The sequence below is a fragment of the Rana temporaria genome, chromosome 3, assembly GCF_905171775.1.
Source record: "Rana temporaria chromosome 3, aRanTem1.1, whole genome shotgun sequence".
Lineage (NCBI taxonomy): Eukaryota > Metazoa > Chordata > Amphibia > Anura > Ranidae > Rana > Rana temporaria.
The window spans coordinates 328,831,400-328,892,347 of NC_053491.1; the positions used below are offsets into that span (position 1 = coordinate 328,831,400).

The 60,948-nt window shown below is 45.4% G+C and overlaps 1 protein-coding gene across 2 annotated transcripts; it reads left to right on the plus strand.

Moving 5' to 3' along the window:
- Positions 1 to 35,047: 35,047 nt before the first annotated feature.
- LOC120932533 (MRN complex interacting protein) lies at positions 35,048 to 59,847 on the plus strand. 2 transcript variants are annotated; one of them, XM_040344986.1, is made up of 7 exons: positions 35,048 to 35,255; positions 35,333 to 35,392; positions 38,801 to 38,898; positions 44,213 to 44,279; positions 52,728 to 52,882; positions 53,319 to 53,415; positions 58,286 to 58,396. In XM_040344986.1, the coding sequence occupies exons 1-7, from the start codon at positions 35,196 to 35,198 to the stop codon at positions 58,310 to 58,312; spliced, it is 564 nt and encodes a 187-aa protein (XP_040200920.1). In that variant the 5' UTR covers positions 35,048 to 35,195; the 3' UTR covers positions 58,313 to 58,396. The 2 variants fall into 2 exon arrangements, with proteins under 2 accessions (XP_040200920.1, XP_040200919.1); XM_040344985.1 differs by having other exon boundaries at positions 35,052 to 35,255; positions 58,281 to 59,847.
- Positions 59,848 to 60,948: the final 1,101 nt, after the last annotated feature.

Consider the following 60,948-nt stretch of genomic DNA (forward strand, 5'->3'; position numbering starts at 1 on the left):
GTTTTGATTCATTTATAATCAACAATGTCGTTGATTTGTTGCATATGAAAGTATATATATCTTTTATGTTCATTTGTTACTATAAGAAACTGTCAAGACTACATTTGAAAAATGACTGACATATCCGTGTTTTGGTTTACGCTGTATTGTTGAAAATATTCAATAAAATGTTTATTTAAAAAAAAAAGATTACAGTATACTGTATGTAATGTGTTTGTTTACTTTTTTGAATTTGCTGCTGGTCTCCGCCCCCGTGCGTCGTAACGTCGCAGGGAATGGAGATCGGCAGCACGCGGGCACTGTGTGAATTGAATGGAGGACGCCGCTCGCTCACACAGCGGGGATGCATCGCTGGATCCAGGGACAAGGTAAGTACAGTAACCCTGCCTGGAAAAGGTAAGCCAGCACGCGCTGCAGGCTCTGCACATCTACCCCGAGCGTGACTCGGGGTTACCGATAATTGCATTGAAAAACAACCCAGAGTCACGCTCGGGAATACCACTAAGGGGGTTAAGTAGACTGCAGATGCGACTACAAAAAATAACCAGAGACTGCGGATGCGACTACAGAAGATGACCAGACTGCAGATGCGACTACAGAAGATGACCAGACTGCGGATGCGACTACAAAAAATAACCAGAAACTGCGGATGCGACTACAGAAGATGGCCAGACTGCGGATGCGACTACAGAAGATGACCAGACTGCAAATGTGACTACAGAAGATGACCAGACTGTGGATGCGACTACAGAAAATAACCAGAGACTGCGGATGCGACTACAGAAGATGACCAGACTGCAAATGTGACTACAGAAGATGACCAGACTGTGGATGCGACTACAAAAAATAACCAGAGACTGCGGATGTAACTACAAAAAATAACCAAAGACTGCGGATGCGACTACAGAGGATGACCAGACTGTGGATGCGACTACAGAAGATGACCAGACTGCGGATGTGACTACAGAAGATGACCAGACTGCGGATGCGACTACAAAAAATAACCAGAGACTGCGGATGTGACTACAGAAGATGACCAGACTGCGGATGCGACTACAGAATATGACCAGACTGCAAATGCGACTACAGAAGATGACCAGACTGCGACTACAAAAAATAACCAGAGACTGCAAATGCGACTACAGAAGATGACCAGACTGCGGATGCGACTACAAAAATAACCAGAGACTGCGAATGCGACTACAAAAATAACCAGAGACTGCAAATGCGGCTACAGAAGATGACCAGACTGCGGATGCAAATACAAAAAATAACCAGACACTGCGAATGTGACTACAGAAGATGACCAGACTGCGGATGCGACTACAAAAAATAACCAGACACTGCGAATGCGACTACAGAAAATGACCAGACTGCAAATGCGACTACAGAAGATGACCAGACTGCGAATGCGACTACAGAAGATGACCGGGCTCCAGCAGGCGGACAGGTGGTGTTTTTTTTTTGTGCGTGGGGCGGCTTTTTTCCCGCCCCCCCCCCCCTCTTGGCACCCATGGCACTTGCCATGCCGCCATACCATAGATACGCCACTGCTTGGAAATCATCTTGGCTGGGCGCCCACTTCTGGGAAAAGTTGCCACAGTTTGTCTAATTGTCAACTGATGATCGACTGAGATTGCTTTGTATGCCTTTTTGAGCCTTATGCAGATGAACCACGCCAGATCATATGTCTTTAGTGAGCTCCTTTTTGCAAGGCATGGTTTACATCAGCTGATGCTTCTTATTAACAGCAATCCTAAAATGCTTGAATGTCTTTTTATTAATCAAAGTAGCTTTAAACCAGACCTCCAAACCCATTTCATTAATTGGTGTGTACACTACTGACTCCAATTAGCTTTCCTTAGAGTAAATAGTCTATGGCAGGGGGCCAGATTTGATGAAGTGAAAATGCGTGAGGGCTGACTATTTTGCCTGACATTCTTTGAACCATTAAAAGTCGGTCTTATGCCCCGTACACACCATCACTTTATGTGATGAAAAAAAATGACGTTTTTAAAAACGTCACTTTAATTGACTGTGTGTGGGGGAAAACGTTGTTTTATGTCTTGTAAAAAACGACCAAAAAAAATTGAAGCGTGCTTCAATTTTATGTGTCGTTTTTCAAAAGTGCACTTTTTACTTCACAGAAATTGACCGTGTGTAGCAAAAAACGTCGTTTTCTAAGACGTTTTTTCATCCACGCATGCCCAGAAGCAAGCTTCAATGGTAAAACGTGGTGGAACGTAACCTCACTTTGCAAGATCATTGTGAGAAAACGATGGTGTGTAGGCAACTTCGTCTTTGAAAATTGAAGTTTCAAAAACGTTGTTTTTTACTTCACAGAAAGTGACGTTTTTTTTCATCACATAAAGTGATGGTGTGTACGCGGCATAAGTGTGTTCGTCTGAGCACTACTACACTGCCAAACAAGAATTTTCTTGCCTTTGTGGCTGTGTGTGGTGAAGAGATGAGGCCGGGCGTGTTATTTGGATATATATATATATATCTTTTGTGGCCCCAACGAATTGCTGAAAGCCGCTCAGGACTAAGGATGAGCTTTGGGCATGTTATTTGGATATACCATATTTATCTGCAATTTCACTTTAGGAGGGAAGTTTCAGGGAAAAAAATAAAGAACTGTGAAGCAAAATAAGGGTCAGTGCCCATTAATGCAGACTGATCAATGCCCATCTGCAGCCTCACCATTGCCATGAATGCAGCCTCACCATTGCCATCAGTGCAGCCTGATCGATGCCCATATGCAGCCTCGGAGGGGAGGGGGGGCAGGGGGGGCGGGACGAGCGCCAACAGATTACATACAGGAGAATCTCCTGTTTACACAGCAGCCTCTTTAATACAAAGTCCCGCCTCCTATGATAGACAGAGGAGTCGTCCAATGACAGCCCAGGAGACAGGACGTCCTATTACAGTTGCCGAAGAGTAAACAGAAGATTCTCCTGTATGTAATTTGACGGCACTCATTCCCCCCTCTCTGTCCCCTCTGAGGCAGCGCTGTTAAATACAGTATATATCTTTGTGGCCCTGGGGGACACAAAAGATATATATATGCAAATTTCCAGGGGGGGCCACATTGGACCGGAACGGGGGCAGCAATTGGCCCGCGGGCCGGACTTTGGACATGCCTGGTCTATGGGTTCACTTAATTTTTCTTCTAGTGCTGTGAATGTTTAATAGGTGTGTTCATTGAAGACACAACACATTTTAATTGCTTGTGTGTTATCAGCTTAAGCACATTGTTTTTGTCTATTGTTGTGACTTGAAGGGTAACTCCACTTCTGTGGTAAAAAAAAAAATAGCAAATAAAAAATAATATAGCATATACAATTGTGACTCACGTCATATTGTAATTGAATGTTATTAAACATTACCTATTCTTTTCAATCTGCATCTCTGTAGTTTTCTGTAAAATGCAATGCAATATGGCTACCTGGAGGTGTTCTATACACAGAATGGCCCGGATTCACAAAGCACTTACGCCGACGTATCTCGAGATACGTTGCGTAAGTGTAAATATGCGCCGTCGTATCTATGCGCCGTGCCCACAAACTGAAATACGCCTAAAAATAGGCTTCATCCGACCGACGTAACTTGCCTACGCCGGCGTATCGTAGGCGCATATTTACGCTGGGCGCATTTGCCGCTCCCATGGATTTTCTATGCACATATGCAAATGAGGGAGATACGCCGATTCACGAACGTACTTGCGCCCGGCGCATAATATACGCGGTTTGCGTAAGTCGTACGTCCGGCGTAAGTTATTCCCCATATATGAGGCACAACTCATGCTAAGGTATGGACTAGGGAACACAGCCGTCGTATTTTACGCCGTTTACATAGTACGTGAATAGGGCTGGGCTTAGGTTACGTTCACGTCGTAGGCAGTGATTCGACGTATCTTAGGCAGTTGTTTCGACGTGATTCTGAGCATGCGCACTGGGATGCGGCCATGGGACGGCGCATGTGCTGTTCATTTTAAGTACTTCTATGGCGCTTGGCCCATCATTTGCATGGGATCACGCCTCATTAGCATGGCTCACGCCCACTTCCACCTACGCCGGAATACGCCGAGGAAACCCAGCGTAGATTTGAGAGCGAGTGGGAGCAAGTGCTTGGTGAATACTGTGCTTGCCTCTCTGCGCTGCGTCGGCGTAGCGTATATTCGATACACTACGCCGGCATAAATATGCGCCAATGTATGTGAATCCGGGCCAATGTGTACAGAATGCCCCCCAGAGACATCATTTCCTGCTTGTCTGATTGGCTCCCTGGTTTTCCCAGAAGTCTACACTAAGATACAACTCAGATATCAGGCATACCCTGCAACAAAATGTTTATTTTTTGTCAGATACTCCCAATAGGAAATCACATCTAATGGGATGCAGACCCTGTAATTTTCCTCCTTAGAGGCCTGCAGGTGCAGCAGCTGGTTGATAATTATGAAACCACTCCCATTAGATTACTTTACCACATGGACACAGACAGGGCTGGTGCAAGGATTTCTGACACCCTAGGCGAAACCTCATTTTGCCGCCCCCCCCCTTGGCTCCACCCCTGACTCCACCTCCTTTGCCCTGCCCATGTACATCCCACCTTTTTAATGACCGCTACTATTTTCTATTTTGCATGCAACGCTTTGCTAGACCAGCAAATGCCATCTCGCCCGCGCACATCAAATTCCATCTCACCTGTGGCCATCAAATTCCATCTCACCCGTTCCCATCAAATACAGCCTCACCCACGCCCATCAAATACAGCCATACCTGCACCCAAATTCCATCTCACCTGTGCCCATCAAATGCCATCTCACCCGCGCCCATCAAATACAGCCTCACCCGCACCCATCAAATTCCATCTCACCCGCGCCCATCAAATACAGCCTCACCCGCACCCATCAAATTCCATCTCACCCGCACCCATCAAATACAGCCTCGCCCGCGCACATCAAATTCCATCTCACCTGTGCCCATCAAATTCCATCTCACCCACACCCATCAAATACAGCCTCGCCCGCGCACATCAAATTCCATCTCACCCGCGCCCATCAAATACAGCCATACCTGCACCCAAATTCCATCTCACCTGTGCCCATCAAATGCCTTCTCACCCGCGCCCATCAAATACAGCCATTTCTGCACCCAAATACCATCTTACCTGTGCCCATCAAATGCCATCTCACCCGCGCCCATCAAATACAGCCTCACCCGCCCCCATCAAATACAGCCTCACCTGCATCTATCAAATACAGCCTTCCAATACCCATCAATGACATTTCACCAGTGCCAATCAATCCCTGGGGGCGGGGGGGGCGGGGGGCTTTTGGAAGATATTTAAATATACACATATACACATTTTAAAAAATGTCATTGTCATCAACAGTTTTACTCACAACACCAATGTGAACGTTGACCCTGTGATTTCTGCCTGTTCCCACTCGCATCAACTCTGATACTGTGTACCTGCCTGCTGCCTCTGTGTCGGTGGCACGGTACCTCTTCCTGGCTCCACCTGCCCCCAAGCCCGGGGAGCTGCCGCCAAATCCCATGATGCATTGCATCCAGACTGACATGGCCAGGAGAAAGGGGGGGGGGGGGCTGCGCGCTGCTGGACACTGGAGAGAGGCCTCGGTCCTGGACTGTGGACACATGTTGCACACAGTGTCAGACAGAGCGGACTCAGTGGAGAGGGAGGGACCGCTGCCTGCCTGATTTTAAAAACATCTCAGAGGCAGGAGCGGAGAGCATACAATGGGGGATGCTGGACACCACCAGGACATGACAGTGAATCACTGTCAGTGATGCACATCAGAGCGGAGAGCACCCTGGGGGGGTTGCAGCCGGGACCCATGCCATGTGACTGATGTCAGAGCAGTGGAGAACGCGAGCCGCGCTGGCGGCGGGGGGGGGGGGGGCTGCTTGACAATGTAAGGGCGCTGCTGGTGGATGTGTGCAACTTGCAAGCTCTGTGGGAGGGGAAATAAGCAGCGGCCGGGCGCCCTAGGTGGCAGTGCGCCCTAGGCGGTCGCTTAATCCGCCTAGTGGTAGCGCCGGCCCTGGACACAGACAAACACACATTGATTTCTTCAGAATAACAAAAGGTAGGAATCTGCAACAAAGTTTGTTAAAATCCCTGCAATATACATAGATGACCTAGAGGTGAATGTTTTTTTTTTTTTTTTTTTCAACAAAAGTGGAGTTACACTTTAAGCAGGCCATAGATTATGTGAATTTCTTTTCTACCATCATGGGTAGAAGGAAAGAAAATCGCTCAATTCCCTCATCAACACAGCCAGAATTGATGGGGGAATCCCTCCTGCAGTGCTATTGTATTCTGCTGGCATTGTATTCTTCCTGGCCGGCAAAAAATCTGGTTGTAACTGCTTGGATACCACCATCCTGCCCACCACTGCCCACCAGCTTTAGATGAGTATCGGATCACATTTTATAGCAAATTACTGCAAGATAAAACAGTTAGTTCCAATGGGTTTACATATTTTTTTCTAGCTTTTGTGGCTTGTAACTGTAATTAAAGGTGACTTTAGTATTTTCTGTGAAATAATAGAGATGCATTTTAAGTAACAATACACATCAAATTATAACATACTGAAAGAAATTCAATTCTTAGCTAAATGCATAAATCAAAGAGTTGTGCTTTTCCTTTTTAACCTCAGATAATATCCAGGCATGTAAGATTTTTTGTTATAATTGCAGCTCTGGCAATATCACAACCCCATTCGTTTTATACCATCATAGAGCACATTGAGATTACACATCTTATTGTATACTCCTTTCTTACTTTTGACAGCTGTGCCAGGTGCAGATCACCTCTTTCCTCCCACTCCTTCTCCCAGTGAGACAGTTGTCATCACTCCCACTCATTTCACATTTGTAGGGACACTAAAATGAGAGGTTAAATTATTAATAGTGAAAGAAAATTGTTGTCTCTTATTCATGTAAATTGATGCAATTCATGCAAAACGGAGGCCTTTTGACCTAATGCTGAAGAGTGTTTACTTTTGTTTTTCTCAAATTCTTCAAGCATGTAATTTCCAAATTGTACTACACTGGGGTTATAATGATTGCTTAGAAACAGATTTCATTTTTTATTTGCATTTTATAATATAATCTGCATCAATTAACTGTGCATATTAATTTCTGTTTACGTGGGTTTTTAAATCAAATTTTTTACTTGAAGGACTTTACAAGGGCTTTTTTAGGTTTCATATAAATGGGATCAGATCAGAAAACTGGTATAAAGAGAGAGAGAGAGAGAGAGAGAGAGAAAGAGAGAGAGAGAGAGAGAGAGAGAGAGAGAGAGGGGGAGAGAGAGAGAGAGAGAGAGAGAGAGAGAGAGAGAGAGAGAATAGATAACATATATAGGTAAGCTGTCAGTGTTGCACAACCTGATAAATTATATTAAATAGAAAATCCCTCAATTGTTTTTTTAGCAGCAAAATTGTATTGAAAAAAGTAGCAATCAAATTCTATAAAAGTTATTTGTTTATTTATATCAAAAATAATTTAATAAATATATGAGAGTTGTAAAAGGCAATTCTGGCTTTTGACATAAAATGCATGACCCATCCAAAATAGAAAAAATACAGCTCATGTTATATAAACCCATTATGTTGTGTAGAGTTTCACAAGATATCCCCGCAATGGGCAATGTGCAAACTATCTAAAAGGTGAAGACGTTCGCAGACTACAGTGTTTTTGGGGAGATGTTTGCAGGTATGTCAGTGTCTAAGCAGCCATTCAAGGATCTTTCTGAGAGAGAGAGAGGGAGAGAGAAAGAGAGATGAAGAGAAAGAGAGAGAGAGAGAGAGAGAGAGAGAGAGAAATAAGAGAGTGAGAATAAAGAGAGAATGAGAGAGAGAGAAAAAAGAGAGAAAGAAAAAAAGAGCAAAAAGATAGAAAGATTAATGCTGGCCATAAATTATGCAATTCACGGGTTGAAGGAAAGAAAATTGCTCGATCTGACTGTGTTGAGGGGGGAGGTTTCCCAGCTGTCAGAATAAAATGATCACAGCTTGTTATGTGGAGCGCTGGGTAGGAAGGAGGGGCCAGGAGAGACAATGGAGGGACCAGAGAAGAGGAGGATTGCAAAAGCATTAAACAGAGCAGGTAACTATGACATGTTTGTCATTTTTATTTTAAATATGCCTTTAATATCACTTCAACTGCTTGTTTAATCTAAATGAGTGTCTTTGCATCTTAACTTACCTGATCCTCTGATCCCCCAGCAGACAGCACTCCTCCGCTCTTTGGCGGTGGAGTATCCCTTGGTGTCATTACATCCAATTCAGGGCTATGGATTCTGCAATGGTCTTGATGATGGCAGAACTTTAGACTGCTGGAGCATGGAGGTTAAAACATACTGGGGCAAGTCTAGTAGCATGGAGGAGCAGGTAAGTAGATCTTCTTTTTAATGTCCTCTATACCCATACCTTCCAACTTTCTGAGATGGGAATGAGAGACACCTATTAAAAGTATATAGGCATAGGACATACCCCCTGCAAGGAAAATTGTACAAAAAAGATTGTTACCCTTAAAAAAAAACTATTGAGACTGTCCCTTTTAAACATGAATAACAGCACAGTGCGTATGCTGTGTCATTTGGCCCCCTGTATCACCTGAAATACCTGTTTGATCCTGCCTAGTTCTGTCCTCTCCCTGTAAACTAACCATGGTTAATCATGGCTGCTGAGTCCTGACTCCGTGGTCAGTTTACGTGCCGCCATCAGCCACAGCTCTCCTCTGTCCTCTCTCCCCACCGCCTGTAAGATCATGACAGTGCCGCCCCTCCCCACATGCTGCTATAATAACTGTCTGATCGGGAGAGGGAACGGCGGAGACATGGCATGGCATGGCACTGGAGACATGGCATTATCTAACACAGGGGATTGACAGAAAATTACAAAGTGGGTTTACAGCCATTTTAAACCCACACGTTCTTTTTTTACCACTACTATTGATTTATATTGGCTTTTGGAATTTACAAATTAAGTAATTTAGAATTTGGATGAAAAGTTTAGAACTGGGAAACACTTTTTGATAGATACATTGTGCATTTTATATACAACTATATAAATCAGAGCAAAATGAGGGGAAAATAAGGGGGAAAGAGGGATAGGGGGTTTTGATCCGAATGAAGAGCAGTCCCTCAAAAGTAGGGACAGTTGGGAGCTACTGTATGTCTAAACCTAAATGAGAAATGAATTTGGACTTGAATTTTTTCTTTAATTATAATTTTTATAGCTATATAGCATATTGAGTACATTGAGCTGTTCAAAATAAAAAAAAGCAAAAAACAAAGTTTTAATGAAGAATTTTTCTGAAATGATTGGGACTTTTCAAACGCAGTTTCTCTTTTTTCTTTGTGTTTCTTTCTTGTTGAGCCTGGTGGCTCTAATAGACAATGTAATGTGAACCCAGGAGGGACTCTAAGGCCCCTTTCACATTGAGTCGTGGAGCCGCGGTGACGGTATAGCCGCGCTATTTGTAGCGCGGCTATACCGTCGTATTTACCGCGATATTCGGGCGCTAGCGGTGAGGTTTTAACCCCCGCTAGCTGCCGAAAAAGGGTTAATACCGGTATTAACCGGAAGGCGCGGTATAGAAGCGGTGAACACACCGCTCCTATACCACGGTAAAGATGTGGCTAGCAGGACTTTTGGAGCGCTCCTGCTAGCGCACCGCTTCAATGTGAAAGCCTTTGGGCTTTCACATTGAACACTACAGGGCAGGTTTTTTCATGCGGTATAGCAGCGCCATTTTTAGCGCTGTACCGCATGAAAAACGCCTCAATGTGAAAGGGGCCTAATTGTGTCTGGAAGTGGTGAAATCCACTAGAAGGTTTGTAGAATATACTACTGCCAGTCTGGTCAGATATGTTAACTTTACATCAGGGCCACTAATAAGGCAATACAACTGGTTCTTCTGTGCCGAGCCCCATGTCCTATCAGCTCAACACGGGCTCAACTTTTATGTTGTAGCAGTTTTAAATAGATTATCAGCTTGAGCCAGTCTTCTACTCTTGCCCGGACTTGAATTACATTTCCTTGGGCCCCATCAGTCCAGTAGAGGGGTCCAGGAAGCAATGTCAGGAAGGGGACTATTCTTTTCTTTTCAGCGTGCAGGCGGATAAAGCCGGTGATCTGACGATATGGTTCCAGCTATCGAGATGGTTCCTGTAAGGACTGCGCAGGCGCAATCCTTGCCGATGGAAATCACCAAACCTGCAGGGTGACATGGAATTTGATGTAAGTGGCCAGTCGGCCTCACGTCATCGCTTCGCTCGGACGGCTTGCTATGCTCTCTCGGCCTCCTGGCTCTTTTTTTAACATCCTCCAATCCACGGGGATGTTAAGGAATGAGCCTGGATGCCGGCCGAGGTTCGGAGATTTCCGTCGGCAAGGATTACGCCTGTGCAGTCCTTACAGAAACCATCTCGATAGGGGAACCATACCGACAAGTCACCGGCACCGCAGTTCCTGATGTTGCTATTAAAGTCCCAGCACAGGGATCTCGGTGCACTGTTAGGTGGCATAACTGAACTGAACAGCCCATTATTAAAGGTACGGGTGAAGATATAGCGATACAGCCATATGCATCACCTTCTGCAAGTGGCAAGTCAGTACAAACAGCCATGCAACAGACAGCCATACAGCAGCTGCTTTACTGTGATCATCATCATCATGATAATGATGATGATAATAAGCACAGAGAGATGCTTCCTTTTAGGTTTCATCTACACTTATTCTTGGAGAGGCAAAAAAAAATGCATGACTGAGACCCCCACAATTGCCTTATGCTGCAGAGGCACTGCTACCATCATATGATTGGCAACAAGGGGGTTTTCAACACACAGTGGCGGCACAGTGTGCAAAACCCCGCCACCACCATAGTACGATGGCAGTGTTTTTGCAGCATAAGAGGGGGTGGTTGAAGGCTCAGTCATGCATTTTTAGTGCCCCTTTAAACACAGGTGTAGCTGAGCATTATTTACCTTTAACTTTAAACAAATTATCTGTATAGGCTTTTAAAGTGTCACCTATAGGAAATATAGGGTATCGAAGTAGATTAATGGAGACTGAAAATAAAATACCTTCACTGCACCAATTCCCACTTTTAATAACTACAATCAGAATCACAGGTACCTTGATGTCTATTCCCAAAAATTTGTAAAATTTTCATTCGTAATTGTCTTGAGATCATCTGATCTGACCACTTGTAAACCTGTTCCATATCATAAGACATGTTGTCCCTAATGAACGTTTTCTCCTTATTATTATGTCTGCTGTGTATTTTTCAATATGATCCTTTATCTATTTCTCTTTTTGAGGTAAGATATGAATAGTAGAGAAGCATGTACCATATAGCATTTTTGGATTTCTTTGTCCAATTCTACCAACTCCCAATTATATTGTTCTATGAGTATATTCATCATGGAACACGTTCTGCTCCCAGGTATTCTTTAGTGTATCATCAATCTTCTTTAAATTGGGGAAAATGTGTACCCTAAGGCCTCAAAGAACAAGTTTGCTTTCAATGTATCTCTCACAATATTTCCTGTGCTAGAAGACACAAGATTTATTTTCAAGTACCGGTTATCTCTGTAGTCTCAAGAAAAATCTGTCCACATCTCCTTCCTTAACTCTCATCTCCACCTGGGTTTGATGGATTCTGGTCATGAACCCCTCCCAGGCTGTACCACAATAATCAGCCATTCTCTATAGGTAATATACAAACAAGAAATAAAATCAAATACGAAAATGCATAGAAAAGAAAGAAAAAAAAAAAAAGCACCAACAACTATGGAGTCAATTTTCACCCAGTCCCCAACCGTTATAAAAGGGGTATTGTCCATTTCACATCTATATCCAAAGTAAATTCATGGGAACTGGAAAGAAAATCAGACAGATTCAGAAAGACCTACATTGGCCTATCTACAGATACGTAGCGTAAGTGTACAGATGCACCGTCGTATCTATGCGCCTTATTCTCAATACTAGATACGCCTGAATTCGGGCTTCCTACGACCGGCGTAAGTCTCCTACGCCGTCGTATCTTGGGTGCATATTTACGCTGGCCGCTAGGGGCGCTTCCATTGATTTACGCGTCGAATATGTAAATGAGCGAGATATGGCGATCACTAACTTACTTGCGCCCATCGCAGTAAGCTACGCCGTTTACGTAAGGCGTACGTCCGGCGTAAAGATAAACCACCAAATAGCTGGTCTAAGTCGTGTAGGGTATGGACGTCGGAACTGCCGTCGGATTTTACAACGTTTGCGTAAGTTGTATGTGAATGGGGCTGGGCGTAGGTTACGTTCACGTCGTTGCCATTGAGCCGTCGTATCTTAGGGCGTAAATTTGACGTGATTCTGAGCATGCGCGCGCATGCGCCGTACGTTCGGGAATTCATTTACATGGGGTCACGGTTAATTTTAATACAACACGCCCACTACCTTCCAAATTTGAATTAGGCGGGCTTACGCCGGCCCATTAACGCTACGCCGCCGTAACTTCGGGAGCAAGTGCTTTGTGAATACTGCTCTTGCCTCTCAGAGTTACGTCGGTGTAGCGCATATGAGATGCGCTACACCCACTCAACAATACGCCGAGCTACCTGAATCTGGCCCAATATGTCTAGGGCACCATATCCCACTTATAATAACCAAGAGCCACGAGACTTTCAAGGTGCCAAATAAACACAAGGAGTTAAAACATCATGTTATCTAGGGTTGTCCAGATACCGATACTAGTATCGGTATCGGGACCGATACCGAGTATTTGCGGGAGTACTCGTACTCGCACAAATGCTCCCGATACCTAAATAGAATACTTTTTTTGTATTTATCAACATGTTCTATGAAAATTCTTTGAGTTTTTTACTACTGCGTGACAAGCAAATAAAACATTTTTATTCATTTTTACTCATTTTTATTCTTTTATAATGTCTTGAGTTAGAGTTCTTCATAATTCTAAAGAAAATATCCTTAGTCTGTATTGTGGTTTGAAAACTGTCACATGACATTTAAAAAAAGTATCGGTATTCGGTATCGGCGACTACATGAAAAAAAGTATCGGTACTTGTACTCGGTCCTAAAAAAGTGGTATCGGGACAACCCTAATGTTATCAATACATCTCTAAAATCACACTAAAGAAAATTTGGGTACATGATGACAATTGCAGAGCATATTTCAGGTGACTCTTAAAGTGGAGGTTCACCCTAAAAAAAATGTCTAACAATACATTGAGAAGACTGATTACACTGCGGGTATGCTGTTTTTTTTTTTCATTTTTCGTACATACCTCGTTATCGCTGTTTCATCCCTCGGCTTCTGGTAATGATTCTTGCTGGACTGGGCGTTCCTAGTTGATTGACGTTCCTCCGACCGGCGCATACTGCGCGTCACGACTTTCCGACAGAAGCCGAACGTCATTGCGCAGGCGCCGTATAGAGTCGGCTCTATACGGCGCCTGCGCAGCGACGTTCGGCTTCTTTTGGAAAGTCGTGACGCGCAGTATGCGTCGGTCGGAGGAACGTCAATCAACTAGGAACGCCCAGACCCGGAAGCCAAGGGATGAAACGGCGATAACGAGGTATGTACGAAATAAAAAAAAAAAACCAGCATACCCGCAGTGTAATCAGTCTTCTCAATGTATTGTTAGAATTTTTTTTAGGGTGAACCTCCACTTTAAGTGACAAAATATTATGAAAGCTACTCTCGGCATGTTTTGTCATCCTATGCTTCTTCAGGAGAGATACAGAGCTGGTAATCACACTATATTAATAAAATTGCATAATCAATATACACACATCACACTGGTACACATACACTACTCTTACCAATCACCAAGCAGGATCATCCTACCGTAGATATTGCCACAAACTATGTACAATCACAAGCAGTGTCTAGTGTAGCGCAGGAAGGGCAGAAATTACCCAACTGTTGTAAAAAACAAAAATATCAAGAAAATCAAAAAGCACTGCATCAACTGTGACCCAACCACCTTATAGAATATTTACAAAAACTGTATGTTGCATAATGGTCAAAAGGGGGCACTACAGTGCTGCAACACCACCAGGCAGAGATTAAAGCGGAGTTCCACCCAAAAGTGGAACTTCCGCGTAAACCACTCCTCGCCCCCTTAGATGCCACATTTGGCATGTAATTTTTTTTGGGGGGGAGTGGGGGCTTCAGTCCCACTTCCTCCTTCCGCCCAGGGACCGCTAAGGCGACTCGTAGCTGCTACAATTTTGTAGCTACTGACTTTTAATAAACATAAAAAAAGGCTGGAACTCCCCTTTAAGTTGGATTGTAAAAATGTAATAATAATAAATCAGAGTGCATGTGTCCATTTATTGTTTCTATGGGTTTAGTGTCCCGTTGGCGCTCACCTTTTTATAGGGTACCAAAGGTGCAACGCAATTTTAAAGCTTAATATGTTCGGTATCTATTTACTCAGCACAACCTCATATTTTATATTTTACCAAAAACTGTTCACTATATTGCATTTGCATGCTCTATAATTAATTATGTGCATATGTGTGTGTATTTCTTCAGAAATTTGGGGTTTAAAAAAAAAAAAAGTTGCACTAATATTGTGCGACATAACAAATTGGAGTACATATGTCCGTGGAGCGGGGAATTCCATGGACGTTTATGACTGATGGGTCTCTGAGAAGGTGGGGGGGGGGGGGGGGGTTCTGTCAGGCAGCTTGTACGGGGCCCCCTGATTGAAGTAGGAAGTACTAGTAGCTGCAGAAAGCAAAAACAGACACAACGAGTGGATACAAACTCCATGCAGATAAAATCCCTGATGGGATTCAAATACAAACGCAGACTTACAGGGGTACTGTGCCTTGCTTGCCAAGAACAAAATTACAGTTTTCACCCCTTTCAAGAATAATCTCTTTATATTTAATGACATTACACTGCATATTAGGACTTATTTGTTTCATGATAAAAGGGAAGATTTACAATTCTTAGTACAAGTCCTTTATCATTTTGTAGAAACAGCAAGCATTTTCTATCTCTTTCTTTGACCCACAAAGAAAGATTTAGCAATGACATTTATTTTTCATTATAAAGCCATGGATCCTGCTATGGGCAATTAAGTAGAAGAAAAAGAAACATTTAAGAGCTTGTTTCAGTGAAAAAAGCCATGAATTATTGTAATGTTCTTCACAGCACTTAATGCATGGACAGCAGGAAAGGAGTTAAAAAGAGGCAAAGGGACACTAGTCAAGAGATTTTAAGCATAATTTAGCAGTTTAAAGTCTAGAAGGGAACATATCTATACTTATATAACTTCATTAAACTGAGAGTTAACCAGTTCAAATAGAATGTCATTGCCATCTAGTGGCGAAGCTTAGATAAGCACAGTAAATTGTGGCTTTTTAAAAACTGCAGGTGCTTCATTTTATAAAGGGTGGTGCAGCTGGGGTCTTAATAGTAGCAGCTCCTACTCCAGGCCAGTTGACACAGTGACCCTTTCACTTCCCCACAATAAATTTACAGTAAACTGTTTGTAGGGTGATAGTGGGGGCAGGAATGCTGTGCTCAGCAAGGGAGAAAGCATTAAATGGCCCCACAAATGTAGCTCCCCTGTGAGTGAAACAGATTAATGTGTTCAAGATTTGTAACTGTTTTTTTTCTTTTTCACATTCAAGTATTCAAGCTTTTTCATGCATGCACATATGGGAAACATTAGCAATACCACATGCTAATTTCACATTTACAATTTACATTACATTGTAAGTGTATTTGTTTTGAGCTGTCCAAAGTTCTGATCTTGTGTTTTTTAGAACTGTAAAAAAAAATGGGTACCCATCTCTCCAAATGTGACTGTGGCTATTATTCCTACAGTAAAGGGGCTGAGTTTATGTGCAGATTCCTGGTACTGATATCAATCCATGTGACCTTTAGCTTTGGGAGGGTGCTTTGAGAGGGTGCTTTGAGAGGCATTCACACAGGGGCGGACTGACAACTCATGGGGCCCTCGGGCAATAGAAGAGTATGGGGCCCCTCTGGCTTACAGATGGCCACCACGCCAGGAGGTAGTGCAGAGGCGGGCAGCTAAAATCTTGGGATATTCACATTAAAAGCATGTCATTTTCGGACATATCAGGGACAGATCTAAAAAAAACACAGATTTTTACATACTGTCCCTGGTTTTACTGAGCCTGGCAACCCGGATGGGGCCCCCTAGTGGCATGGGGCCCTCGGGCAGTGCCCGAGTGACTCAATGGTCAGTCCGCCCCTGCATTCACATAATGGAGAAGATACCACCTCCAAAGCACTGGTACTTGATGCTGATGGACACACGGCTTAGTTCTTACAGTGCTCTGATGGAATTATTAGCGTGTTAGCTTTTGAGCAACCTCAATGTCCCCTCAATGAAGGGGGCAAGTAGGTGATAGCCACCTTCTGTTGTGAACTGGTAAAAGGGTGCTTCAAAGGTGACATCTCAGGGTTCTTTCATCACTGCTCTCATACCATGGTAGGTATCGTAGGTACAATATTAGTCATAACCTTTAATAAATTGTAAGAATTCGTTTTCAAAATGTTTTTATTGAGATCAAAAGATTGACGAGTAATTACAATCAGCATATCTGGTAACATATGACATCGAGAGGATAACATACAATAAAAAAAGGCGGAAGTCCATTGCCATGACAGAAAGGCACATATCATTGTGTAAGTATCCGTGATATGGTTCATGAATTATGACCAAACCTTGTGAGGTAAATCAACCACATAACAAAAGGAAAATAAAAATAAAACCAGAACAAAAACTTAAAGCGGGGGTTCGGCGGGATATCGTTTTTTTTTTTGTGCAGTAATCCTCAGGGCTTACTTGTACTCCCGCACTACCAGGGTGTCCCACTCCTAGAGCCGGCGTAAGCACTGTAATTCTAAAAAGAAGATTTTATATTCTCAGGCGATGGACGTTTCCATCTTACCTGTGGGCACTTTCAAGCCGACAGGGTCTTCTTCCGGGATATCCCGCGCATGTGCAGTGTTGACGGCGAGCGTCGCCGTCAACACTACACTGATGCCATAACAACGGCCGGCGTCACAAGCTCTCGCCCCGTAGTCCAGCGCGTCTCCGGAGTAGTGTAAGAAATAAATTGACAGGACGGGGAGAATGAACTTACACGCCCATTCCCCGTGGGGAAATTTGAGTGACAGGACACAGACGGCTGCTGAAAAGAGGTAAGGAGGACTTAAAAAAAAAAAAAATGGTGTGGTTACTGTCAGTGCCTACTAATTGCATAGACCTAATGTGTAAATCAGGGTGAACCACCGCTTTAAGTCAGTCCTGGAGTCTAAATAAGAACCAGGGGCTCCACTTAGCATCATATACTGAATATATAGGGATGGAGTCATGCAAGGTGTGATATATTTTTTCTGATAACATTATTTGAGCCAACCGAGAGATAACCTGCAAGAATGGGACTGAGGATGACTTCCAGTGAAGAGCAATTGCCCACTGTACTGCAATGCTTATAGTGTGCACCAGTTTCATCAAGGGTTTTGGGGTATCAGGTATATTTCTCAAATAACAGACAGTGGGGGTTATTTATGAAAGGCAAATCCACTTTGCACTACAAGTGCAAAGTGCACTTGAAATTGCACTTGGAAGTGCAATCACTGTAGATCCGAGGGGGACATGCAAGGAAAATAAAAATCAGCAGTTTAGCTTGCACATGATTGGATGATAAAATCAGCAGAGCCTCCCCTCATTTCAGATCTACAGCAACTGCACTTCCAAGTGCACTTTCAGTGCAATTTCAAGTGCACTTGTAGTGCAAAGTTAATTTGCCTTTCGTAAATAACCCACAGCGAGTATGTGTCAGAGCCATGTGCCTTCCTACCAGTTTGTCAATTAGCCCCAGGGCCTCTTTCAGGGTAGGTTGTAGTTTTTCACAGTCCCAGAACAAGTACATTAAGGAGCCTTGGTGGGCGCAACCTCTGAAGCAGGTGGGGGAGGCCTGCGGATATATCTTACTTAGGCACAGAGGGGTGTAATACCAGCATGTCAGCAATTTGATTGTCGTTTCCCTCACCGTCAGGGATTTAGTACATTTCTGCATGTTCTGCCAGCTAGCTTTCCAGTCCAAGTCCTTCACCCCCTGGTTCAGCTCCCACTCCCATTGGGACCTATATTTCAATAGGGGGTTCTCACCAACTGATTTATATAGTCCGGAGATTAGACCTTTCTGTCGAGGGGCCGTCTGGCATATGTTCTCAAAGAAAGTCTGAGAATCTGAGGGGGTTCCTGCATAATGTGTTTGAAAAAATGTCTAATTTGGAGGTAATGGTAAAATTCCCTAGCTGGAATATTACGTTGGGCCTGTAATCTGGAAAATGCAATAAATTTTGAGTCCTGCATAAAGTCCCCCAATGTGGTCAGTCCCTGGTCAACCTAGACCTGGAATGCCTCTGGGTGCTCAAAGGCCGAGGCGAGTCTGGATTCCACGTGGAACAAGGCACACAGTGGGACCTGTGAAATGAGTTTGTACTTTTCCTTGTAGAGGCACCAAAGCTTCAGACTAAGGCCGGGTACTCACGACCAAACATGTTCGCTGGAAATGTCCGACGGGCTGTTTCCGGCGTACAAGGCTGTTTTCTCATTTGGCCCGCTGGCTTGTACACACCAGCGGACCATATTTCCCTGCGGACCTGAACGCGTGCACGTAATCCACGTTTGACGTCACTATAAAGGGAAAGGCCAAAGTCAATGGCGACGCCCTCTGTTCCGCTTTTGCTAGTTACGGCTTTGCTCGTGTTAGTGAAGGTTTGGTTAGAGCTGATTCGCGCTTCTCGGTCTCCAGGCTTTAGCAGGTAGTATTTTCTCGTTCAGTGCGTGTGCTTGTGGGTACGTAGTTGGCATTCGGGTACAGGCGTGCAGTTCGTTCTGCTTTGCAGATTCGTACTGTGCGTTCGTATCTGTGTGTCGTGCGTTCTTTGCAGGTACCGCTGGATTTGATTGTGCTTTCTGTTGGAGTGTGTTCTTGACTGACCAGCCGGCCGGTTTGAAGCCATGATGGAGCAGCAGCGTCAATTTTCGCGAGTTGGTGCTGTTTATGGGATGGCTGCTGGATATGTTCATTATTCCAGTACTTTGGCCAGAAACAGGGGGCGGAGGCGTTTCTGGACCAAGAATTGGTTGCGCCAGCGTGACCAGTTCTCACATATGCCTCTGCTTAGGGAAATCCAGGAGAATAATCCTAATGACTATAGGAATTTTCTCCGCATGACGGACCCCGTATTCAACAGTCTGCTGGATCTTCTGTCCCCCTATATCACGAGGCAGGACACTGTGATGCGCCAAGCCATCACGGCCGAGCAGAGGCTTATTGCCACGTTGCGGTACCTGGCGACTGGGAGGAGCCTGCAGGACCTCAAGTTCTCGACAGGCATCTCTCCGCAGGCGCTTGGGGTCATCATACCGGACACGTGTGCTGCCATCATCAAAGTTCTGCACGAGGAGTATATTAAGGTAAGTTCCCTCATTTGAACCTCACAATGTGTCTTTAATAATCTTGGCAACTAACATTTTTTTTAAGTTCCCATATATGCTGTGTGTTTAACTTTTACGTTCCCTTTTCTCACTATGCATGTTGATATCAGCTTTTACATGTTCTTGTTATTTTGGCCTACCTGCATATTTGGATCTTACCCAATATTAACCTGTCCAGCATGCTATCTTCGGGCCAACCCCCACCTTGCCTCTTTTTTTTTTTTTGTTTTGTTTTCTTAAAACAGTTTAAACACCCCCCACCCCCCCTTCAAAGTGTTTTTGTCCCCATCAGAGGGCTGTGGAGTCTCTTATTAATTAAGTGGGCCTATATATTTGTGCCCCGAAATTCTCCCTTCATAATTTGAAAATGCTATTTTAAAAATGTAAAGTTGCACAAGGATGCTTGTAGGATTATGTTTGCAATGTTTATGTGCCAAAGTACTAAATCTCTTTTTTTGTTTGTCCCCACAGCTACCCTCCACACCACAGGAATGGCAGTCTGTGGCTTCCCAATTTGCCGAGCGGTGGGATTTTCCTAACTGCGGTGGAGCAATAGATGGGAAACACGTCCGCATTGTGCCCCCACCCCACTCGGGATCCTACTATTATAACTACAAGGGTTATCATAGTATTGTGTTGATGGCGGTGGTATCGGCACAGTATGAGTTTCTATATGTGGACGTGGGGAAGAACGGCCGGATGTCAGATGGGGGAGTGTTCTCACGGACTGATTTCTATGATCGTCTCCAAACTGGTGGTCTGGCATTGCCACCAGATGAAGATAATGTGGAAGGACTTCCGTTTGTGTTCCTAGCGGACGAGGCTTTCGGGCTTGGACCTCACCTAATGCGGCCTTTTCCCCAGAGGACCCTCACCTTAGAGAGGAAGGTGTTCAATTTTCGGTTGTCCAGGGCTCGGAGGGCAGTCGAGAATGCCTTTGGGATCCTCTCCAACCGGTTCTGCCTTTTCCTGACATCGATACATTTGGCGGAATATAAATTGAACACCATTATATTTGCCTGCTGCATTTTGCACAATTTTCTACGCAGGCACTCCCAGACGTACCTAGCCCCCATGGGCTCTGAGGCAGGACTACCCTCAGAGAACATTCCTGGCCTGGACACTGGTCGCGCTGGCTTGGCCCCCCAATCTGCTCGTGAGGTACGCGACAAATATGTTGAGTACTTCATGGGTCGGGGGGCCATTGCTATGCCAGATCATATTTCTTTCTAATTCGGCCCCCAAAAGAAAGGAATATTCTCAGAACTAATAAATAATTAGACCATTGGACTTTATACAGTTGTTTGTCATTACTGCTTTTTCTCTATTTTTCTGTCTTCCATGTTCTCTCCAAAAATTGTGCACTTCTAGTGCCAAATTTACTTACTCAGATGTATTAACTAACCACATTTGCACATTATTCACTCATCTACAAACTGGGTATTCAGTCTAGAAATAAGAAGCCACTCATTTTTAAGCTTTTGATGTCACAACTAGATATTTTTATTTTAGTAATTTTTCCACAAAAAATGTGTCTTTTTTGGTTGAAAACATTTTTTGGTAATTTTGTTCTTTAAATATTTGCTTTTAATTATTTATTTTTTTGTCTTTATTGACAGTGATTATCAATAATACTGATCGAAACACAATGTAATAATAATTTCACTGAAAATATACGCCCGAATTTTTTGGCTTGTCTCATATATATATATATATATATATATATATATATATATATATATATATATACACTTCTAAACATATATTTTTTATACTTTTGATCAAAATTAAAGGTATTATTTAGTTTGGTTTTCAGTAACCCAGAATAATTTATATGTTTCTTTATTTTTTGGGTGTTTTTTAAAATATTTTTAATTTTTTTTGGTAAATTTTTTTTTTTTTAGAAGACATTTATTTACATTTAGAAATGTTTGGGTATTGTTTTTCTACAAAACATTTTTGTGCTTTGTATTTGTTTGTGTATATTTTTTTTTATAAAATTTTAACACAACAAAAATTTTTTTTTTTTTAAGATAATTAGTTAACTTATTTCTTTATGGGATATTTCTTGTTCGTTTTGTGATCTGAAACTGTAAACATTTACAAACAAAAAAAGATCAACACCAAACCGAAATATAAAAAAAGAACAGCAGTCAGTCATGGATGGTGTGCTTTCACACTGGAACACGCCAAAATTTCTAAATGCACACATTCAGTGTGAATTCGCCAAATGTCATAGGTTAAACAGACAAATGGCCACATGTGCTATCTGACATCATGGGTGATCAATGTCTGTGTTTTGTGGGAGCAAACCCTTCTTCCTCTCAACTACTTGAGGATCGAGGAGGGGTTTGTACCCACAAAGCACAGACAATAGATAGTCTGTGATGGCAGATAGCACATATTGGCACACTGTGTGTGCATTTAGAAATTTTGGCGTATTATAAAGTACAAAAATTAAAAATGGTTTTGTGGGCGGGGGATGGGCGGGGGATGGGCTTTTGTGTTTCAGTCTTTGACACGGCCCATCATGTCAATGATATTTTTGAAATTCTGTTCGATGACTAGCATCCTTTGGCGCATGTTGTCCATTTCCGTGCTGCACTCTGAAATGACATTTCGAACATTCTGCTCCATGTAGACCATCCTTTCCCGCATATTGTCCATTTCCGTGCTGCACTCCATTACTTGCTGTACTATTATTGAAGCACTTGCACGTGAAAAATGTGCTACACCATCTTCATCCCCTAAAAACAAACAAATTGGCATTCAAAATATGTAAAGAGTTTCCGGCCTATCTGCATATGTTTGGCCCTATTAATGTTGGGGTGACACTGACCTGATGGCCTGATAATTTCCACATCCACAATTTCTTAATCTTCTATCACTCCTCCTTCTTCCACCACCTCAGCCTCATCCTCCACGACTCCTCCTTCTTCCACAACCTCCCCCTCATCATCCACGACTCCTCCATCTTCTTCCAGAACTCCTTCTTTATCCATCACTACCCCTTCAAAATCACGCAATTCTGCTTCGTCCAGTTCCGCCTCATCTTCACCGAATTCTAAATCCAGAGTTAAGTCTTCCTCCTCTCTTCCTTCCACATCTTCCTCTCTTCCTTCCACAGCCTCCTCTCTTCCTTCCACATCCTCCTCTCTTCCTTCCACAGCCTCCTCCTCCTCCACATGTGGAGGTGTTAGATTTTGTGGGTGTCTGGCCCTCTCTGCCTCCTCCAATTGCTGGCGTCTTCTTTCCCCTATAAGAAATATGAAAAAACAAAAGGTATACTCATCAGCACACAGATATTGTATATCATAAATCGCACACATTGCATAGACGATACATTTATGATGATTTTTGTTTGTTTATTCTTTCAGCAATCCTCCATTTTTGGCGTAGTTCTAGGCCAAGCTCTGATCCTGCCCCTTTTTTGCAAAGAAGTGACACACATGGATGTCCCCCCAAAACATTAATTCTCGTCGACCCTCCAAATAAATATCCTTTGATTGTTGAGACACAGGTGCTTTGCATTTCCAGATGTTAAAACATCATCTTTATTTGCATTTTGGAGAATGAATCTTGTTTGCCTGTCACATGCACTCAAGTAAATTTCTGTGATTTTGCTATTCAAAAATGTTTGCAAACAAAGTTTGTGGCCAGTCAGCCATGTCCAGGTGTGTTGTTCCTGGACTAACCTCGCATTTTTGCTAAAGAATGTCATATTACGCGTGTTTACTATTTCACGAAATTTGGTAAAGGTTGTTATTTTACATAAACACAATACAGTATCTACACGGGTTCAAAAGTACAAGCAGGCCAAGGAGGCAGATGTCAAAAACTACATGTCAACACTTTATTGCAGACATTTCACCCCCCCCCTTAAATAATATGGACTTACTTTTACGCAGAATTTTGAGGATCTTCTTCGTGTGATGTGGCTCCCTCAATTTTAAATCGGACCAACGCTTCCGGAGTTGCTCCTTGGACCTGGTGACACCAAACATTCTCCTCATTCTCCTTGCCACCTTGTCCATTATGTGTGACTTTCTACGGTTCGGTGTTTTGTAGGGCCCACATTCACCATCATAATCCTTCCTCCTCATGATGTAAACCAACTCCACCTTTTTTTTCAAACGCCATATTAGTGGCTTTATATCTTTTAGGCCTGGATCGGGACGGTCCTGCCTCTGTCCCTTCACTTGCGCCATGAGAGCTCCGTGCCCGCTCGTGTGACATCGCCATCTTTCCTTCCCACAGAGATTAGGGGCGTGGAAACGAGGAAATGTCCCGTCAGGGGCGGAGATGAGGGCGGGGATTCTTGCATATGCGGAGTGTCGCGAATGCCAACAACGTATTGACGTAGGTTACGCGGAGAATATTCGCGCGATTCCAGAACCTACACAGTTAACGCCATATTTACATTTTCAATTGATTAGGGGCATGGCAAAGGTGACGAGGGCGGCGTTTCATACATACGCGGAGTGGATAAAAGGCGCATGACGTGATGACGTTGGTTACGTGTTAATTCATCGAGCGTAACAAACGAGGATTTTGAGAGAGGCAGGTAAGAAATTTAAACATGGGATCAGCAGCGGGCTATCAAATGTAGAGCCATGGGATGGGGGTTTGGTCTGTTGGTTGCACAGTTTTCTTAAGCTATTATGTCTCTTGGATACCAGAATGTGATTTTCGTACCCAAATGCTTTTGTAGACATCACAAAATATAGATGTCAAAAATGCTGTACCTCATTACAATTTATGTAGGGTGTATTCAGATCAGGCCAAGTATTGTTCTGTGTTGGTTGGACAGAGGTCATTAGGAAGTGTCTTTCATGTAATCAATGCTGAGGGGCAGGATATCTACACATGCAATAGTGCCTTGATGAATGCTGTCATTTGTAATAATTGGGTGTGGTTGTATCTTTCTATTATTTCCTGCAATGGAACCAAAGGGGCGGCATGTATTTAAAAAATGTTAGCTACAACCAACCAATGGGGCAGAGCTGGCCAGTATTTTGTAAACAAGAGACACTGTGTTTGTATTTCTATATAGGTCCTACTTTTTTAACAACACATTCTATCAATGTAAATGCTGAGCCTTTTTTAAATCTAGTTTTTGGTTTCTTTTTCTTTTTGTAATCTAGACTAAAATTACTACCAAATAATTGGGAAATGGATCTAATGCAGACCCAAGACATAATCCAGCACTTGCTGGATAAATTTAGGGAAATGCCCATCCTGTGGGATTCAAAGCAGCCCACCTACCACAACAAGGACGTACGAGCGGCAGCACTTGAACAGCTAGCAGCATACATGAGGACATGGGTGCCAGAATGCAGTGCCAACATGGTGAAGGATAAACTTGCCAACCTCAGGGGCACATATAGGAGAGCATACAAAGCTCACCAAAAGCAGCTAAGATCTGGAGCAGCAGCAAGACCACCAAAGGAACCCAAGCTGTGGTATTACAGCCAGATGTCATTTTTGCGGGATCAACTGGAAGGCAGGCCATCTATGTCAAGTCTGAATCCCAACCTTCCCTCCACGCTACCTTCCAGCGGGACTTCCCCAGATCACCACAGCCCTGCAGAGTCGGATGAAGAGGGCCTGGCTGACAGAGAGGCAGATCTGCGCCTCTACGATGATGAGGTATAGTAGTTTCATAACTATTTATGGAATAATATTAATTATTGTTTGATTCTTGACTTGATATTGGTTAATAAAATACAAGCTGGGAAGCAAAAATCAAAAGTCGTGGGCAAACAAATAGGTGTCAGGGATGACAACTGCAGGGGTCAGAGGGTGAGTCTGTTTTCAAGTTTAAATTAGCTGCAAAAAAGAAAATTCAAGCATGAAAATGTGAGTGATTATATTTAGAAATATATTACAACATGTCCCTTTTTTTTACACAGGAAGAAGAGACCAGCCAGGAGGTGGCAGATCCTCTCCTCACTGACAGCCAGGCCGAAGGGGTCAGTGGCAGCCAGGAGGAGGCCGGGCCCAGTGGCGTTCAGCAGCTCCCCAGGACAACCACCACCAGCCAGGCTCCTCCCCTCCATATTAGGCCACCAGGCCGAACGAAGAAATTGGGGGCAGTGGAGGAAGCCAGCCTCCAAATGATTAAGGAGGCGAGTGCCATCATGAGGGCCCCCCTCAACCCCACTGAGGCCTACAGTGCCTCCCTGGCACATGATCTAAATAAAGGCACGGAGGAGCAGAGGCAACTGGCAAAGGGTGTGATCAACGAGGCCCTTTGGTGGATGCAGAGGGAGCTGCTGACCCCAGACACTGGGCTATGTGACCCGGCCCGGCTTGCTCAACACCATACTCCTGCTGCCACATCATCCCCACCTGCAAGGGCCCAGGGAAGACCCGCTGTAAGGCAGCCTGGAAGGAAGGTTGCAAGGAAGAGGAGACGTTGATGCCCTGCCTTCCATTTGATCCCCCACAAATGGCATCTTGTTTGGACTACCACAGCTTGGGTTCCTTTGGTGTTATGTGCTGCTGCTTCAGATTTTAGTTTGTGTGCCTCCTGAGGTTGGCTAGTTTAGCCTTCACCATGTTTGACAATGCAAGTTTGCATGTATTTTGCTAGCTGTTCAAGTGCTGCCATTCTGTTTTTGTTCCTTTTTATCATTTGCGAAAATAAAAGCCTTTTTGTTGAATTTAAAAACGTGCCTATTGTTTGTAATACTGTGGGGATTATTTTAGGCATCAAACATTACAAACAAATAAAATGTTTCATCTAAAATATTCACTAACTCATGTGGGGGGGGGGGGGGCATTTGGTGTGCCAACATGGTAGACAATTTAAACAACCTTCAAAATAATCCAGTTAAATATACAAACAAAAGCAAAATCCTAACAATTTGCTATTCAAAAATTCTAAATGGTGACATACCTCTAAACACATAAATAAAGTGGGAAAGATAAACATTAAACATTAAAATAAAAAAATTATACATGTGGAGGACCACTAAAAATATGATACGTCGGGCCAATAAAAGATTGCTAAAATCTTACTACATCCCAGCTAACAAATGACACTTTTCAGTATGGAACAACTCAGTTGAAATAACATGAGCTAAATAACTGATTATTTCTAGCAAGAGAAGAATGAATAAAACGACGGCATCAAGTGTTGTTTATTGTGTGGTTTGCTTCAGTGTTCTATTGCTAGAATTAATCTTTCTATTGACGAATGTGCCATATCCCAAACAAACGTGAGTTTTACCTGAACGAGCGCTCCCGTGGCCTCATTTAGTCTGAGCATGCGCGGGGTTTTTGCACGTTGGTTTTGTGTACTCACCACCAAACATGTCCGTTCGGACAGGATTTGAGCGGACGGTTTTAAAACAAGTTTGGAAATAAATGTCTGCTGAAAAACGGCCCGGCGGGCAAATGTACGGTGAAATTCTGTACGCTCGTAACTACACACGACCAAACATGTCTGCTGAAACTGGTCCGCGGGCCAGTTTCAGCAGACATGTTTGGTCGTGAGTATGGGGCCTAAGAGGACCATAATAGCCTTGGTAGGTAGAGTGGTGTGATTGAGTCCTGTTCGAATCTAACCCACAGGACTTTGGAGTTCTTAATATTCCATTGGGCTTGTTGAGAAAATCTGTTTGCTAAATAGTATAGCCATATCTGAGGGACGCCCAGACCCCAACCCCCGCCCCCCATTTTTAGCAGCTGCTTTAATTTGGAAACTATTGGGGGATAGTTGGTATTGTTAAGACCTGCAGTGGTACTGCGGCCTTCTTTCCGTCCCTCAATCGCCGAGCATAAGTGATTAGCACTACTATAGGAGGTAGAGGGATAGTGGAGATGAATGCAGTTTCCAGGATGATTTTTCCCAATGGTTAGAATATTCCCCCAAACATGAGGGTGTACCAGGCATAGAACATCTTTATTGAGAAGGCAGGCTCTTAGATACACCAAAAAGAATACTTGCAGTAATTAGATGGACAATGACACACTCCACCCACAACAGCATACATTGGGTACTAACGAGCCTCCAATAAACATTTATCATCAATAGAAATTCACACAATACAGTGTCTTGAGAGCCAGATGAAGGTTCATTTACATGACAGTAGCAGATGACTTTACCACAGCAAGCTTTTATAGTACACCCGCCCTCTCTCTGCCTGGGAGATATTGAGATCAGTTAAGGAATAAACCAATTATCTCCAGGCAGAGTGTTACGTACCTGGTATGTTTAGAGTCTGGTTGTAGGAGGCCTCTCTTACGGCTCTGGTTCACGAGCTGCTGAAGTGGGAACAGCGGACTCGGAGCACAGCGGGGTAGGAGTGCCGATGCAGTGATGAATAGATGTAGGTGGCTGAGTCTCTCTGGCGGGGAGGTGCAGACGGCACTGAGGCAGAAGAGGGGGTCAGCGACCCTGACAGGTGATACGACTGCAATGGCAACAAGCTGATGAAGCAAGCAGATAAATAGGAAGCAAGAAACAGCAGGGTCAGGCAAGCCGGGTCACATCGGATAATCAGATGGTTCAGATGCAGGTAACTGAAGCGTAGTCATGGTGCAAGCAGGTAGGTCTGGCAACGGTGGGTCCAATCAGAAGGGTAGTCAAACAAGCCGGAGTCAGGGATTAGAGAGATACGGATAGTCAACAAGCTGGGTCAAGGTTCAGTCAGTAATTCAGGATCAGGTTTCAGGATCAGGTTTCAAGTGTAAGTTCACTCCAAAACTGCAGATCAGGCAGCAATGTGTATGAGTCCAGCAATGACTTTTAAATTGTGCTTTGGCGCCAAAAACGTGCACACGCGCGCTCCCGCTATCGCGCGCCCGCCCATTGCGCACGCATGCGGGAAGCGCGGCAGCGCGTCAACACAGAGGAACACTGTTGTTTCCTCAGAAACGAAGATGGATGAGGCTGGGAGGTAAGTCCCTGACACAGAGAGCACACAATTTTCCCAAAAGTTTGAACACCCCTTTCCACACAAGGTATCCCTACGATTACATATCCCCTGATAGCCCAGATCTGGGGGACCAACATATCCAAATTTCACCCAGATTGGTCCAGGGGTTCTTAAAAGAAAACCTAACCTATGGTAAAATACTGAATTAAGTCTATTTTCTTCACAGGTATCAAAAAGCTTGTTGTAATCCCGTTAGGTTAATACCCAAATAGGGGAGGGAGAGACCGGCCCATGTGAAAGAAAAGGAGTGTTTAAGCAGATCCAGCTCAGCTGGAGGGAACCCCACAGGGAGGGCCGCTGATTTAGATAAGTTCACCGAAAGGCCAGAAATGTTAGCAAATACTGATAAGGTTTGCAGAAGATTCGGTAAAGTGATGAGGGGGTTGGTGAGAAACAATAACACGTCATCTGCGTACATGCAAAACTTGTAGGTCGAAGAGGCCTTGCTATACCCAAAAATATCTGGATGCCTCAGTATGGCTATGGCAGTGGTTCCAGCGCTAATGCGAATATAAGTGGGAATAATGGGCACCTCTGCCTGGTGCCCCTGCCCAGCCTGAAGAACTCTGAACTACAACCCAGGATCTTGACACGTGTTTTGGGGTTCCGATATAGAGCTTAAAAAGCTTGTGGGAATTCTCCCCGGAAGCCCAAGCGTTGTAACAGAATAGACACATAGCTCCAAGACACACTGTCAAAAGCCTTGTGAATGTCTAGGCTTAGCATGAATAAATTCCTGGAAAACAGGTTAGCATCTTGTATAATATCCGTGGCTAGGCGTATGTTGTCTGTGATGTGTCTATGGGGAATGAAACCTGCCTGGTAAGGAGATATCAGTGAGGAGATAACCCCTGTGAATCTGTCTGCCAATATCCTACTGAAGATTTTTAAGTCGTTATTAATGACCAAAATGGGCCTATAATTCTGAGGGAGTGTGTGGTCCTTATATGGTTTGGGGATGAGAGCCATATTTGCTAATAGCATCTCGTCTGGAAAGCCATTGCCTTGCAGGACGGAGTTGAAAAGCTGAACGAGTCTGGTGAATAATGGAGCGGAGAATTTCTTGTAATATATAAACGAAAAAACGTTGGGACCCGGAGCCGAGCCTGACTTTAGTGTTTGATGACGTTCAGCACTTCTGCTTGAGTGATTGGTGAGTTAAGTTTCTCCAATTGTGAAGAGGTGAGAGTGGGGACTTTTATGGCATTAAAAATCCTCATTTGAGGGTTCGGATTGTGGGGGCGCAAGCAGAGAGTAGATTTTAAGTGAGACTTAGTCAAGCCTGAGTTAGTTGCCAATTTGTAGACGTGTGGAGGGCGGGTAGCAGTGGCGGCTGGTGCTCAAAGTTTTTTGGGGGGGGCACAAAACGAAAAAAAAAAAAAAATTGCAGCCTCACTGTGCCCATCAAATGCAGCCACTGTGCCATCAATTGTCACCACTGTGCCATGCCATCAAATGCAGTCACGGTGCCATGCCATCAAACGCAGCCACTGTGCCATCAATTCGCACCACTGTGCCATGCCATCAAACGCAGCCACTGTGCCATCAATTGTCACCACTGTGCCATGCCATCAAATGCAGTCACGGTGCCATGCCATCAAACGCAGCCACTGTGCCATCAATTCGCACCACTGTGCCATGCCATCAAACGCAGCCACTGTGCCATCAATTCGTACCACTGTGCCTTGTCATCAAACGCAGCCACTGTGCCATCAATTGTCACCACTATGCCATGCCATCAAACGCAGTCACTGTGCCCATCAATTGTCGCCACTGTGCCAATTGTCACCACTGTGCCCTTTAATTTTCAACACTGTGCCCATTGTCGCCACTGTGCCCATTGATGTCACTGTTCCCTTTAGTTGCTGCCACTGTGCCCATTGTCCCCACTGTGCCAATTGTCCCCACTGTGAAACTAGGCCTCCTGGATGTGGAGGCTGTTCGACGCCCTCCTTTGACCCCCCGGCTGTCTCAAATCTGGCAGACGCCACCATCTCGTCAGGATAGAAGACGGATTCGATACGGCAATATGGACAGAGACAACGAATAACAACACCACTCTTCACGTCTACCCTCTACTCTTACAATATGTGAATGCGGGATTCGGCGAGGCTGCAACTATACGCCAAAGGCACCTACAGGTTCCAGTTTTTGTCCCTAGGTGCCACTGCATGACTTCCCCACCCAGCTAGGTTACTAACACATTATTTTTTTATTATTTCTTCTCACAGCACGTTTTAATAAATCAGTTCCCAGGTCTGTGATGGAACCCGAGTTATGCTGTGCAGCTGGGTACGAGACCATGTTGTCTCGCTTGGACGGTTTAATTGTCAGGTTTTCTATTGTTACCTGATCCAGTGTACTGTTTAACTTTTATGATTTTAATTTTTTTGCTGAACTTTTCTTTTTTTCTTTTTTTATGGTCAGATTGCTCTCAGAGTATGGGTCATTCTCCTCCACAATTACCCTCATGGAAAACTTAAAGGGTCACTAAAGGGATTTTTTTTTTTAGCTAAATAGCTTCCTTTACCCTACTGCAGTCCTGGTTTCATGTCCTCATTGTTCGTTTTTGCTTTGATGTTGCTGTAATTCCTCTCTGTTCTGGACACTTCCTGGTTGTCTGTTTCCTGATCACCACAGTACTGGGAGCTTTCTCACTGTGGTGACTAATCAAGGAGGTGTGATTACTGTGTGTCTAAAACCCCTCAGCACCAATCCAGTTTCGTTTTACAAACCATCACTGCCCTCTATTGGCTCTCTGGCCCTGTACATCAGAGAGACAGGAAACAACAGCAAAAACGAAACTAGAACTGCAGGTACATTATATGATTGATTTGTATCTATTTTTAATCATTTTTAAAAGGAATCAGTTAACTATTATGTCTCTATACCCTGTAAACAGTCATTTCAGCAAAAAAATGTTTTTCCTTTAGTGACCCTTTAAGATTCTGGTACAATGTCTAGATAGCATGTTAAGCTCATTATGGTGATTAACCTCTCCCTATCGAAGTATGGCAGAGCCCCCTGTGGCAGCACGGGAAGGGAGGCTTGACCTTCACATGGTCAATATCCACATCACCTTTACCATATTAAGTCAGCAGAACGCAGCCCAAAACTCTTATCCATGGTGATTTAACTGCATTTAGCACAATGTTAAAGTATTCAACTCCCCCATCAAAAGAAACAAAGTCTTTGCCCATTATAAGCAACTCAAGGCACACTTCTCTCAAGCCTCACACCCTAAATTCTTTAATAGGAAATTTCCTCAAGCCTTTTATTCACTTCAGTCCTCCAAAAGCAGGGGTTCTACACTCCTCCTTCCCAATGGAGGTGCGTCAGATATATAAAGATAAAGAACGTAGATATGTCACTATCAAGGGGATTATTCATAACAGGGAGCTCACTATTGCTAGCATCTACACCCCAAATGAATACTCTGCCTCCTTTTTTTAACCACTTAAGCCCTGGACCATTTTGCTGGCCAAAGACCAGAGCACATTTTGAGATTCGGCACTGCGTCGCTTTAACTGATAATTGCGTGGTCGAGCAACGTGGCTCCCAAACAAAATTGTCGTCCTTTTTTCCCCACAAATAGAGCTTTCTTTTGGTGGTATTTGATCGTCGCCGATCCTGGGTCTGTCGTCCCGCCACCCCCTGTGTGGCCCTCCTGGCCGGGTGTGTGTGTCCCTGTAATCCTGGCTCTGGATCAAGTTGGTCCGGGACAGTGTTGCCAACCGTCCGTATTTTAACGGACAGTTCGTAAAAACAAGCACTTTTTTCCCCGTCCGTGGTTGCGGGAATGTGGCAGTAAAAATAGCCGGGATCGGTTCGGCTTCGAACTGCGCATGGAGTATGGAGGCAGGGGGTGATGTGAGGCAGGGGGTGATGGTGGCTGCGGTGGCACCGCAGAGGGGGATGGAGGCAGGGGGCAATGGAGGCAGGGGGAGATTGGAGGCAGGGGGTGTTAGTGGCAGGGGGTGATTGGAGGCGGGGGTGTTGGTGACACAGCAGAGGGGGATGGTTGCACCGCAGAGGGTGGGGGATGGAGACAGGGGTTGTTGGTGGCACTGCAGAGGGGGATGGAGGCAGGGGGTGATTGGAGGCATGGGGCCTGGGGGAGATTGGAGGCAGGGGGTGTTAGTGGCAGGGGGAGATTGGTGGCACCGCAGAGGGGGGGGGTGGCATCGCAGAGGGTGAGGATGGAGACAGGGGTTGGTGGTGGCACCACAATGGAGGCAGGGGGAGATTGGAGGCAGGGGGTGTTAGTGGCAGGGGGTGATTGGAGGCGGGGGTGTTGGTGGCACCGCAGAGGGGGTGGTTGCACCGCAGAGGGTGGGGGATGGAGACAGGGGTTGTTGGTGGCACTGCAGAGGGGGGTGGAGGCAGGGGGTGATTGGAGGCATGGGGCCTGGGGGAGATTGGAGGCAGGGGGTGTTAGTGGCAGGGGGAGATTGGTGGCACCGCAGAGGGGGGGGTGGCATCGCAGAGGGTGAGGATGGAGACAGGGGTTGCTGGTGGCACCACAATGGAGGCAGGGGGAGATTGGAGGCAGGGGGTGTTAGTGGCAGGGGGTGATTGGAGGCGGGGGTGTTGGTGGCACCGCAGAGGGGGATGGTTGCACCGCAGAGGGTGGGGGATGGAGACAGGGGTTGTTGGTGGCACTGCAGAGGGGGGTGGAGGCAGGGGGTGATTGGAGGCATGGGGCCTGGAGGAGATTGGAGGCAGGGGGTGTTAGTGGCAGGGGGAGATTGGTGGCACCGCAGAGGGGGGGTGGCATCGCAGAGGGTGAGGATGGAGACAGGGGTTGCTGGTGGCACCACAATGGAGGCAGGGGGAGATTGAAGGCAGGGGGTGTTAGTGGCAGGGGGTGATTGGAGGCGGGGGTGTTGGTGGCACCGCAGAGGGGGATGGTTGCACCGCAGAGGGTGGGGGATGGAGACAGGGGTTGTTGGGGGCACTGCAGAGGGGGGTGGAGGCAGGGGGTGATTGGAGGCATGGGGCCTGGGGGAGATTGGAGGCAGGGGGTGTTAGTGGCAGGGGGTGTTGGTGGCACCGCAGAGGGGGGGTGGCATCGCAGAGGGTAAGGATGGAGACAGGGGTTGCTGGTGGCACCACAGAGGGGGATGGAGGCAGGGGGTGATTGGGGGCAGGGGGTGATTGGAGGCAGAGGGGAGATTGGAGGCAGGGGGAGATTGTGGCAGAGCAGAGGGAGGTGAAGGCAGGGGGTTTTGGTGGCAGAGGGGGGTGGAGGCAGGGGGGGATGTGACTAAATAATTTGCCCTTATTATATCAAAAATAACAGAAATATGTTTTTTTACCTTAATATCTACCTTAAATCACATTGCTATTTGCCTAGCGTACTTGTTTGTAGCCTAAATACTAAAATGTGCACCTAAAAATGTAATTTAGTAACTTTTGTGAAATGCCAGTAAAAACTCTAAATTGCTGCATTTGTAAATTCCAAAAGCCAATATAAAGGAATAGTAGTGGTAAAAAAAAGCACTTTTGGGTTTAATCAATCTTGTTTTTTTTGTACAATTCTCCTTTAAAGCGGGGGTTCACCCTTAGAGGGCACTTTTCCCCCTTAGATTCCTGCTCGTTTTTACTAGGGGAATCGGCTATTTATTTTAAAATATGTGCAGTACTTACCCGTTTACGAGATGCATCCTCTCCGTCGCTTCCGGGTATGGGCTGCGGGAATGGGCGTTCCTTCTTGATTGACAGTCTTCCGAGAGGCTTCCGACGGTCGCATCCATCGCGTCACGATTTTCCGAAAGAAGCCGAACGTCGGTGCGCAGGCGCAGTATAGAGCCGCACCGACGTTCGGCTTCTTTCGGCTACGAGTGACGCGATGGATGCGACCGTCGGAAGCCTCTCGGAAGGCTGTCAATCAAGAAGGAACGCCCGCTCCCGAAGACCCATACCCGGAAGCGACGGAAGAAGATGCAGCTCGAAAACGGGTAAGTACTGCTCATATTTTAATACAAATAGCCGATTCCCCTAGACCGAACGAGCAGGAAGCTAAGGGGAGAAATTTTTTTTTTTTATAAATGGGTGAACTCCCGCTTTAAGGGGGCATGGCAGGGGGCGTGCCCTATGCCTGCATACTTTTGCTGATAGGTGAGGTGTCTCTCATTCCCATTTCAAAAAGTTGGGAGGTATGAGTCCCGCTATAAGTCACTGATTGCTGCCATTACTAGTAAAAATAATTAAATATGTCCCCGGATTTAATCTGGTCAGGCACTTACTGATAAAAGCACTGCGTTTTTACAGACTCTTTTGTTTCCATTTTATATAGGGATCTATATGGATACCGGGATGGGCTGTTTTAATTTCTTTTACTGTTGTCCTACCTGGAAAAATAGTCACCATTGCAAAGTACATACAACTTCAGAGCAGCACCTAAAAAAACACTGCTGGAAATAAAAAATAACTTTTATGAGTAAAATGAGTTAAAATTGGTCATTCCTTCACCTAGTTTGCTATGATAGGATTCGGAAATCTTTATAGCTGAGGTAAAACAGCTAGAAGAGTTGTAGTAATTGTTTTCTCCCTGTGGTATTACGTTTCTCTGTTTAGCAGGCACAGTGCTGTCAGTGTGTGTAGAGGAGGAGGCTGGGCAGAAGGCGGGGAATGGAAGCAGGAAGTGCTCGGCTCTCCTCACAGAACTGAGTTCTCTCCTCATCGTACAGAATGGTTCAGGAGTTCCATGTTCTATGCTGTTTCTCCTGTCACACCTTCCAGGTGCACCAGGTACCTGAATCCTTCTTGTTCCAGTGTCCCTTTATTGATATTTGTTTCTTCTAACCAACTCCTTCATTCCTCTACAGGTGAAGAAGAGCAAGACATGGACTTGTAAACTCTGTGGAGAAAAACAGTCCCTGATAAAGGTAAGTGATTTCCTGTGCTATGTGTTCTGATTCTGTGTATGGACTTTCTGAGCCTGTTCAATGACCGTAGTCTGTACAAGTCTATGGGTCTGCCATGGGCATGACTGTCTTTAATCAGTATACGATCTAAAATGTTTATATATGTTCGTATTCTTTCAGTAATGCTTACCACCCTATGAAAAGTGAGCTGCAATGGATTGCTTTTCTGGGGGTGGTAGGTGGTATAGCAGCGGCTGCCAGGTGTTTAGGAGTTACTACTGCCACCTGTGTTTTTTGCTTTTTTTTTTTTTAATAGCAAATTTATAATGCGGGACCACACCAAATCTGTGAGCCAAGCGTTTGGTTTGTGGTTGCGGTGTAGCCTCGTTGATTTTAATTGGCGAGTTTGACAGGCAGTGCCGTCTATCAAACTCTGCAGCCCGAGTCAGTGCCTGTTCACACATAAACATACATTAACTACTTCAACTCCAGAATATTTAACCCCCCACTTCATGACCAGACCATTTTTTGTGATATGGCACTGCGTTACTTTCACCCCCACTTTCCTGCCCAGGTCAATTTTAAGCTTTTCAGCGCGGTCACATTTTCAATGACAATTGCACGGTCATGCGACACTGTAACCATGTGACATTTTTATAATTTTCTTCACACAAATAGAGCTTTCTTTTGGTGGTGTGTTTTTTTTTTTTTGTACAAAAAAAGACAGATTATTTTTCTTCCTTAGTTCCTGTCAGTAATCTTTGAGGATGATGAGGAGGGCACTGATAGGCTGCACTGATGAGGTGGCGATGATAGGCAGCACTGACTGGCATCACTAATGGGCACTGATTGCAGGCACTGGTGGATACTGATTGTTGGCGCTTTATTGTAATCAGTGCCCTGATTGTAGATCTTGATGTCCCCTGCGAGGAGATGCCGCTGATCGGCTCTCCTCGCCACGCAGATTACCAGCATTTCCATGTTTACATGTGATTGGACACAACCGATCACATCGTTAAAGAGCAACACGTGAGGGGCTGTTCTGGGACGACATCATACAATGTTGTCCCAGAACGATAGCCGCACCGCCCCTCAGCCATTTGACGTGGGGGGGGCAAGTGGTTAACTGACGATTGTGCAGTCATGCAACGCGTTACCCAAAATTGATGTCCCTTTTTTTTCCCCACAAATCAAGCTTTCTTTTGGTGGTGTTTGATCACCTCTGCGTTTTTAATTTTTTACACTATAAAAAAAAAAGAGTGACAATTTTGAGAAAAAAAACTATATTTTTTTTTACTATCTGCTGAAAAACCTATCCAATAAAGATTTTTTTTTTTGTTAATCAGTTAAAGCGGTAGTTCACCCTCTCGTACTTGATGTTACCATCGAGACAGGCATTGTAGCGCGAGCTACAGTATGCCTGTCCCGATTTTTTTAACCCCGTACTCACCTTGTAGTCGTCCATCGTAGATTCCGGCTCCCGCGGGGAATGGGCGTGCCTATGGAGAGGGAGGATGATTGACGGCCGGCCCTGGCACGTCACTCTCCCCGAAGACAGCCGGAGTAGGTCTCGGCTTTTCACGGCGCGTGCGCACAGGCTATGCGCACGCGTCGTGAAGACCAAGCCTATTTCGGCTATTTCCGGAGAAGCGTGACGCGCCAGAGCCGGCCGTCAATCATCCTCCGTCTCCAGAGGCACGCCCATTCCCCGGTATCTTCGATGGACGACTACAAGGTGAGTATGGGGGGAAAAAATTCGGGACAGGCATACTGTAGCTCGCGCTACAATGCCTGATTTAAAGGTAAAAGAAAATTTTTTTTTTTTTTTCCCGTCGATAGGGTGAACCCCCGCTTTAAGGCCAAAATTGTGGCTCAATAAGTGTATATTGATTGGTTTGCGCAAAAATGAAAGGGTCTAAAAAACTAAGGGATATATTTATGGAATTTGTATTTATTTATTTATTTATTTATTTATTTATTTATTACTAGCAATGGCGGCGATCAGCGACTTATAGCTGGGCTGCGATATTGTGGCAGACAAATCGCCTGACACTTTTTTGGGAACCAATGACACCAATACAGTGATCGTTGCTAAATATGTACTGTCCCTGTACTAATGACACTGGCAGGGAAGGGGTTAACATCTAGGGTGATTAAGGGGTTAAATGTGTGGCCAACATGTGTTACTGTGTGTGCTGTTTTTTACTTCCTGCTCCTGTCAGGAGAGAGCCCCATGTTTGTTTACCTTCCCAGGGCTCTCTTCGGTAGTGTCCGGAGCCGATCGTTGGGTGCCGGTGACCATGGCTGGCAGCTGCTGATTGGTTGGTGCTGCAGTCAATCAAAGCACAGCCTGGGCTCTCTCTCTACCCCAGCACGCGGATCATGTACGTGATCCGGCGCAGAGCGGCTGCCCTGCCGCAGTATAAAAAAGAAAGGCTGTCCCCCCTCTGCTAGAAAGGAGATGAAAGACGTTTCCTGACCTGGCACATCTCATGACCAGAGATTCAGATAAGTAATTTTAGCATTTAACTTAGGATTTTTTTTAAAACTAACCTACAGTAGCTTATTACACTACACTACCCCTACACTGCCAGTCACATTTACACGGTAATCAGTGCATTTTTTAGCACTGATCGCTGTATAAATGTGAATGGTTCCAAAATAGCGCCAAAAGTGTCCGATTAAAAAATATTTTTTTATAAAAATGCCATAAAACTATCCCCTATTTTGTAGACGCTATAACTTTTGCGCAAACCAATCAATAAACACTTATTGACATTTTTTTTAACAAGAATATGTAGAAGACTGAGGAAAACCATATTTTTTTTTAAAATATTTTTGGGGGATATTTATTATAGCAAAAACTAAAAAATATAGCCTTTTTTTTTTTTTCAAAATTGTCGCTCTATTTTTGTTTATAGTGCAAAAAATAAAAACTGCAGAGGAGATCAAATACCACCAAAAGAAAGCTCTATTTGTGGGGGGGGGGGGGGAATGGGTGTAAATTTTGTTAGGTAGCCACGTCGCACGCCCACGCAATTGTCAGTTAAAGCGCTGCAAGACCGAATCGCAAATAGTGGCCTGGTCTTTGGCCAGCCAAATGGTCCGAGGCTGAGGTGGTTAATAAATAGTACAGGGAACAATGTGCAGTAAACAATTGCAGTCCATCAGAATTCACTTCAGTGAAGCCAGGCGAGCAGGATATTGATTGTGATTGGCATCTCTGGATACTGCACTGTGCACTAATCCTTTTGCAAGTGTTTATTTATCAAAAGAGCAAAACTAATTTTTATAAAAGGGATGATGTAAAGAAACAACTTTGTTTAGTGTGTGAACATCACAATACCTGATGCTCTTTTGATTAAACTTTCTAACATCCCCTGTTAATGTATATTTACATATCTGCTGCCATTTCTACTTGTCTGACAGGTTTTTGGACAAGGCTCTGCTGCAGATTGCAGACGACATGTCCAAAAGTTGAATCTCCTTCAGGGTAAAGTGGAGCAAACGGCTATTACCACCACTGGGTAAGTTTGATACAGGTTACCGTTACCCCCATTTTGGGGCATGTTTTTAAAACCGGTTTGTCTTATTTAGATTGGATGTAAACCCTCACATATACCCAGTAAAGTGAACAGCCTTAGATGGTACACAGAGATTAAACAAATCTCCCTACATAAGTTTTACCTGTATATCTGCTGTCTTCAGCTTTATATATCCTTTAGAACACCTCGGCACTCCAGCTGTGGTGAAACATCAGATCCCATCATGCCTGTGATTGTCAGGGTCTTGCAATGTCTCATGAAACTTGTAGTTTCAAAACAGCTGGAGGGCCAGGTTGCCTACCCCTGATTTAGAAAGTGCACACGGTGTTACAGATTTCTTTTCTTGTTCAGCACTGTGTGAAGTCTGGGCATACAGCCAAGACAGCTGATTGGAGAAAAGGCACGCACACACCCCCACTCCACATTGGTGAAGGAAGAAATGTGCAGAGCTCTACTGTGAGAAGGCATGCTGTCTGCTAATCTATTTATAGCAACCTCCCACAACACAAATTTCAGACTGCTTTTATTTCCTGTGTCGGAGAACTTATCAGGCTGATAACGGAGCTATGGAACAGGGGAAAGCCATGGGACTCGTGCTTTAAAGAAAGATAAGAAAACGCTGCAGATATGTCCTCAGCTCAAATTTCATGAGTTATATCTATTTTAACTTGTGAGTCTAAATTGGGTCAGGGTTTACTGCAGGTCAGGCTGGATGACTCAGAAGCTAGAAGGCGGAGGCCTGGAGAGTTGATCTGCATACTTAGGCGAGCCCTTAAATATAAATAAGCCCTGCCAGCAACGGGGTCGGGTGAAAGATGGAGTGCTGAGGAGATTGTCGGTGGCACTGGACTGGGGGCTCTGCCTCAGGCTGGAGCTTGGGCTGGCTTTCCCAAGGAAGCAGTGGGGAACAAGGAGGACAGTGTAAGTACATCAACACACCTAGGGATTTACAAGGGGAGAGACTGGCACATGTAACAAGCCTTTCTGGAACACGGCCTTGAGCTTAATCTTTCCCTTGCCCTGGGAGATCTTCAGAAGCAACCAGGTGGAAAAGCCGCCAGGTGGGCTCGTGGTTCCTGCAGATAGTAGAGCTGGGATCAGTGTCTACAGCGGAGTTGGAGATACTCCGGTTTGCAGCCTACAACACCTTGTGCTACTTTCCAAGGGACTGAGAGTTCCTAGGCTTTTGCATCTGTGATTATCAGAGACTGTTAAAGCGGTAGTTCACCCATTTAAAAAAAAAAAAAAAAATCTCCCCTTAGCTTCCTGCTCGTTCGGTCTAGGGGAATCGGCTATTTATATTAAAATATGTGCAGTACTTACCCGTTTTCGAGCTGCATCTTCTTCCGTCGCTTCCGGGTATGGGTCTTCGGGAGCGGGCGTTCCTTCTTGATTGACATTCTTCCGAGAGGCTTCCGACGGTCGCATCCATCGCGTCACTCGTAGCCGAAAGAAGCCGAACGTCGGTGCGGCTCTATACTGCGCCTGCGCACCGACGTTCGGCTTCTTTCGGAAAATCGTGACGCGATGGATGCGACCGTCGGAAGCCTCTCGGAAACCTGTCAATCAAGAAGGAACGCCCATTCCCGAAGCCCATACCCGGAAGCGACGGAGAGGATGCGTCTCGTAAACGGGTAAGTACTGCACATATTTTAAAATAAATAGCCGATTCCCCTAGTAATAACGAGCAGGAATCTAAGGGGGAAAAGTGCCCTCTAAGGGTGAACCCCCGCTTTAATATTCAGGTGGAGGGCAGTTTTGGATCATGTATATAGGGAGGGAGGTGTCCCTGTTATTGTTGCAATTGAGCTGGGCATCCCATAATTCCTATTTTCCATTCAAGTTCTAACCCCTAATCCACAAAAAGAAAGCTCAAAACTGTTCCTTGTGTCTAGAGAAAGTGTGGAAAATGCTTGTTGCTTGTTGCTGTGTAGGAGTGGGGAAACCAGTCGTTTGCAGCCCCTGTGGGGGTAGTGCTACACATTTACATTGGTCACTGACTGAAGGTTTTAGTAAAAGAGATGCAGCAAAACAAGCAGGCAAAATGCATTTTCAGACGTAAACAGATGGCAGTTTCTGTTTTCCATTTCACAGACTTCCTTTGGAACAAAAGAAAGCGAATGAGCACAAAAGAGTTGTTGTCACTAGCAACCAATCAGATTTGATTTTTATAAAATGGGGCACTCGATTAACTGCTTTATTGACTCTATTATACCTGCACAACAAAAAGACACTTATCTACTAAAAAATACTCCTTTATCCAAAGCATCAGCACAGGCATAAGGCCCCTTTCACACGGACGGCTGTTCTGCCGCAGTTAAAAGCATGTTTATTTTCTGTGAAATTCAAGACTCCATGCACATCGATCAGCTGCATTTGTACAGTGCGATTAGCTGCGTTTACATGCGGTTGCGTTTAGCTGCGGCACGATATTGAACGGGGATCCAACTTGTATCCCCGCCAATACCAGGCACTGTGTTTGGTATGTATCATGAGGGGGAACTCCACGCCAAATTTTAAATAAAAAACCGGCATGGGTTCCCCCTCCAAGAGCATACCAGGCCCTTGGGTCTGGTATGGATTTAAAGGGGAACCCCTACCCCGAAAAAATGGTGTGGGGGGTCCCCCTAAAATCCATACCAGACCCTTACCCAAGCACACAGCCCAGTCGGTCAGGAAAGGAGGTGGGGACAAGCGATCGCCCCCCCACCGTACCAGGCCGCATCCGCATGTCCTCAACATGGGGGGGTGCTTTGGGGCAGGGGAACGCCCTGCAGCCCAACACCCCCCCCCCACCCCAAAGCACCTTTTCCCCATGTTAATGAGGACAGTGGTCTCTTCCCGACAACCCTGGCCGTTGGTTGTCGGGGTCTGCGGGCAGGGGGGCTTATCGGAATCCGGGAGCCCCCTTTCATAAGGGGCCCCCAGATCCCGGCCCCCCACCCTATGTGAATGAGTATGGGGTGCATGAGAAACAGGAAATAAGAAATTCAGACAAAGGAAAAAAAACATTTAGAAGAGAAATCGAAGGAAAAGGTAAGTGAACCAACAATGCACTAGCTTAAAGGAACCTATTTAGAAAATAAAAAAACTAACCTTTACAATCCCTTTTAATGTTTTGAGTGTTTTTTTCATTCATAGTGTATGATCTGTCTTTTGAAATGTTTGAAGTATCATCTTGGTGTGTCGCCCTTTGAAAAAGTTTGGATACTAAGGGCCTGTTTACACTGGTCATGTCTGTGTTATGTTGCGTATTAACCACTTCCATACAGGGCAGTTATACACCCATCCATACCAGGCCTATTCTGGCACTTCTCTCCTACATGTACAAATCATATTTTTTTGCTAGAAAATTACACAGAACCCCCAAACATTATATATGTTTTTTTAGCAGACACCCTAGGGAATAAAACGACGGTCATTGAAACGTTTTATCTTGCACGCCATTTGCGCAATAATTTTTCAAACGCCTTTTTTTTGGAAAAAAATTGTTTCATGAATTAAAAAAAATAACAAAACAGTAAAGTTAGCCCAATTTTTTTGTAAAATATGAAAGATGATGTTACACCGAGTAAATAGATACCTAACATGTCACGCTTTAAAATTGCGCACACTCATGGAATGGCGCCAAACTTCGGTACTTAAAAATCTCCATAGGCAACGCTTTGAATTTTTTTTACAGGTTACCAGTTTAGATTTACAGAGGATATCTAGTGCTAGAATTGTTGCTCGCACTCTAACGCACGCGGCGATACCTCACATATGTGGTTTTAACGGTGTTTACATATGTCGGCGGGACTTGCGTGTGCGTTCGCTTCTGCGCGCGAGCTACTGGGGACAGGGGCGTTAAAAAAAAAAATTTTTTTTTTTTTTTTTTTTTACATATTTATTTCTTTTTTTACACTTTTTTTTTATTTTTATTTTTTTATTATCACTTTTATTCCTATTACAAGGAATGTAAACGTCCCTTGTAATAGGAATGTGTGTGACAGGTACTCTTTATGGAGAGATGCGGGGTCAATAAGACCCCACATCTCTCCTCCAGGCTGGAAAGCATGAAATCGGTGAAAAAAAAATCACCGATCTCATGCTTGTGGTTGCTTATCAGCCGCAATTGCGGCTTTGTTTACTTACGAGGACCCGGGCGTGACGTCATCACATCGCGCCCGGGTCCTCCGACGGTCATAGAGATGACTGGTGACCATCTGGTCACCAGTCATCTCTATGCTTCCTGCCAGCGCCGGACGATTCGTTCTCCGGGCCCCCGATGGCACGGGAGAGCCCGGAGAAGCACCGGATGGCGGTGGGAGGGGGGGGGATGTCCCCTCCCGTCGCCTGTAAGAACGATCTAGCGGCGGAATCGCCGCTATGATCGTTCTTACGTTGTGCAGAATCGCCGGCAGGAGAGAAGGATATCTGAATGATGCCTCTCGCTGCAGGCATCATTCAGATATCCACCCGGAAAGCCCAGGACGTCATATGACGTCCTCCTGGATCGAGGAGGGGTTCCTGCCGCCGTCATTTCACAATGACGCGGTAAGGAAGTGGTTAATGTGTTGCGATAAAGCGGGCCATTTATTTGAAATTACTGCCTAATGCATCACAGCTGAGGAGAAGGTGTTGGGGGGGGGGGGCATTTAAAATGAATGGCACTATAGCACAAGAGCAAACAGAACATGAATGGAATATGGGAGTTGACATTGCTAGCTACTTTTTAAAGGTGCAGGTTCGGGGGATGTCATTCTACCTACTGTACCTTCACTACCCAGTGTACCAGTAAGGATGAGCTCAGGCGTGTTCGCAACCCGCACATGCAGAGCCCGCCAGGAAGTCAGCACTGCACAATGCTATTTTTCCCGATCTATGGCTGCAGAGAGTGATAAATGTCTCACTGCCTGTGATTAGCGCTGTGCAGTGCCGACTTCCTGGCGGGCTCTGCACGTGCGGGTTGCGAACACGCCTGAGCTCATCCTTATGTGCCACTTGTTGAATGCTGGTTCTAGTTCATTAAGTCGCTCCTCTCAAGTACATCTTCACATCCAGACTTTTTTTCATTACTGAGGTTAATTTCAATAAACTATTAAATTGCCCCATTGAGATCCAAATTTCATTATTGCATGATGGGAAAAATCCCTAGAGCTAGGTAGCCAATGCACCTGAAAAAAATATGTCTGGGGTCTATTTTTTCCTGTCTGTAATGGAAATGGTTATGTTCCCTGTTATACTGACAATGCCTGCTGAGAAAAATTTCTACTTGTTCTTTGTTTACTCTCGCATTTATTACCAATTTTTGCAGGCTGAACTGGCAAAATGACGCCTGTGAAAATGATTATGACAGCACACAAAGTTCTGGGTCGTCGCAGGTATCTGACACTTTTTCTGTGCTCATTCTTAAGGTTAAAGAAGATATAATTGATAAAAACAGCATTTTAAAGTAGTTACATAGTAGACAAGGTTGAATAAAGACACAAGTCAAACCTATGTGTGTGATTATATGTCAGTATTACAATGTATATCCCTGTATGTTGTGGTCGTTCAGGTGCTTATCTAATAGTTTTTTTTTTTGTTTGTTTTTTTAACTATCGATGCTCCCCTCTGAGACCATCGCCTGTGGAAGGGAATTCCACATCCTTACCGCTCTTACAGTAAAGAACCCTCTACATAGTTTAAGATTAAACTTCTTTTCTTCTAATTTTAATGAGTGTCTTGTTAAACTCCCTGCCGCAAACAAGTTGTATTGCTATTGTGGGGTCACCAGTGGGGAATTTGTAAATTTAAATCATATGCCCTCTCAAGCGTGTCTGATGTCTCACTACATTCTTTCTACCTTGTCTTTTTACTGAGATCGCATGGTTGGCTCACTGATGTTGACCCTCTAGCTTCAGTATTCTTAAGAAAGGGTATACATGCATCGAAATTCAGCCAGTTAAGCAGGAATCTGACAAATTTGGTGTGTGTGTGTGTGTGTGTGTGTGTGTGTTAGTCAGTCCGGTTTCTGTTTAACAGAGGGTAACGACCGGCTTCTGTCGATTTGGTCCTGCTGAAAAACCACAGTGCTATTTGCGCTTATCAGTGTATTTTATTTGCGGGGTCCCTGCTGTCAGAATACAATAGCGTAGCAGGGTAAATCCTTGCATTCACATTGCTTGTATGGATGCAGGGATACCAGAGTTTATTTTTTATTTTATTTTTTATGCTTTCTGACCTGCCTTGTCTGCATACATATTGTAGGTCAGTTACAAGTATTGCAGTCAGGATCACAGCATAATTTTTGATATATATATATATATATATATATATATATATATATATATATATATATATATATATATATATATATATTTCACCAATTTTTTTGTTTATGGCTTTCTAAATGTTGTAAATATTGTAGCATTATTATTATTATAATAATAATAATAATAATAATAATAATAATAATAATAATAATAATAATAATGATAATGTATTGTATATTTTGTATAAGAACTCCAGTTAAAAATGTTTGTTTAAAATCTGCTGGGTAATAACTTGTAATTGTAATGGGGCTTATGCTATCGCTTGATTCATTGGCTGTTCTTTACAATTTTATTCATGGCAGGACGTATAGTTTTTTAAATACTTTGCAAACTCCGACTGGAGCCTTGCAGCTCCTCTACACACAAGCTGCACTGCCGTCTATCCGCCCCTGCTTTTCTCTTGTCTATTTACAGAACACTGAGAGGATTTTACTAAAACTGGAGCAGAATGAATCTGGAGTAGCTGGGCATGGCAACCAATCAACTTTTTAATTTCAGATTATTCAGTTTTTAGGTTAAAAAATAAAAGCTAGAAAGTGATAGGTTGTGCACAGCCGCTCCAGTCTTAGTAAATTCCCTTCTTTGTATTTTGTAAATGGGCTCAGAAAATACAAGGTGTTCTGTGAAAGTGCAAGAGTAGAAAGGGGAGGGCAAACAACAGTGCAACTTGTGTGTAGAAGAGCTGCAAGTCTCTTGTTGAAGCATCGGAAAAACAGCAAAAGCCAGCATGAATAAAAGCATAAGGCTGCATTCACACAGCAGTTCAGTGGCAGTAGATTATTGCTGGTGGTTGTAAATGCTGTCTACACACACTGTGTGAACAGTTGCAGCTGTCAGATTTGTACTCTGCATCTCAATGGTCGGCGCTGTTGCATGCAACCGCTTATGTGAGCGGTTACATACAAGTAAAGATTCTTACTGGCACTGTTTACAGAACGTGTGCTTCCACTTCACTTCTGTGAAGTTTTGGCTTCAGCTTTCAGCCAGTTGGTTTGCGGGCATCTGGGGGTGGCTGAATGCCGCCTCTGAATCCAGCAAACTATATGGTGTATATGTAGCCTAAATTGTAAAGAACAGCCAGCAATGTAGGATGTGGCAAACACCTCATTACAGTTAACTATTTGATACCAAGCAGATTAAAAAACGAGCAAACTTGTTTTCTCTTTCGTTCATAGACGGACACAGCCTTCATTGACCTTAGGGTTATGCTTCTTCCTACCAGGAGATTTAGGCAGAATTCTACAGCACTTGGTGTTAAAAACTTTCCTTTATGCCGCTCCTCCCAGGTTGCGTGGCTCCCCCGGGCATAACCCACACCCTGCTCTAGCAGCCTCAGTTTGTTTTCGACAGGAGGTCAGGCTCTCTCTGGAGTTCCTGGACTCTGGAGTTTTTTTCTTGCGATTTTTTTTTTTTTTTTTTTTTTTTTTCTCTCGCTTTTATTATTTTGTTCCTGCGTTTTTGAATCCTGTGATTCTTCTATCAACAGCCGACTGGGTGACAGGCTGGGTCCTCGACCCTTGTAGTCCCCCCCAGGTTTGGCCTTCGAGCGTGTGCCGGCCCTCAGCTCAGCTTTGGGACGTCCACGACAGGCCCCGTTGCTCCAGGGGCGGCCGGGGAACTTCGGTTCTAGGGCGCACATATGACCGGTCTCTATGGCCTTGTCGCAGTGTGTCTGGCCGACAGCCATGCCGTTCGCGGACGTTGGTTCTGTCTGGGATACCTGTAGCCGGGTATTTGCAGGACGGGTAAGTAGTGGCCTCTTACTCAGGTAAGTGGTCTGGCTGGAATTTTTCCCTTGGGAGGTCGACTGAGGGTTTTTTCGCTGCTTTCCTCTCTCCCTTATTCCTCTCCCTCCTTCCCCCTTGGGGTGACGGCTGTGCGGGTTTTTTTTTTCTGGGGCTCATGTTCACTGGACCCGTGGTATGGCGGGGGCTGTTTGTGTCACTGCAGGGGACTGTGGTGTACTTTTCTGGGCGTTAGCTGTGTGCTGTGTGGTGATTTTTGTAGCTGACAGTTTGAGGTACACTGTCTTTTTAAATCTGCGCCACGGCGGCCATTTTGCTGGAGCCGTGATTGCATTGTTCGGCGGCCATTTTCTTGTGGCCAGCGCTGTTTTCAGCTCTAGTTTGGCCTCTTGTGGCGGTTTCGACGGGGAAAAAGACCGCAAATCCGTCTGAGGGGACAGACGCAGCGCTGCAGCTCCACCAGCACAGCTTGTCCTTCACAGACCGCGCTATACAGCACAGCTTGTCCTTCACAGACCGCGCTATACCGGGAGGGTGGTGAGTCCCAGAGGCCCCCATACTGTTCTGGCAGCCAGGAGGTGACCTGTGGGGAATTTTTTTCCTGCTTTAGCAGTGGGGGTGTCACGGCAGCTGCACTATGGAGCCTGAATCAGGCCCCTCATTCCTAACAATGCCGGAGTTAACCCTTAACGCCCCTTCCCCTGCCACATCTGTTGAGGCAATGTTGGCTGTCCTGGAGTCTTTTCTCACCAGGTTTGAAGCAGCCAGTGCTCGGTTGGGGGGGTAAAAAGCGCCCCCCCCCCCCCGGAACCTGCTTCTGGGGATGTCTCTGAATCAGATCATGCTATTGTTGCTTCTGGTTCTGTAATGTCGGAAGATGCGTGCTTATCCCACATGGACAGCGAGGATGACTCTGCTGCGGAGTCTGCTGACAAGGAATTTGTTGGAGCTCTTATTACAGCGGTGCGTGAGACTCTACATATTGAGGTTGAGGCGGAGACACCAGCGGTGTCAGTCCCTTTTGGGTTCCGCAACAAACCACCGCGTGCCGCTAAAGTATTCCCCTGTGTTCCTTATTTGGACAATGTTATATAAGGAATGGGATACGCCGCAAAAAGCTTTTACTGTTCCTAAGAGCTTTGCTACCCGTTACCCCCTTGAGGAGGACTTCTTAAAAAAGTGGGTCTCTCCTCCGTCAGTGGACCCTCCTGTGTCCAGACTGAGCAAGGCTACTACGTTGCCTGTGGAGGGGGCTCCTGCATTCAAGGACCCCGCTGATAGGAGAGTGGAGGCCGTGGGCCGCTCCCTGTTCTCGGTAGTGGGTTCGGCGGTGAGGCCGGCTCTGGCCGGGACCCTGGTGGCGCAAACCCTGACTGAAAGAGCTAAGCTCCTGCTGCAGGAGCTGGAGGTCCAAGGTGCTTCCAAGTCCTCTAGGGATCTGGCTGAACAATTGCTTCAGGGCCAAAAATTTCTCTGCGAGGCGAACATGGATATGTTGCCTTTGCTTTCCAGGGCTTCCGTCTACGCAGTGGTTCTGCGCCGCCTTTTGTGGCTAAAATGCTGGTCGGCTGACCAGTCCTCAAAAAAGGCCTTGGTGGATTTGCCCTTTAAGGGCGAACAGCTTTTTGGGGCGTCCCTGGATGACATCATAAAGGATGCCACGGGGGGTAAGAGCACGTTGCTCCCGCAGTCTGGGAAGGGTAAGGAACCTCGCCGCAAGCCAGGTCCTACTTTTACTACTCCTAAGCATTTTTTTTCATGCGCCCAGCACGACAGGAAAAGGTCCGCAAGGTTCTAGAGCCCCTACTGCAGGGCGAAAGCGCCCCTGGTTCAACAAACCCAACAAGCCTGCGGACAAACCTGCTTCCGCATGAAGGTCCGCCCCCGCTCGGGTGGGGGGACGGCTTCACGAATTCGCGGATCGGTGGAAATCTCTTCTATCCGACCGTTGGGTTTGCGAGGTGGTTGCCTCGGGGTACAAGATAGCGTTTCTTTCTTGTCCCCCAAACAGATTTTTTCCCTCCAACCTCCAGCTTCCTCCGGATCGTCGGCTAGCCCTGTCCGGGGCTGTCCAGGATCTTCTGGACAGGGGGGTGGTTGTCCCGGTTCCCTCGCAGGAACGGTTTCAGGGGTTCTACTCCAATCTGTTCGTGGTCCCCAAGAAGGGAGGGGTTCGCCCTATCCTGGACCTAAAGGCCCTCAACTCCTTTGTCAAAGTGCAAAGATTCAGGATGGAGTCGGTCCGATCGATCATAGCGGCCCTCCACCAGGGGGACTTCATGGCGTCCTTGGACATCATGGATGCATACCTGCATGTTCCCATTTGCTCAAGACACCAGAGGTATCTGCGCTTTGCGATCGGAGAGGACCACTTTCAGTTTGTGGCCCTCCCGTTCGGTCTGGCTTCGGCACCACGGGTTTTCACCAAGGTGCTCGCCCCGATCCTGGCCTTGCTGAGGCAGCGAGGGATCGCTATCGTGGGATACCTGGACGACCTTCTCCTGAGAGCTTCTTCAGGCTCAGAGTTAGAGGAGGACGTGTCCATCACGTGTCGGACTCTCCAAGAGTTCGGCTGGATTCTGAATCTCAGAAAGTCAGTGTTGGTTCCGTCCCAGAGACTAGAACACCTGGGGCTGGTTTTGGATTTGGGGGAGGCAAGAGTGTTCCTCCCATCGGAAAAACTGGAGACCCTGCAATCTGCAGTGAGACAGTTGTCGACCCAGAAGTGGTCATCTCTTCGCTTCTGCATGAGGGTTCTGGGTCTGATGGTAGCCTCCTTCGAGGCGGTCCCGTATGCCCAATTCCACACCAGGGTACTTCAGAAAGAGATTCTGTCACGTTGGAACAGGGTCCCATCTTCTCTGGATCGCCAGATTCGGTTGAGCCATCTGGCCAAGTCTTCCCTGGCGTGGTGGCTGACGTCTTCGGTCCGGGAAGTCTTTTTTCTTCCGTGCCGCTGGACAGTGGTCACGACGGATGCCAGCCTCTTCGGCTGGGGGGGCGTCTGGGGCACCCAGTCAGCCCAGGGGCGCGGGACTCGGGAGGAGTCCCGCCTGCCGATCAATATTCTGGAGCTCCGAGCAATCAAGCTGTGCCTTGCCAGGTGGTCCCTGGAGCTGCAGGGCCATCCTGTCAGGATCCAGTCCGACAACGCCACGGCCGTGGCGTACGTCAATCATCAGGGCGGCACAAGGAGCTCGGCTGCAGCGACGGAGGTCGCTCACATTCTTCGGTGGGCCGAAAGGTCCGTTCCGGCTCTGTCGGCCGTATACATTCCAGGGGTTCAGAATTGGCAAGCCGACTTCCTAAGTCGCACGACTCTGGATCAAGGGGAGTGGTCTCTCCACCCGGAGGTGTTTCAATGCCTGTGCCTAAAATGGGGCACTCCAGACGTGGACCTTCTGGCATCCCGTCTCAATCGGAAGGTGCCACGGTTCGTGGCCAGATCAAAAGACCCGTGGGCGGACGCGTCAGACGCGTTGGTGGCTCCCTGGGGTCACTATCACCTGATTTACGCCTTCCCTCCTCTAAGGCTCCTCCCTCGCCTGCTGCGCAGGGTGGAAGCCGAAGGGATTCCAACAATCCTGATCGCCCCAGACTGGCCACGTCGCTCTTGGTACGCGGACCTGGTACGTCTGGTGGCAGACGCCCCCTGGCGTTTGCCCCTGAGGGAAGATCTCCTGTCTCAGGGTCCGATCTTCCATCCTGCTTTACGGTCACTGGCTTTAACGGCGTGGCTGTTGAGAGCCAGGTACTGAAGGACCGGGGCCTGTCGGGCCCGGTACTCTCTACCATGCTGCGTGCACGGAAGTCCACTTCAAGAAAGATTTACCATCGTACATGGAAAGCCTACGTCTCTATGTGTGAGGAGATGAAGTGGCACCCCCGTACATACGCGGTGTCCCGGATCCTGCTGTTCCTTCAGCGGGGTGTGGACCAGGCTCTTAGAAGAAGGAAAATCACCGCTCAAGGTGGGTCTGCTATAGGGTCATACACAGGTGTAGGATTCCAAGGGTGCTGGCAGTGCACTAGGCAAGCATTGGCGTAAAATGAAGGATGGATGGCCGCACTCCAAACCAAACAGGTTGTCTTTATTTAAACGAACAGCAAAAACATACCAGATCACAGCAACAGAAACAGGAGGATAACCGACGTTTCGCACTGACTTGGTGCTTATTCATGGCTAACATGCATTAAGACTGTTTAGTATATATAGAGATCAAAAGCTGGCATGTGACCTGATTGAATGATTGGCTGGGGGTGGCCCGCAATCACTGGACACACCAGAAGCCAATATCAGGTCACAGACTGCTGGTGCATACCAAAAGGGAAAAAAAGCAAAACATTTTTTTTTTAAAGAAAAACAAAATATAAGTAAACAAAAATCCAAGGTGCCAAAGTACAAACATAATCTTGCCTTGAGCACGATCAAGAGCCAGATTTCTGCTCTGGCTGTTTATTTTCAGCGTCCCTTGGCGGCGCACTCCCTAATTCGCACGTTTGTGCAGGGGGTCCGTCATGTGGCCCCTCCGGTGCGCCCCCCACTGCTTTCATGGGACTTGAATTTGGTCCTCTCTGCGCTTCAGCGTGCCCCCTTTGAGGACATTCGGGAGATCCTTTTGCTGACTCTGTCACAGAAGGTGGTCTTTCTGGTTGCTATTACCTCTATCAGACGAGTGTCTGAGCTGGCGGCCTTGTCTTGCAAGGCCCCCTACTTGGTCATCCATCAGGATAAGGCGGTGCTGCGCCCGCACCCCTCTTTTCTTCCGAAGGTCGTTTCGGCCTTTCACATTAATGAGGACATTGTTCTTCCATCCTTGTGTCCTCAGCCGAAGAACCCAAAGGAAGCCATCTTACATTCTTTGGATGTGGTTCGGGCCCTTCGAGTTTACTTGTCGGCGACAGCTCCGTTCCGGAAGTCGGACTCGCTGTTCGTGTCTGTGTCCGGTCCCAGTAAGGGCCTAGCTGTCTCATCGGCCACCATTTCCAGGTGGATCCGACAGGTTGTGCTTAAGGCCTATGCCCTGAAGGGGCGGGCGCCTCTCTTTCGGGTCACGGCCCATTCGACCAGGGCGATCGGGGCCTCCTGGGCTTTCCGACATCAAGCCTCTGTGTTACAGGTGTGTAAGGCTGCGACCTGGTCGTCGGTCCACACTTTTTCAAAGTTTTATAAGGTGGATGTGAGTGCATCTTCTGATGCCTCCTTCGGCCGCAGGGTGTTACAGGCGGCAGTTTAAGGTTGGAGTTCCTCCGTTGAGTAACTCCGGTTTTGTTTGGGGTGGAACCTGTTTTTGCTGTGTTATTTTTCCCACCCCTCGAATTTTTTGACACTGCTTGGGGACGTCCCTAAGGTCAATGAAGGCTGTGTCCATCTATGAACGAAAGAGAAAAAAGGATTTTTGTACTCACCGTAAAATCCATTTCTCTGAGTTCATAGACGGACACCGCACCCACCCCTCCTTTGTTTGTACTGCTTGTTACGAACTGAGGCTGCTAGAGCAGGGTGTGGGTTATGCCTGGGGAGCCACGCCCCCTGGGAGGAGCGGCATGAAGGAAAGTTTTTAACACCTTAAGTGCTGTAGAATTCTGCCTAAATATCCTGGTAGGAAGAAGCATAACCCTAAGGTCAATGAAGGCTGTGTCCGTCTATGAACTCAGAGAAATGGATTTTACGGTGAGTACAAAAATCCTTTTTTTCCTGGAACTCTTTAAGACACATATTATAGATATTTTAGTGGGTCAATGTGTTTTTACTGATGAATTGTTGCAGCCACATATTGGGGCCCCCGTAAGCTGCTGGAGTAAATATTTGGAGGAAGACAGTGAAAATTCATGTGTAAAGCAGGAAGAGGAAGAGGACAATGGTCTGATTTACACTGACCGGGAACACTTTTACACTCGGCAGAATATTATATCAGAAGCGAGGTAAAAACACCTTTACTTTTACAGTTATGATATATTAAGACATTTTAGGCAATTGTTTTTTTTAAATATTCTTTTTGAATTTCAAGTCATACAGGAACAATTCAATCTAATAGACATCACAATATAACATGGCATGGTCAGTGAGCAGTGTGCATATACTATACTTGATTTATCATTAAATCCCACACACAGGCAAGTGTTACATTAGTTAATAACAGTGGAACAGGATTGTAGATAAAAGAAACAGGTCAGAAACCATACAACGCGGTATGCCCCATGACTGATACTTTTTTTATATAATGGAGGGGGGCTCTATTCAAATAGAGCTTGAACATACGTTTCCATTGGGGGGGGGGGGGGGTTGTTCAGTTTGTGGACAATTGAATTTGGTACAAGGGGTTTCAATGTGATTAATTTTCCTGTTTTTGCTTGTTAGGAAACGTAAAAAAATGCCACAGTATACGTGTGATATTAATGAACAAGATTTCAATAGAGACATACTGAACACTTCCAAAAGGAAAAGGACCCATGAGGTATGTGCTCGTATTTTCTGATTACGCCGTCATGAATATTGTGTGTGTTTGTGTACATAAACTATATTTGTAGTCAGAGTCTTCACTGAGGAATGCGACACCCTAACTACCCAGGCCTGAGGTGTGCCTTAGCCTAGCTGGTCAGTATGCCTATAAGTGGGCAAAAAGACCCGGAAGTAGGTGTGATAGGAAGGTAAAAAGGCCTTTGTACAATCTGTCTGGTAGAGTAACGCGCGCCCGGACAGTCTCAAAGAACGGCTCCAGTAAGCATCTGTTACGACAGCAGAAACCAGCGTCCTGAGAATTGATGATCAGAAGGAACCCCATTCGTTGGCACTGCGAAACTGCCCAGAACCAAACAACCCGTGACTGATAGATTGAGCCTACTTCCAGAAAGCACAGACATGGGAACAACTGATTGTGGCGAGAGGATACGTGGGGGAATGAAACAAGGGCTGACCTGAGGAGCCCTGTAAAACAATGCAAAGTTTGAACACCATCCAACAGGACGCAAGACAAGAACCCTGTAAAACCCCCCCACAACCCCTGGCCTAACTATCCATACCTGGTAAGGGGACGTGAGAGCTGCAAAAATGCACAAACTGATAGGAGGGAAGGGGTATGAGAGCCGGAAACCCGAAAGAGCAGTTGCTGATGTTGACGGATGAGGCCAACACGCTGTAGTGATATGCAACGATAACAGACAGAACTAGACATGGCATGACACAACCTACCCGAGTGTCTGTGACCCCCCCCCTAGAAACAGGCTGGGAATTGGACAAAAGAAGACTGGACTGACGCACCTGCCCAGAAGATCCGGCAACCTATGAACAAGAGAACAGCACCAAAAGATGATATCGGCCCAGACCCCTACCATTATGGGCCGACCCAGGGACATTGGTATTGAGTAAGGACTGCGTGGACCCGAGGGTAACCCGGCAGAGAAACTGAGGCTAACGCTGCTAACCGGCCCTGGCAGCGGGCAGGACTGATGAAGCTAAGGGTGAACCGCTAGGACGGCCAAAGCCCCCCCCCCGACTGGGCAGCAAAGAAGCGCCGACTCCATGGACGAGAACCCTGATAAATTATTCTTGCAGGAAAGAGACAGCCAAACGTAACAACAACGTTGAAACTTGCCACTGGACACCCCAATGGGCCGACCTACCTTCTTCGGAATGAAATGTGAAGAACCAGACCAAGCGCCCCCTGGAAACTGCCCCTGGAAACTTAACGAGAACGAAAGCATGACTGTCTCTGACGCTGAGATACCTACAACAGACTACGACAAGATAGTGACGAGGCCCGCGTGTGGGCCTGACAAATACTCCCGGCAGGGCCTGCCTGAAGCCCGGGGATGAGATTCCCACACCACCCCCGACAAGGAATATGCTTGGCTCAGACATGTTGAACCGAAGGTTTGACAAGACCAGTGAAAGGAGATGCAGAACTTGCCAGCAGAATGCCAGAGCTGAGGGTGTGCTGACCCCTGCCCCGGAGCAAGCGAGTTTTGAACACCTCTATCCTGACTCGTGGCGCAAGAGGCCATGGAGAGCCTATAGGCCCGCATGAAACTGCGCTAAGAACAAAGCCCAGAACATGCTCCATGCTGGTATGTGGAGTAGCTGGGATGGAATGGAAACAAACTGAAAACGTACCGCCTACCCTTCTGTGGCCGGAAAAGGAAGCCCCTTGTTGACTTACCGCTCTGCTGAGCCAAGTATGGACCAACCCCTGTGCGACAGTACTACCATGCTCAGAACCCCCACATGGGAGTAGCCGGGATGAACCAGAATGTGTTGCCCCCGAGACGTGCGGCAAGCCCAAACCCTAGGAAACGGGAAGAAAAAGACAACAGACAACCAAACATGAGACAGCCCCACCCCCTCTGTACCTGCCTGGGCGTGAGCAGAAATGACCAGACCTCAGCACATGAATGAACCTGACGACAGATCACACCCAAGTGTATGTAGTAAGTGTATGAAGTAAGTGAGCCCAAGTAACCTGCCGCAGAGACAGGTAATTATAAAAAGAAACACTCAGGGCCGATGTACCCACAGACCATGGTGGGTAGATGTATAAGCTTAAGAATGAACGTGCACGTATGAGGTATGGTATACAGGCGAGAAAATTGTGGTCAACAATCATTTAAAAACTAAACCTCCAGCCCCTATGGATCTGTAGATGTGACAGATCCTGAGATGCGCACCCTGGCTAACTATACCCAGAAGAAATGTATGACGAGACAAAGAAAGCAAATGAAACTACAAGGCTGTTTGTGCGCGTCGTGACTGCATAGCTCTGACAAGCTATGACTGAAACACGCTGGAGTAGAACCCCCAATAACAGAAAACACAACCCCCCTCTGTGCCTACCCACATAAGACATGATGTGACGGAGGGACCACAGCATGAGAATGAATCTGACAAACCCCCCCCCCCCCCGGTGAATAACGTGAGTGAGCGCAAGTGACCTGCTGCGCAACAGAACACTGAGGACCCGTGTACCCACATACCGTGGTGGATAGTCCTGCAGGTGAAATGAAATGCATAGTTATGACGTGACGGGCGAGAAGATTGAGGTCAAGAATCATTTGGAAAACGAAAACCTCCGCCCGAATGGATCTGTAGACGTGACAGATCCCGAGATGTGAGCCCTAGCCAACTGGACCAGGAAAGCAAAGAACCTATACAAGTAAGATGAGACATGGGAATGAACGAAGAAGAAAATAAAATAAAGAAAAAACTGCGCTGATTCAGAAAAGAAGTGCCAAGCTGCTACATACAAACAAACAAACAAACAAACAAAGCCAGCAAAATAGTAAACAAAAAATGTAGCGCTAACAAACTCAAACTTCAAAATATATGATACCATGTGAGGCAACAACATTCATAATATAAGTGCATGTACATGAACTACCGACACAAATATAGGTAGCCCAAATGGTGCTGAATATAAAGAAAAAAGTTGCGAAGTCTGTCTTAAAATTGAATGGACATCAATTGAATAATTGGTGCAGGAAGACAGGTGAGCTGCTATCCAATAATTGGGATACAACAGGTATTCAAGTTGTCTATAGAACTCTATGGGGATCACAATCACATCAAGGTATGGAGTGGATATAAACGTGCTTACCAGATGAGTTGGACTCTAATACTGTACAGCAGAGAGTCAGCCAGACATTGTGGTCTTTGGAAACCGGGACCACTGAAACCGAAATAGGACCGTAAGCAGGACTGGAACTCCAAATGGCGTGGACAACAGGAACGTACAAAAATAGCAATGTGGGGAACACAGGGAGAAGTAGGCAGGCGTCCCCCTCGATGTAGCCTGGTGTGAGCATCGGGAGGGGAACCGCCACGAGACTTCAGCAGCCGACCGGCCGCTTAACTACAAAACCGGAAGTGACGTGCGTCGGCTGGGCACCCAGAAACCCCACTGACGCAGGAGATGAGAGGGGAGGAGGGATAAATAGCCCTCAGACTCCTCCTACAAATCCAGGCCAGCCTTCACACATGTATGCATCGTCTAATTCCAGCCAAAACGTTTTTGTTTTTTAAACAATGTGTGAAAGTTTTTTTAAAAACTCTGTCAGGTTGTTTTTGGGAGGAGATGAAGGGAAGTCTACACATACAGACATATGCTTTAATTTTTCAACTCTATATTTGGAGGAACGGCTACCGTACATCATTTCATGGCTCTGTAACTACAATGGCATGAAAGTCAGAAAACGGTAGCTTTTATTGGAGTACGTGGTATTCTCGTTTTTAATTGTGCTTCTAATTTATGCACAGCCTTTTACCAAGGGATGTAAAGTGGTCCTATTAGCACAGGGTCACTTGCATGTAAAACATAACTGCTAGAAGACTGTATACACTAAACCCCATTGTGTACTTAAAAGTAGGGTATGCCTGTACTTTTTTGGCCCACTCCTTGAAAAGTTACTGCTTCCCTGCTCAGCAGATGCAGCAGTATTTGACTGGTAGGATCCGTTGAATACCTGTTTTCCCTGACCTACACTGTGGTTCCTTTTTGCTATCTTGTTTATGCTGTAGTGACACACGAGCAAGCGAGAGATGCCACCGTGAGCATCAGGGTATTCACATAACTGGAAGTGTGTGAATACTTGAGAGCATTTAAGTGTTGGCCTTTCAAGAAACATGCCAGAAAGCTAAGTACTGTGTGTGTCCAAGCTTATTTTGTTAGGTAGGTTTTAAAAGTGGTTGTAAAGTTATATATTTTTTTAAATTAAAATAATAAACATGTTTTACTAACCTGCTCTGTGCAATGGTTTTGCAAAAAGCAGATCTGATCCTACCCTTCTGTGGGTTCCCTGTCAGCGCTGTCTGCTTCTCCCCTTCTGTGTCTGCCTCCTAACAAAACACTTGCTATGGGTGCAGACTCTCTCCCGAGCCGGGCTATGTGTGTCTATTGACAAACACAGTGCGGCTCATGCCCATTCTTGCTCCCTTCTCACAGGATTTGATTGACAGCAGGCGCCAATGCTTTGAGAGAGAGAGAGAGAGAGAGAGAGAGAGAGAGAGAGAGAGAGAGACGCGCACTGGATTAAGATTGGGGTCAGGTAAGTATTTAGGGAGTGTTGGAGGGAGCATTAAAGACATTTTACCCTAATGGAGAGCATGCATTAAAGTAAACCTTTATGCCTTTAAAACCACTTTAACTATAAGTGACAGGGTGTGTAAATGTACTTGGTCCTTATGTAATTGCTGCAGGATGATGAAAGAGAAGTTATAATGCAGCTTTTTCATTAAAATCCATAGTATATGTGTTCATTCTTTTATGCATTTGGAAATGCTAACTGCTATGTGGCGTGTAGATGCCTAATCTTTTCCATGTTTTAATTCAAGGACAGGGCTGCATCCATAAAACAAACAGATGAGCCTTCCTACATCAAAAATGAGAACGTGGGTTCTACAGGAGATCATGGAAGGATTGTGTCACCTGCAGATGAGCCTACTTGCTCTGGTTTTAAATGGGAGAGAGATATTTTGGCTGAGGATAAGGTTAAAGAGGACATCTCCAGAACACACAGTCTTCAGAAAAAAGTAACAAATATGGACCCGATTTTAAATAAAATTCAACATAATCAGAATATTGTGCTGTCCTTGTGGTCGGCTCAGCCCAAAACAACTTATTTTGAAAGTGAATTTCCCAGGACAGTACATGAAAGTAGAATTCTGTCAGATCAGCCATCAGGCTGTGCACCTAAGACCAATGATGCTACAGCCAAGCCTCAGTGCAGTATCTTTCAAACTGATGAAGACTTTGACGAAAACTATTAACACTCCTACATTGTAATATAAGGACATCCTGTCAACTGCACACACAGACTTAACCAGCCAGTAATAAAAAGTGTCTTTTTTGTTTCTAGGAAACTTCACCATTTGCAAAGTATGCTGGGATCCCTGTTTTTTTTATGAATACTCTGTCAAGCTAGAAATTATTCCATATTTTTGACGGTTTAGGTTTTATATACTGTAACCCTTGAATAGGCTTACAAAGCACTAAAAGCATAAAATTGTAACCCACAGTAACCAACCTAGTTTTATTTTACTGAATTGGGACAAGTACAAGATTAATTCTAAATGGTTGCTATGGGTCCTGAACTTTTTGTATATTGTACTGTTCTACTGCCAGTGGTGTATATGTATGTGTGTGTATATAGTATAGTGTGACATTGGGGGATGTCTAGCTTAGTGGTAGATGCTTTTTCAGTGAGTTTTCATAGCCAACAGGAACTTTAGTTTAAGGGCGTGGTAGCACACTTTTATTGAAAGTAAACAAAGAGGAAAGTCCATACATGCATTTGATTGCCCATACAGGGGTTCTTCTCCCAAAAAGAACAACAAATGAAAAATGAAACTCCACCTGGCTCTTAAGGCTTGCTCAGCCTTGGGTGCAGTACCTTGCTGCTCAGGCCTTCCACTTCAGGCTCTCATCTGTCTCCTTCAGACTATTCCCTTGCCAACACCGTCCATATAGAGAGCATCCCCTTACTGCTCTGACCCTCAGACTTGGGTCTCTGGCTTCCCCAGTGCACACCTAGACTCCTCGGGAGGGTGGAGCCCAGAACCCCGGTCCTGACTCTACTATCAGGCCCAGACACACTTGAACAATCTGTGTGCCAGTGAGTCTCAAAACCCAGATCTCTAAGAAACCCCCGGGCTCCAGGTCCCAAAGTGGACTTTAGTAAATAATGAGGAACCTGAAAAGCCAGGTTCCTCCTGAACAAGCAAATACACTGGAGCCCCTCAACCTGCCTGGTTGAGAATCCGGTATTTATACACTAGTGGGGTACCACAATAAATATATATCTCTATGTGGTGGAGGTTTTTTTGTCTCCTTTTGGAACATGGTGCTTTCTGTTAAAAGAAAAATGGAATAAAAGAGAATTTGTATTGCTCATAAAGAATAGTAAGGTGTTTGGTTTTGATTGCTGAGCTGATTGAAGTGGTGTGCCTTGTCTATAGCAACAGCTTTTTATATATAAAGCTGAGAGCATTTGCAATTACACAGATAGCTTTAGGTGAAAGTACACAGCAGGGACTCAGATTTATTAGAAATGAAATAGAAGAAAAAAAAATCAACTCGAACTTACATTTTCTATTCTGCACTAGAAAAATTATGTTTTTTTTTTTTTATGATGAACTCCAGGCACACAGGTTTTAGGTTATAAATATCAGTCTGAAGAGCATTATGCGCAGAAAGTGTTTTAAAAGCTTTGGAAAAAAGTCTGAGAACAGCTATGGAAGCTGAAAAGGATCCTATTTCTTTTTTGTTCATTAATGGATACAGTTTCTCTTCAGATTCATGACTAGGAATGAGCTGAACAACCCATGTTTGGTTTGCAGCAGAACATGCAAACGGGCCAAAAATTTAAACGTTAAAGTCTATGGGACAGTGCTAATTTTAAAGGTTAATATGCAAGTTATTGTCATAAAAAGTGTTTGGGGACCTGGGTCCTGCCCCAGGGGACATGTATCAATGCAAAAAAAACGTTTTAAAAATGGCATATTTTTTTTCAAGAGCAGTGATTTTAAGTGAAACAGTAAAAGTGAAATATTCCTTTAAATTTCGTACCTGGGGGGTGTCTATAGTATGCCTGTAAAGCATGTGTATGTGACGTACGTGGGTGACCCCACCCTCACGCATCACGGGTGACCCCGCCCTCCTTTGACGCCACAGGGGTTTCCCGTGGTGTCAGAGGGGCGGGGGTCACCCGCGTACGTCCTGGGTGGCCTTGCCCTCAGCTATTTAAGAGCTGTCATGGCGGGTGTAGTGTCATTCGACAGGAACCTTCCATGGAGGCAGATCGTGGCGGCGTTTTATTTATTTTTGTTTTTTTTATTCTGGTCGAGAATGGATTACTTGGATTTTTTTTTTTTTTTAATAGGACTTGTCCCAAGCTGTGTCTTGTGTTTTGTTAAAACTTTTAAAACGTTTGAAACTTTTTTTTGTGAAATGGTAGGGGTACAATGTACCCTGGTTACCAATTCACATTGGGGGGGGGGTTAA

Excerpts from the sequence above, each read along its gene's own strand:
- LOC120932533 (XM_040344985.1), top strand. The coding sequence starts at position 35,196 with ATGGTTCAGGAGTTCCATGTTCTATGCTGTTTCTCCTGTCACACCTTC. Across the intron at positions 35,393-38,800 it reads AAAAACAGTCCCTGATAAAG|GTTTTTGGACAAGGCTCTGC; the intron begins GTAAGTGATTTC and ends CTTGTCTGACAG. Across the intron at positions 38,899-44,212 it reads ACGGCTATTACCACCACTGG|GCTGAACTGGCAAAATGACG; the intron begins GTAAGTTTGATA and ends CAATTTTTGCAG.